Genomic DNA, 53,051 nt, shown 5'->3' with positions numbered 1-53,051 from the left:
CCATGCTCCTCATCCCTTCCTTTGACAACTCTGGATCGAGTCCCTGTCCTCCTGGTGTACCACCCTCTCCACCCAGCTACACTGACCCCTCACCTCCACCTCCTTTTCAGTGCCACCACTGCATTTCTTTCCACTCCCAGCTGTTTCTGGTCTCTCTGTGCTCATCCCAGGCACCCACAGCCGCTCCAGTTCTCAGGACCTCACCTGTGCTCTCTTCCTCTTCTGGGTGTCTTCCTTTATCTGAGCTTCCTGGATTAGGAGCAGATATGGTGCAAATGGTTGGGGATCCCTTCTGTTCCTGCTGCTTCCAAGCCTTTTCTCTCACCCATCCTCTCCCCATCCTCTGCTTCCATGCTTGATACAAAGCTCTTTCTCCTCATCCCAGATTCCCACATCCATTCTTGGTGGTGTCAGGTTCTGATGCGACAAGCCAACCAGTTTCTTATGTTGGCATCTCCATATCCTTGTGCTTTCAACTGATCTGCAACTCTTGTTTGACTCTCTCAGTAACTCTGAAATGGTTAATCTGCTGTTTCTCACTTAGCACCTGCTCTTCCTTACATCTCCGCTGTGCAAATTCCCCCTCTGGTCACTGCTCATCCAGATAATTCAATTAGTTTTTCTTTCCTCCTCTGTTTGCAAACCTCTTCTCCCTGTCCTTCTCTCAATTTGAGAATTGCTCATTTGCTTTCAAACTTCATTTCAGTCCAGTCTAGACTGCTTTCTCAGAGTCTGCCCTACTGACTTAATTTCATGGGATTTTTTTCCCCTGAAGCTATTAACACAGCAGCAAATTAATTCTCTGTACCTCTCAGTACCCTCACCTTTCCAACTAAGCAGCTGTAAGATGCAGCTGAATCTGAAGAAGTATATCTGCAACTCTGGCTGATGCAACTTCTCACTCGTCAACCACTTTCTTCTTCTGGCTTCCCTGCTCTCCCAGGAAATATGAGCTGACTGGTTTTCCTCATCTCTGTGGTAGGGCACTGGTCTGTTCTCCCTTCCAAGAACATCTTCATGCCTTCTCAGTTTCTTTCATCCCTATTAATTCTAATTATCCCTAACTCTCCTCATTTAACCTTGAACTCTGCAATTTCCCCTTCACTGACATCTCCTTTAAGATGTACCAAAAGGCCCTTGATTTCTCTCTTGTCCTTCCAGACACTGTTCCACCCCACAGCTCATTGCTGTTTATAGTATCCTGGTGTTACTCCAACAGTTTCTGCACCTCACATCTTACTGAAACTTCTCTGATCGAGGTCTCTCAAATCTTCTTACCAAGATTTCAGTCAGAGACTTCCTCTTTATCTTTCATTTACTTCTAGCACTGTTGACCACATTCTTCCTGAGATCTTGTTCCCTGGGTTCAGCACACCTCATACTCTGCCTCCCATCACTCATTCGGCACATTTGCTAAGTAGCCTTCTTTACCAGCCTTGAACAGGTCTTTTCTGCTACCTTCTCATTTCCAGGAGAAAACCACCCACCAAACAGAACAGAAACCCCAAACTCATTTCCATGCACAAACAAACTCAATGACCACCTCTGCAGAGATACCTCCTGTTTTACTGCTCAGCTCCAGAGCTGTCCATTCTGTCCAGATAAAATGTAAAGAATAGCATTAAAAGATCTTTCTGTAAGGTCTTCTCTTATTTAGATTTACTTTTAACTCAGGTTCTTCCCGACTGAAGCAAAGCTCCTGCCCATGCCTACGTATAACCCCACTTTCCCTCATTACTGACAGTATGACCACATGTGTCAGTCACTTTGCAACCATCATGGCCTCTGATCTCTCTTCTAATGCCCGGTTTATGAATCCTCTCCTTCAAATGAGATTTAATTCTCTTCAAGTTTTTCTGCATTGGGTTCTGAGAACTGACAGCCTTTCCCAATGATCCCCTCAGTTGAAGTCTCACTGTCTGATATCTTGATTAGATTGCCAGTCTCACAGTAGTCCATCACTACGCTGCATCTAGTTTGTCACTTGCATTTTGACATACACTCTTCCCTTCGTGTCCCTCTTCTGACATCTCGTCTTCAGTATCAAGCTTAAGTCACTTGACTGCTTTCAAGACCCTTCATGACATACAGTCGTTCACTAATAAGAAGCTATTCCACTACAGAAGCTATTCCACTACAACAGTCTTTATCCCTCACTATCATATTTCCAGTGAAGCATCTTTCTTCTTCCTGGGTGCTGAATTCCCACTTAAGAGCTCCCTATGAATACTTGCAAAAGCACTTCACTCTTCTACAGCCACAGCAGCTGCTCACCACACTGATGATCATGGTTTCCTTTTTTACTCTCATGTCTTCCACCTTCATCTTCTACCTACATAATAATGTTTTTGGGGGGGGATGGGACCCTTTTTCTTCTGCATTGTAGATGATACTGCAGGAAGGCAACCTACTGAACAGATAGGTCTATATCACCATCAAGAAGCTGTGGCTTGCAAAGCACTGCAATTTGTGAAAGATGGAATTATCAGTCTTCTCCTACCACATATCCATTATCAAACATAAATCCTCCCAGCAATCCTTTCAGTCTGTGCCCTCTGCTCAGTTCGAGTACAATGCTAACACTTTTCAAATGGCCCTTATTCTCTGGTCCACAAGAAAATAATTTCACAAGTGCATAGACTTCTGAGATGTCTAAAGGGTTTGTCTGTGCCTCCTGGCCATGGCTCTCAAATGCTTCCCAGGAATACTCCAGTAAAGGCTGAATTTCTTGGTGTTTTTTCAGGCTTTCCCTTCGGATGAGCACCACCACAAACTCCCTTTCTGACAAGGGTACTTGTTCAAACTAGACCAGGGAGAACATGGCTGGAAAGACATTTTAACCTGAACTACAAGTTAAAGATTACATCTGGAAGTCCCTCCTAGCTCAGAGAGCAGACACCAAATATTTTGCTTATCCTCTGCAACAGTCTTGGACCAACACATGAAGCTTATAAGGAAAACAACAATTTTGGCAGATGGACACTAGAACCAATAAGTAAGCTGCTGAGTGTCTCACCTGGCCACCAGAGATGACCCCACCTGTAGTTCCAGGCTCAGTGACATCCAAGTGGCTGCAGAGGAGCTGCAGGCTGGAGGGAAGGGCAGCACTGCTAACGCCACATAAATAAACTTTAGTTTTCTAATGCCAAGTCTGTTCATTGGGCTTACATCAGCAAGGTCTGCTGAAGTCAGTGAGGCCAGAACAATCCACGACCACCAAAGCCCTAGCCTAGACTCCCCCAAACAACCCGTAGCCCTTGTGGCCTGGTACTGGTTTGCATTTTACATGTTACATCTTCTCAGCTGTACAAAGTACATGCTAGGACTCGACCACATCTTCTGTGTTGTTTAGAGTTTACAATTATGTTTAATACCTTTAATTTATTTACTCCACAATTACTCCTGGAAACATATAACTGGAGGGCTGCGTGGCTCACTCTGAAGACGTTACCAGGCCTGTGGTAAAGAGATGTGCTTTAAGTGTCGGTACAAGCAACCTTTCTAAAACATGAATTAGCTTAGTCAAGTGTTTTCCATGAACACATTTTTGACAGATCAGTTAATACTGTTTACATAATTTTAAACTGAATATTGAATGCAAGCCTATTTTGCCTTACATCTTGACATAAAATATCTCTCTGTGTAGGTAGATAGGGAAAAGTTCCTGGCTTTGCAAGGAGATAGGAAATTATTGATAAGAGCCCTGGTATCTGCAATACCCTTTCCTAGGGTTCACAGAATTCCCCCAAAGCTCTTCTATTAGCAAAGGCTGTTTGAACAAACTTGGCTGGAAAACAAAATCAAGTTCAGTACTTTTCCTTTTTTTTTTTTTTTTTTTTTTTACCTGCAGTGCTATTTTAAGACTAGTTTTATGGTTACAGTTTAGACAATGGCTAAAACAGAAGGGAAAAAAATGACAATATTTCATAAAGTTTATGTGTCTTGCTCATAACTCACACCATGATATCACTGTGGCCTTGTGCATTTCTAGTGACACCTTGACATTAGCCTTGTAAAAGTGCATCTCAAAATTTTTGGATAGAGGAAAAAAAGTGAAGCTTCATTTTGGAAAAAGACAGGTTTTGAGTTCTACCATTTTAATTATAGCTATAATTACAGTGTTATTAATCTCATCAATAGTAGTAACAGTCTCAAAATGTCTTCTGCTGATTGTCACATTTGTAAATATGCGTTAGTCTAAGGTCATCAGAACAAAAAGTAAACCTGTGTCTTCCTGCGCCTTCCTCCCCATCATTCCATTTTCTCCACCCTTTCTCTCCTTCCTGCCATGAACATGAGTTTGCTTCCCCTGATCTCCACATGATTTCCTCATGCTATTTGTTACCCCTTCCCATACACAATTTTGTGACTCCGCCCTGTGCATATTCAGGGAATAGACAACACCCTTGTTGTCCATGCTGCTGTTCTCCACCCAGCCTCTGCTATCTGCTTTGCACATCACCGTGCTCACCATCAATTTGTCCAACAAAGAGCTCACGTTGCTTTTGTAGCAACTGGTGCCAAGTACAGCTCTGTTTCAGCCTCCTCCTCACTCATGGCACCAGCCCTGTGAGCAACTGTCAGAGTTCAGCATATTCTGTGGCAAATCACTGGTACCCATCAGGTTTTGTCACCAAAAGATACACAAGCAGGACTTCTATATTCAAGACCAGCTGGCAAAGATGCATGTTTTACATCCAGTTTTGCAACCCAGCTCTCTTCCCTCCATGCGTGCTATTGCTACTCCATCTCTCTGTAGACTTGGGGAGAATCTGATTGGCTTTGGGAATACCTTCTTTTACCAGCATCTGTAGCTCTCTGGTGCTTACACTGCCTGGAAGACTGTGTCGTATTTGCTGGACCAGATCCACGGTGTTTAAGACCTTTTTTGGCAAGAAATAATCTGCTTTGACAGCTTATCTTTTCACCTCTGTGTCCGTTAATAAATGTATAAAGGAAATGTTGGGTCTTTTTTTTTTCCTTAAAAAAAGGCAAAAATAGTATTTGCCTAAGCACATATTGTGATAACTGAGAAATGTTATTTATTGCAAATTCAAGTTACTGCCCAGTGCGTTTGTAATTATGGAATCATAAGTCTCCCCAGGAAGCTGTGCAGGTAAAAAGAAAAAAAAAATAAAGAAAAAAAAAGCCTGAATGAGCAGCATGCCTGTGAACAAATGTTGTGTTTATACCTGTCAGGGAACAAAAAGTAAAAAGGGAAAAAAATGAGCCATTGTAGGACTGGAGGCCTCTGTGTGATGTGCAATGGGCACCTGGTGGCACCTGCACATTGCTTGAGGGAATAGAAGTTGCAGACCAATGGGATTCGTGTGCTTACTTCAGAATGACTGACAAAAAGAGGTTTGTTTTTCTGATTCTGCTATTGATGTTAAGGATTACTGTTTGAGAGAGGAACTTACTCCATGTGTATTAATCATTAGCTCCTTCTCTGGTATGCGCAGCAAGGGCAGAGTCCAAACTCCAAGCAGTCGATGTGGTACCCAGGAGGGTACCACCATGCAGCCATAGGCAAGGTTAAGCCTGATCCCATTTTGGAATATAGCCCCAACACTAGGCCTGGTGTGTGCATGCATGTGCCTACAGGAGCTTGGGAAACCACCCAGAGTGCAGCCATAGCAAGTTAACTAGTCCTAGAAATAGCACAGAAAAGAGATCAAGGCATTTCAAAATAGCACATGAACAGCCTCCAAGTTCTCCTGCCTGTAGTTTTTTTAATGCTTAATAGAGTTGATGTTCATGTCTTTACACAGGGAGACTTCCTCAACTCCGAGACTCAAAACCTACAGCTTTGCCCCAGAAACAAGGCTGGATGGAGTTCATCAGTTCAGGCTTAAAGCAGCTTCATCAACCCATTCCTTTGGCTCTAACATAAAGTATTCCTTCATCTGTACTTAAAGAGTCAGAGAAACCCTGGGCTTGAAGGCCTTGTTTTCAGGAGCTCCTCAGGCTGTGTCTAGGTCCAAGAGCCAGCAGACATGGTAGGGGCTACAGCAGAGGAGTGCCTACTTGCCTGGTAGGCACACAGACAGAGCTCTGCACCAGATTGACATAGAATAGCTGTATCTTCCAAGTCATTAAATAGCCAGTAGACTCCTAAATCATCCAGACAGAACAATTCTCTCCTTACCCCAAATCTTCTACTGGCTTTTAGTCATATGCCCCTCACCTCATACAGCTCCTATAAACACTCTGAGCCAGTGAATTACTAACCAGATGAAGCTGCAGGTAATTAGCTCACAGGTACATGTGCTTGCCTAAACTACTGCTGCCCGCTGGCTTGTGTTAACTGCTGAGGTCACCATCTTCCTGGCTTGGATGGGCCACACCTCAGGAGGATCTGAGCTTCCCTCTCAAAGGGTGCAAACCTCCTCTGGGTTTCTCAACCCCCTGTCCTGAGCTTACCAGATATCTGTTTACATCACCAAGGTGATGTAAATCATGAAAGATCATAAGGCAGCTGATCACGACAAGGCACATGTCACCTTTTTATTGCCACAAGAGTTCAAAACCAGACAAGACTTACTCTGGAAACCCACCCAAGCCTGGTGGTGCTGTCAGCCCTGCCAGGCAGGGAAGGTGGCTCTCGCCCTTCCTGAGCTCTGACCGGCTGAAAGTCCTTGCGTAATTTACTCCTTGCAGAAAGAAACTCTGCAGCAGGCTATTTATTGCTCATTTTGAAGTCTCATGAATACATCTGTAAATTGAGAAGTTACTGTGGTTGCTGATGATATGATATATTGCAGGAGTGGGCCAAGAAGGGCCCAGAAAATTAACTGGCTTTGTGAAGGTTTTGTATTTATTTATTGTATTTTTCTAAACACTCTTTTAGGAGGTAGGAGATTCTTAATACAGGGAGGGTTGGCATATTAACCTCACATTTTTTCTACTGAAAGGACTCTCTAGTCTGACTTCTACAGGAGATTGTTTTGACAACAAAACAGTGCAGCTATGATTAGCCCGATAAAAGAGAGCGAGTTGGAGTATTGATGGTATGTGCATCTAGGATCTAGTTACAAAATGGGCTTTTAACCACATTCTCCCTTGTGAATTCATGTTATCAGGGGCCATCTTAAAAAAAAAAAAAAAAAGACAGACAACCTTTCTTTTTCATTTTATGTGGGTATGTTTCTTGTATTCCTTTATGCTTATGAAAACTGAGACATTAATAACATTGACCAGAACCACACACTGAGCAGACAGGCACTGTGCAAACTTCCTTACTTAGCGTCACTAACCCATGCCAGTCCAGAGACCTGGAGCAGCAGTGAACCTCTTTAACTAGAGGGAAATATTGGATCCAGTTGTGGTTTTGTAAGGGAGTCCAGAAGGATTGTATTGAGACCAATAGACTTTTCGAGCTTCTTTTTTTAAATCTAATTTATTTTGAGAATACATTTTCAGAGCTGATTAGCTAGCGTACTAAATCATTGCACTGCCTAACCCCAAAAAGCAACCCTGACAAACAATTAACAATAGAAACACCATTGTGGCAACTAGTGATGGATGGCTCAAGGGTGTAGCTTGGGCCTAGCCTTTGTTCAGAAGAAAGTTGCTGCTGCTAAATAAAGAAATGGGTAGTAAAAGGTGAGAGTGAAGAGATCATATCTGGAATAAAACTATTTTCTCTACTTGAGGGTAAGTTTCCTCATAGCAGCAAGCATCTCAAGAGAGACAGGCGAGCCCCATGGATCAGGGCGGGCTGCAAGTCAGAAAGCCGCACACCAACCCTCCTTCTGCCATAGCCTGGAATGAAACAGTCTCTCAAGGTTTCTCCTCTTTTGCTATGGGCAAAATATGGCATCTGCTTGCCTGCAGGCATGAGTGAGGTGGGTGACTATACTCTCCCAGGGTACACATTCAAGACTTTTACATAGGACCTGTAATTTCAGGCCTGCAGAGACCCTCTGCCTCGCTCTGACCTCCCACGTTCCTCCGAGCTCTGCCGTGAGTGCCCAGCTGGATATCCTGGTTGCTCTGCCAGCCTGTACTGAGCAAGAGCTGTACCCCAGCCCGGCCAGGCTGCTGGTGTCTGCTCGGAGGGCTGCTGACCACACACCGGGTGCGTTCCCCAGAAGCAGGGTGAGCGTGACTCCCCCAGCTGCCTCAGACTCTCTCTCATAGTCAGACTAATGTGTTGGGAACAGGCCTGCCACATTCCAGTGATGCCACTTTTGGAACAGGCCTGCCACTTTCCAACTGTGCTTCATGGAGTAGCAAAAGCTGCCTTGCAAATTCCTGCAAAGAGACCGCAGAGTTCTTCCAAGTGAAGAATCCAGAAAGCTGGATTTCTACCTATAGAAATCTTCTTATGAACCAGGAGCTCTGGAATTTCTTTTTAACCCTTTTAAGAGCACAGTTTCAAGTTCATTTCTATTGCCACAGGCAATAGGCAATTTCCTGATTCCTACTTTTCTGTCATTAACTTCTAACTGTTGTTCCAAGTTTTGTGTTAATTTACCAGTTTGCCTATAACATTGCTGTACTCTGCTAAGAGAAATAGAATAATTTATCATATTGCCTCATATTGATTTTATTATGCAGAGATTAGAAAGTAAGAAATATAAAGACATAGTGTAAAAGATAAAGCTGGATATATATGCACTGTAAAACAGATGGTAGGTAAAGATTAGTTACTACAGACCACTGGAAAGACCACATGGTTGGAAGGGCCATGGAATCACCATAAACGGTGATTAAAATGTTTGAGAAACTTTGCCAAACAAGACAAACTACCCTTCTCTAATCTGCACAGGAATGTTATTTTATGTATGCTTCACATGCGCATGCACACGTGCACACATGCTCACATACATCTAGGTCACAATTTTTTTAGGAACAGAGTAAAAAAGTCATTGATTAGTCCAGTAAATTATTTACTTTCATTTTCTGAGGAGGCTTTGCCATTTTCTGATCTTTCTGAACCCTAAGACTACAATTTGCTCAGCCTTGACCTATCCCATACTCCTGTGCCATGTTAAACAGCCGACTTGTTGAGGTTGAATTAGACAAAATATCTCTAGTTTCAGCATCAGAAATAATAAAAAAAAAACCAAACCAAAAATGAAGACTAAAGAGCTCCTGGACCGTGTTTTATGTGCCAGATCACCATAGTGGGTAATATGGACTGAAACTCTGGCACAAATTTAAAATGATGTCCCAGTTATTTTAGTGTTCAGAGATTCACTTTGGGGGTAGATTTGTTCTTCGGAAAGCAGGTTTAGTTTCAGGATGAGACTCCTGAGACTTTGTGTGCCCTTTTCTGCTCAAGGACTATTGAATCAATGTGACCAATTGTACTAAGAGCAACAAAAAAAGCAACAAACCCCACCTCCACCATGTGTCCCTGAGTCCTCTTCAGCAGCAGCTCTACTGCTCACCCGCAGTGTTTTGGTGAGTTTTTTGGGTTGCCCTAGCCCTTAGGAGCCCAAGTGTTGGATCAGGACATCATTGAACTGAGCTATATATGGAGCAAAATTAAAAACCTTCATTCACAGATCTGCACAGGCAAAACACCTGCTTGGGTGACTGGCTACAGTGACAGGGCATGTTCTGACACTTAGAAAACTTCAGCTTGATGCGCAAAGAGGACAGTGCACTGAGCACATCTATGTTTCCTTACAAAAATGGTAAAATTTATGTTGTACCACTGCTTCATGCAGGACCATCCCACCTTGCCTAAACCGCTGGCCTACATACCTCACACCTCTGCATCTGCCGCAGGCGTGTGTTGTGTGCAGGCTACGCCAGTTCCCTGGTTTTGGAAAACCCTCTGGTTGTTACCCGCGTGTTCCCATGGCTTCCCCACACACGGTGCCCGTGCACAGTGCGGGGTGCCTGTCCCAGCACGATAGTGTCAACTCCGTACGGTCCTTGCTGATCCAAGGAGGCGACAGACAAATGCAAATTGGCATAATGCCTTTATCTTGTCTTTTAATAGCACTTTCCTTTTCTGGGGGGTTTCCCTCCCACCAAAGAGGATGTGCCCTAAGCCTTGAATTTACTTCTCATCCATATATGCTGCTTTATATTTACAGGGATGGGGCTGCGCGCTCTGGGCCGCCGCCTTGTACCCGCTGCTCGGTGCGCTCCAGGGCTGGGCGCTCGCTTTGTTCCACCTGAGGCTGCAAAAGCCTTGTGGCAGCTACTCCCAACGCCCACAGGTGCCGGGGGCTGCCGGCTCTGCCCACTCTCTGCCCTCTCTCTGCCTGCTCTGCCCGCTCTCTGCCCGCTCTGCCCACTTTCTGCCCTCTCTCTGCCCGCTCTCTGCCCACTCTGCCCATTCTCTGCCCGCTCTCTGGCCTCTCTCTGCCCGCTCTGCCCGCTCTCTGCCCGCTCTCTGCCCACTCTGCCCGTTCTCTGCCCTCTCTGCCCGTTCTCTGCCCGCGCCCTGCCCGCTCTGCCCGCTCTCTGCCCGCTCTCTGCCCGTTCTCTGCCTGTTCTCTCTCCGCTCTGCCCGCTCTCTGCCCTCTCTGCCTGCTCTGCCCGCGCTCTGCCCGCTCTGCCCGTTCTCTGCCCGTTCTCTGCCCGCTCTGCCCGTTCTCTGCCCTCTCTGCCCGCTCTGCCCGCGCTCTGCCCGCTCTGCCCGTTCTATGCCCGCTCTGCCCGCTCTCTGCCCGTTCTCTGCCCGTTCTCTGCCCGCTCTGCCCGCTCTGCCCGCTCTGCTCGTTCTCTGCCCGCTCTCTCCCTCTCTGCCCGCTCTCTGCCCGCTCTGCCCGCTCTGCCCGCTCTGCCCGTTCTCTGCCCGCTCTCTCCCTCTCTGCCCGTTCTCTGCCCGCTCTGCCCGCTCTCTGCCCGTTCTCTGCCCGTTCTCTGCCCGCTCTGCCCGTTCTCTGCCCGCTCTCTCCCTCTCTGCCCGCTCTGCCCGCTCTCTGCCCGTTCTCTGCCCGCTCTGCCCGCTCTGCCCGTTCTCTGCCCGCTCTCTCCCTCTCTGCCCGCTCTGCCCGCTCTGCCCGTTCTCTGCCCGCTCTCTCCCTCTCTGCCCGCTCTGCCCGCTCTGCCCGTTCTCTGCCCGCTCTGCCCGCTCTCTGCCCGCTCTCTGCCCGTTCTCTGCCCGCTCTGCCCGCTCTCTGCCCGTTCTCTGCCCGCTCTGCCCGCGCTCTGCCCGCTCTGCGCTGTGGCTGCTGCCCCCCGTGCCCGCCAGGTGGCGCTGTGACAACGAGTTTGCGGCCGGGCCGGGCCGGGCCGAGCCCGCGGGGCGCGGGGCCGCCTCCCGCCACCGACACCCCGAATTCCAGCTCCTTCCCTGCGCAGGGCCCGGGGCCGGCCGGGCGCTGGCTCCGGCTGCCCATGGGGAGGCGGGAGGCTGCCGGCTGCTGCGAAAGCATCTGCTACCCGGGGACACCCCGAATGATGGGGCGGAGGGGGGGGGAGAGGAGAGAGGGGGACCGGGCTCTCCGCAGGGTCAGGCTCGGCGGCACTGCTGCCCACCTGCCGCTCGGGGGGGGCTCGGGGGGGCGGGCGGCGGGGCCGGGCGGGCGCACCGGCGGGGTCGGGTCCGCTCCGCTCCGCTCGCTGCCCCGCGAGAGGGGCTTCAAGCTGCCTTCCTAGGAGGGATCCTGAGGGCCTTTCACTGGATTTTTTTTTTCAGAAAAACACTATCAGCAGAACAATTCCCGCACCACACCCCTGTTATCATTTAGGTAACCTCCCTGTTTGAAATATTTTAAGTGGATAATAAAATAGTCACCACATCCGTGTAAATTCCCGCAACAAGGAACCGGGATATTCCTCTCGGCCGGGCCGGCCCGCCCGCGGCAGAAAGGCGGCTCTGCGGAGCGCCCCGGCAGCCGCAGCCGTCTGTTTCCCCCGTGGGGTCGGACCCGGCGCGGCCAAGTCCCACAGACACCCGACGTGAGCCCACTGCCACGCGGGGCCCGGCGGGACGCCCGGCTGCCGGCGGCTGAGCCTCCCCGTCCTGTCATTAGAAGGATCGATCAAAAAAATAAGTGGCGAGGGCGCTGCAGGTACCCGGCCGGGGCGACGGGGCGGCGCGGAGCTTTTCCTGCGCCCGCCTGTGGCGGTACCGCCCAGCCCGACCCGGTGCGGGACGCAGCGGCGCTCCCGGGCGCGCCGCCGGGATGCTGCGGGCTGCCCCGGGCTCACCCCGCCGCGCCGGTTCGGCTCGGCTCGGCAACCGGGAGGGAGAGTAGCAGCGCGTTACACGCGGGGAGGCAGAGCGAGGGGAGGAGCGTCGGGGCCGGGGCAAAGGCATAAAACCAGCTCCAGGTGCTCGGCAGCCCCGGCGAACGGGCGGCTATCGCGGAGTAAAAACTTCAGCCCCCCCCCCCCCCCCTTCCCCGCCCCGTCCCCGGTGCTGGCCGGCGCGGAGCAGCGCGGGGTGCGGGCCGAGCGCGGCGGCCCCATGCCGCCCGGCGGGCCGGGGCCAGCCCCGGGGGCACCCCCCGGTGACACCCCCCGGAGCCCCTGCCGCTTTCCCCCGGGCCGAGCCCCCAGGAGGAGCCGCGCTCTCCGCCCGAGGAGGATCGCTGTCAGCCTCCTTGCAGGCAGGTGATCTGTCTGCCATCTCTGGTTGCCCTTCTTCCCACCTCCCCCGCCTTTCTTCCCCCCCGGCTGGACAACTCCCTCCTTTGGAGAACACGCCCAAGTACTGAAGAAGAGAGAAAGGGAGGGGAAAAAAAAAAAAAAAAAGAGAAAGGGGGGGAAGAGAGAGAGGGAGATAGTTAACATTGAACCTGGGGGGAGCGCCCGGAGCCGCTGGCGCTCAGGAGGATCCCGCAGCCCCGTACATCGCCGGCAACGACGCGCTGCGTGTGACAGGCGTCCAGATCCGGGATAAGCGAGGGAGCGGGGCAGGCGCAGCGCCGGTGCGGGGTGCGGCGGGAGGGGGCCATGGTGAGCGGGCGCGGGGACCCGGCGGCGCGCAGCGGCGGGCGGTGCGGGGCGCGGCGGGGGCTGCCCCTCTCGGCCGCGCTGCCCTGACCCGCGGCCGCGCCGCCAGGAACGGCCCCGGCCCGCGCCGCGGCGGGCATCGTTTCGCATGTTGGGCTGAGACACGGCAAGCAAGGAATATGAACAGGAAAACAAGGCGCTGGATCTTCCACATCTTCCTGAGCCTGGGGATTGTGTACATCAAGATCGGGTAAGTAACTTTTTTTTTTTTTTTTTTCCCTTTCTTTTATAACAATTGCGCTCTCTCTCCCTCTCAGCCTAACCTGCCCAGACCTGTACTATTTAACTCGGGAACACTCAAACCCCAGTGATGATAGTGGTGATCACGGTTAAATAAGACAGGCAGAGCCCCCGCACCTCTGAGCGACCCTCGGGGGCGCAGCCTCCGGCGGGGCGAGGTGGCGGCCCCCGGCGACGTGCGGAGCCGCGGGGGGACCCGGGGCACCCCCCGGGGCAGCCGGCCCTCCTCCGCCCCTGCCTGCGGTCCGCCCTGGCCCCCGCCCGGCTCCCGCAGGTACCTGCCACCGCCCGCAGCCCGCGGCGGGCCGCCGCTCCCCGCACGGAAAGCCCCGGCGGCTGCAGCCGGAGGAGACGCCGCCGCCCGCACCGAGGGGAGAGCGGGGCGGGGAGCGGCTCTCCGGTCCCGCAGCATCCCCGGCCCGGCCCGAGGTGCCCGCCCAGGTGCGCCCGGGTGCGGGGGAGGCGGCGCAGCCCGGGGGCTGAGAGCGCGGGTTACCCCCCTTTCCTCCCTCCCTCTAACTGTTCCACAAGAGAGGGAAAACCCTCCCAGCCCGTTGCCTGTGCGTGGCCCGGGCACGCAACGCCGCTGCATGAGCTTTAATTTACGAATGAGGAAGTTGGGTCCCGTTTTGGCAGGAGCCCACGTGCTCCTTATCTCTGCCTAGGCTGGGGAGAGAGGGAGAGGGAAACGACGGGGGAAGAGGCGGGTGTTTTCCGGGGGCACCTGCCAAAGCCGGGCCCTGCAGCACGGGAAGGCAGCAGGGCGCTGCAGCCGCCTCCGGGACGAGCCTCCTCTCAGCCACCCCTGGTGTCTTGTCGTTGCAGGGGTTTTTCCTCTGTGGTGGCCCTGGGAGCCAGCATCATCTGTAACAAGATCCCGGGTCTTGCCCCCCGGCAGCGGGCGATCTGCCAGAGCAGGCCCGACGCTATTATCGTCATCGGGGAAGGGTCCCAGATGGGCATCAACGAGTGCCAGTTCCAGTTTCGCAACGGGCGCTGGAACTGCTCTGCCCTGGGAGAGAGGACCGTCTTCGGGAAGGAGCTGAAAGTGGGTACGTTGCCTCTCTGCTCGCCGCTGACCAGCTCCCACCCGCGCGACACCGAACGGGGGCACGCGGGGAGTGTCACGGGGCACAGCTCTTGGCACAGGGAAAGACCAGGTAGCTCAGAGCGCTTGTGCCAGCCTGGGCAGGACTGTCACCCTGAGCGTGGTCACCTGGGCGCTGTCCTTACCAGTGCGACAGACAGCTGTGCTTCCTCCTAGCAGGGCACCTGCCGTGGCCCTTGCTGCGGTTTGGGGAAGCATTTCCACATGCGTTAGCTTCCACCACACTAATTTCACTGTCCTGCTTTCACAAATGCATTCTGAAAGGTTTTCCATTTGTGTACATGGGACAGCGGCTTTATTCATGTACTTAGGGGTGAGAAAAAGGTGTTTGGTCCTGCTTAAAGGTAGTGGCCAGAGACCAAATGCTGACCGGGGTTAGAATTACGCTTCTGAGGTGTAGGTGATTCCACAGCACTTAAACCACAAAGACTGAGGAAAAGTGCTTTCCAAATACAGGTATAGCCATTTTTAGAGCTGTCATTGAAAACTAATCACTCACAGTATGGCATTCTGTGTCCAGAAGTTGAAGTTGTTATCTATGGTTTCCAGCCTTGAGGTCTTTCTGCCTCCTCTCCATCTAAAATGTAGATGCAAAACCCAGAAAACCCATCAAATAATGCTTAGTGTGATAGAAAAGATGGATATTTAATGAGAACAGAAGAAGTGACTGTGGAGAGAAGCTGGAAGAGCCCCGAGCAGTCACACAGCAGCTGTGCCTGGCTTCTAGCTTGTCGGGAAACCCCCTGGACTGGACTGGCTCCAGGCACTGTTTAGTCATATACGGACAAATGGCAGGATACATCCCTAGTACCTCATTCCTTGCATTCTCACAAAAAGCAGAGATACAGCCTTGCCACTCTGCTTCAGGACCCCCAAGAATACCTGGCATTAACTCAACCTATATTTTATCACATCCGTGCATGTTGATATGTGTATTTTTGAAAACTTGCAGATATTTAAGGAAAGAACGGAAAGAGAACAAAACAAATTTGAAAGCCCTGTGTGAGTTACCAATCTTTCAACACCTTTGATAATCAGAGCGAGTCAAGTAGGGAATGTAAAAACCACCCTGCATGACATTGTGAAACATCTGAAAATGGACCATTTATTCAGATTAGCTCATTGTTTCTATTCCTTGAGCTGAGCTGTTCCTGTCAGTGATCCATGCAAGTGTTTGCCACTTATGTCAGTGAAGAGTCCATTTGGATGGCTGACAGGTTTAGCCTCATTTAGTCTAAGAGTAACATTTCCTTAAACAGAAAATGTGAGAAGGATTTCTTCTTCTCCAACAAATCAAAACTGCAGAGTTATTGTGGTCTATTGTATAAACATGCTCTCAGTTCCTCCCCCCCCTCCCAAAATTGAATTATTTAGCTAGCAGGTTATATTTAGGTCCTTTTAAAGAAAGTCAATATTAAAGGAAGTAGACTTTGATCTGTCTTTGAGGTGATAACTCTTAATACGTTCTATCTATCCATTACGAGGCTAAGATGGATAGGGCAAATTCATCGCTGGTTTCGGAACACAGTCGAGTGTTGAATGGCATCCAAATTATAAAACTCATTTAAAGAATAACCAAAACCTTCAAATTTAAACAGGTTATACATTTACATTTGAACATAAACTTTGATAAAATTCACACAGGCTTGAAATGTGCAATAGTGAGTTTTACTTGCACACAAGACATGCATGGTGTTTCAAGGAGAAAAATACTCAGGCCCTCAAACACCGTGAAATATTATAATGTAATCACTCCTGCTCAGGTTGTCTCCCTGCTCTTCTGCTTCTTCCCTATCAGCATGTATAGAAACCTAGTGTATCTGACACAGCTCATCTTTCTATGGCTGTAAGGAAAAAGCATCCGATCCCTACATTTATCCCTCTTTCCCTTAGATCTCTGCATCAGGGTGTGCTCGAGGTTACCATTCAGAGAAATAGAGGCTAATATTTTGCTCTGGTTAAAAAGGGTAAAACCTACATGCCATAAAGTTGTAAGTCAAATTTGGTGCCCACAAACAGGAGATCAGGCCTGTGTCCCTTACGCTAAACAGGAAACAGAGAGAGACGTATGACATGAAGAATGATATACCCTATAGGGCATATTTTAAGGTTACTGTGCACAAGAATAATCCTGTAACTTTTTTAATTATCGGAAACAGCTCTAGATTCTCACTCCTTTGACATGGTGTGTATTACAAAATACTATTCAAACAGCAACTAATACATTAGTACCTTTTATAGCATTCAAAGACTGATTATATTTCTCAGCCAACTGCATCCTTAAAGTTATTACCTCGGAAGTGCGCAGGGCACCTTTGTGTTGCTACTTGCAATAAAGTCAGTGGGCCACACATGACTTCATTCCGCTTTCTCTATTAGAGGCTTTGCTCTGCCTCTGGAGTGGCACTGATGTACTCGCTCTATGATTAGGATATGACTTCAGAATGACAGTAATGTGGCTCGCCTTGCCACTGCACTGCTGAACGTGTGCGGTGAGCACAGTCTAATATCAATTTGTGAGGACGTGCTTAAGTAACTTATGCTAATAGAATTTGCGTGTATTAGTCCATACAAATAAGTTCCCTTGGATACCACAGACTGTTGTGAACTATTTCCTGACCCATGATTTTGATGGCACACCGAGCCAAATCTCTTCAAAACCAGGTTTCATTACTTTTACCTTTATGGAATAATCTGTTTTATGAATGTTGTGCAAATGTACCCAGATTATTTAAGATCTCTTGTTGACACTGCAAGGTGATTCAGGAGGCCCAAGTTCTCATGGCTCTGCTGCTGTGTGGCTGAGGGACGGTGGCACTCTCCTCCTCTGTTCTCTTTTCTCGTTTTTAAAATGGCAACAGGGATGCTAGCCTTGGTGAAACACTCCGAAGTCAGTAGAAGGAAACCGTCAAACGAAATTTTCCTGTTCTGATCTATAGAATGTAGGTATCTGTATTTTAACAAATTCACATTTAATCCATCCTCCAGCGATAACTTAGCTGTAGAGTTACAGTTAGCAACCGTTTAAATTCATCCATTCTTCATACATTGCATTTATGATCACAGAGTTGAGTTTCCAGGTCGTTATGGCATGCTTCCCACCAGTGCACAGCACATATTCTCTGTTTCTTGTGTCATTTTAATCTAGTTTGTCCTTCAAAAGAGAGTCTTCCCTACTGACATACTGTGGATATCTTATCATGACAGCTGGTGACAATAATGCCAATAACATGAAGAGAAAAAACACAGTAAAAGCAACATCAGTTTACTCCAGCTGAGGACTTGGTCCTATTATGACAGGAAATTATAAACTCACAATCAAGATCAACAGAAGGATTCTTTTTCTAGACAGTTCTGTAGACACCTTATTAATAATGTAAAGTCACAAAGAGAATTTTTAAAATAACCATGGCGATGACGCAATGCTGCAATTTGGACACTTCAAAATACAAACATATTTATTACAGTGGTCATCAGTTCTGTTCCTGAAGATGGCCACAATCAAACCCAAGGTTTTAAAGCAGGAGAGGCCAAAAAACTCCTGCCCACCTCTCTTCAGGTGAAATGTGCTTCAAGCCTAAACATCTGAGCAACCAGAGATGTCTCTGATAGAATCTGAAAATCAGATTTGGGCTCTGATGGATTACAGAAAGAGCAAGTGCTATGGCCAAGGGTTTTCATCAGGTGCCTTAGTAGCCCACTTTGCAGTGTGACACCTTGTGAACGGGTAGTTAACAGTCACTTTGCTGTTTGTGATAATCACAGGCCAAGGAGGATCCATCTCAAATAATTGCCTTAAGATACAGATACTACATGCTATCTAGAGGACAGCATCATATTGGCGTCATAGGGCAAAAATTTAAAAAATGTGTCTTTTTGTCATAACTGAGCAGCACTGCCACTCTTAAATGAGACTTCTCAAGTAAAAATAATACAAACTGCTTGGCTGCATCTTTACGAAGTGACACAGTGAAGTGGAAACTCATTACAGTGTAGATCTATGAAAAGAAAGGCACTGCAGCCTTGCAGAAGGTGTCCTCGACCTTGCATGGGAGAGGATGGAGGGAACCAGCCGAGGGCTATGAAGACATATAGACCATCATAGCATTGCAGCAAAATTGGTTTCAACCAAGTTTTCATCCTGGTCTTACTCACATGCAACAATTCTTTGGTTTCTTTTACACTGAAAAAGGTTTCAGTATAAGCACCTTGATACCTTCATCCATCTGACAGTACTAATGAATAAGCAAAGCTGAAATCAAAACAAGAATCCGCGTGGACAAACTGGTTTTAAAACTTCTAAGCACAGCAGGCCAACTCAGCACCTGTGTACACTGTGTGCAGTGCCTTTGACTCAGGGGACGTTACAGGTGTACCCAGATGTGCACAGAGAAACAGGCGAGGCGGTTAGTTTTCCTTTATACAGACGCTATTAGCTCTACACTGCCCACTGGGCTGAATTTAGCAGCGATTTATTTTCCATATATTGAAATAAACTTTTCTTCTGTGGTTTCCACAACATTAAGGAAGAGGGGACATTCCCACTCTTGCCTGTTGAAACAAAAAAAATAGGCGTTGGAATGGGCTGCCCAGGGAGGTGGTGGAGTGCCCATCCCTGGAGGGGTTGAAGAGTAGAGCTGACATAGCGCTGAGGGATCTGGTGGAGTTGGGAACTGTCAGTGTGAGGTTCATGGTTGAACTGGAGGATCTACAAGGTCTTTTCCAATATAAACGATTCCGTGATTCTGTGAATTTACAACTATCCTACAAGCCAAACTCTTAACTAGCTTGTTCAGTAGCTATCAGCAACTGTTTCTTTTGCTAGCATGCAAAAGAGAACAAGATCTAACTCATTCTTATGTCTGGTCTGGTAAAGTTAAAAGAGCAACAATGGAGTAAAACTTCACTTTATCACTGTGTTAGAGACAAACACTTTTGAAAATATCCTGGTACAGGTGTGTTCAAGAGACAATTTCATCTTCTATCATTTTCTAGAGCTTTTTGATTTTAAATACTGGTTTAGTCTCTTGTGTCAGGTTTTAAAGTCTAATTCTTTGAATTATAACAGATCAGGTAAATCACCATGATCATTATAACAATGCTTGCTGGTTTTATATTGCATGGAAGACTACTTGCACAAATCCGTGGGAAACTAGGTTCTAAGTGATGCTGCACTGTTTGGCATCATCAATATTTAGAAGAAGGATTGATAAATACTCTGTTTTCTGAATCAGTGGTGTTAGGAATATCCTGAGATATACAGAAAAGATACTGTAATTAACACGAGTCTTGCTATCTACTCAAGCAAGGTCAGTATTTGCATTTCTGCGCTAAGTTTCCGGCCCTTGCAACCAGTTTTTAATGTCAGTACCTTGCATGAGAACAGTTATTTGCAGGCAAAACAGAGGCCAGGCTGAAATATGGCCTGAACATCCAAAACCCAGCATGCTGCTTTATGCCAGAAAGTCAATCTTTCTCAGCAGGGACTGTCACAGTAAGATAAAACATTGCCCCAAGGTCACTGCAGTTGGAATTCCCACCAGAAGGTTTTCATACCTGCCTTCGGATGTGTCTTGTGAGTACATGTTTCAGAGAAACAGAAAGATTACATTTCATTGAAAGGTAGAACAGCTATCTCGTAGCTCAGGGTCAGTATGTGGCGTTTTCTAAAGTAAGGCAGTGGTGTGGAGGGGTCAGAGCTGTCTGAAAAGGGGAAACTGCTGACCTCCAAAATACTGGCTGTGATTTTGGTAATGCACGTACCCTGAGTAGTAACTTTGTAAGTTTAAAAAGGGTATTTTCAAAAATAATCACTATGCATGGAGTGTTTCCTCTCCAAGAATTTCATGTGTTGATGAAACAAACAAACTTGTGAAAGTGGGCAGTGACTAAACCCCCAAAGTCTCAAATGCCTCTTAGAGCAGCAATTCTACTTATTTTATTTATTGGTACTAATCTTTGCAAGGAACATGCTGCTGATTTATAGGGAACTGTCATTTTCATTTCAAGTCAGTACAATATTTCAAGGCACCGAACCCCTCAAAACTTTGAACGATTACAGAAGGGGGAAGACAAATAGGAGGGGGATGCTTCAATGATTTTTTTAAGCTACTATTTTTATTAATCACACATGCTAGGTTAAAGAAAGATTGAAAATAAAAAATCTGCAAGACCATACATAGCCTACCAAGGAAGGAGGAGGCACACCCCAAAGTAGGCAGAGGATGAGTTCTGCTCTTCATTTTTCCTAGCTGTGAGTTATGACCTCTATAGAAAGATGTGAAGTAAAGTTAGCTATGGCACATAATTGGCAAGGTACCTTGTATTTTCCATCTTTCTATTTTCACAATCATATTTCAGCTCATGTCAGTGCAGGTAACTCCCTCTCTGACCCTTTGGCTTTAAATAGCAGAAAATACAACCCATGTTTTCCAGTGAGATAAATAGAAATTTGTCTTTTTTATTTCACAGCTTAGTCGATTTATGAGGGGGACTGATAAGGTGGGCCAAGCTATTTAAACATACTTAGATACCAAGAGGTACCAAACTGCTGAGCACCTACCGACTTCCTGCAAGTAAATCCACTCCGTATCTTGCAGGCTCAGGTCCTGTTTCCCATGCAACATCAAGTTATAGTGCTTCTTTTTAAAACTGGGTTCCTATTTCTGATCAACATGAATGAAGCTTTTTTACAAACTGTTCAATTTTTAAGATTAAAAAATTTTTAGCTAAATTAAGCCCAGAATGCAGGCCACTCTTTGCAGCTGATACACGGGCAGGCCACTTGCTGATCAGACAAAGCCCAGTCCCACAGACATTTATACACAAGAGCAAAGATATGTATGTGAGTGTTTGCAGGACTAATGCTTCAAGGTGTGCATGAGTTGTATATAATTATGCTCAGTTATAGGAGAGCCATCTGTGCTGGTAATATTTATATTTGTAATTACCTGTGATAATCTTAGTGCTTCCCCTTACGATACCTGACACCCTGTGGCAGTGGTTGACTGTGCAGAGCTCAGAGACAAAGTTCAAGACAACTTGGGATTGTCATGTGCTACCCAGTGGGGGGTCTAAAGACAGGACTCCAGTGCTTTAGAAGATGATCCATAGAGTAGAGCTGCAGAAATATCAGAAGCCATGGATGCCAGGCTATCTGACATGAAAGCAAATGGAGCTACAACACACTGCATACCTTATTTAGGTCCAGAAAAAAGTAGAAAGAGTAGGAAGATACTTATGGCCAACACGTGAGGAAAAGCTTCTGTGTACATACAGCACTGAAGCACTTGTTTAGGCTGAGGAGAGTGCCAGGTCTGGATGGCGGGAGCCAAATCAGACAGATGTTGATGCCCACACCCCGCTGCCAGGCTGATTGCTGATGGGTGGCACTGCTAGGATCAGGAGCAGGGGGTGCCTCCCTGCTCCCCACCAGTCCCAGCACATCTGCACTGAGCTTGAACAGCACTTATGGTATTACACTGGTTATACCTGGAAATGCTGCCATGGTTAGAAAGCCGTGTTGGATCACTGGTCTTGTAAATGACCAGAGCAACCTCTGAAAGACTGCAAGATCCTTTTCTGAAGTTTATAATGCTTGGAGTTCAGCTCTGGTGTGTGTCTAGCCTTTGCTTATTTGGGACAATGAGAAGAGCATGTCATTTGGGAGCTGAAAGGGTGACTTAAAATTCTTCCACCCATATAGCTAACTCCCCACCTTTCTCTGCAACTCCTGTAGGTCTCAGGCAGCCATCATTCTTTCTTTTGCCACTTTACTCATCACAAGTGGTGTTATGTGCACCCTTGCAAGTCACTGGCTGGAAAAGCCTCCACAAAAACCACTCAAGTTGACTCAGCATCTAGGATGACGATTTGCACCAATCCTCCCACAAAGATCAACTGATTTGTTTGTTACATGTGTCTTTAAATTAAAGTTTTCTTCCTTTTTTTTTTTTTTTTTTTTCCCAAATATTGGAAAAAAAAATTAAATCCACTTGCAGTTTAAGCATGGGTTCATTTGGAACTGACTGCAAGAAGATTTAATCCCTGGGTCTCCACCCAGCGTGTCTAGTGAATAGGTCAGAAAATTGTTCAAGAGGATGTTTGAGTAGCCCATGTCAATGAGTACATTTTATTTAAACTCTCTCCAAAGGTCTTTTCTGATCTCACTGCTGAAAACATGCTAGTTTACTGTTCCAGGTACTGTCTGATCTTTCTAGCTATCTAGAGAAGGTAATGACTGCAGATTAGGGTTTTCTGCACTTTTTCAGTTATACAGAAGAGCAAAACCCTTGATGTTGCCATCAACCTACTGACTATCTATTTTTGCTAGGAGAGAAGTGTTTTGCTTATGCTGGTCATTGGCCAAAGTGGGCTTTGTGTCTCACATGGTGTGATGCCAGTTAATTTCTTTCCTTATCCTGTATCTTGTACCCTATCTCCTGCTTTGCCAAGTTTCTTTTTATTCCTGAACCAGAAGGGCTGTTCCCACCTAGCAACTATTTTGTGATGTTGCAGTCACCATCACCTACTGAGACAAGAGAGTCTCGTGATTGTGCTGATATCAAAGCCTGGCCTTTTTCTAATGCTAGGATCCTTTTTTACTACTAAATTTTCAGATGGAAAGAAAGGGACAGGTCTAAGTTGGCTGTCAGAAGCATGTAAAAAGTGTAGGCTGAAAGGTAAACAAGGAAGAAAATAAAGGAAGACTGTATCAGGTCATTTCCCAAACTGTTCATCTTTGGGAATCCAGAAGTGGTGAGGTTGTACTTAGTCATATTTTGAGATCAGAGTGAATATGGAGCAGTACTTCCTTGGTCAGCCTGTTTTAGAGCATCAGCAGAAGCCTGGAGGAAACAAACCATTGCCTGCAAGGAGCAGCTGCCTGCGCGTGCCTTGTTAAAGCAGTGTTTCTCTCTGAGATCCTTGAAGCATTTCAACTGTCTGCTGAAATCAGAAGTAGAGGAGTAGTATTCACTATTAAAAAGTGTCAGGAAAATACATGTATTCATGCTATCCCATTTGGTTACAAAACCCCTCTTACACTGTTTTGGTATCTAAAGCACTGTCACAGAAAAGGCTCAAAATGAACTAGGCTTACCCCTAGCCTGTATTCTGACATTACTATAAGCCAGACAGGGTAATGAAGCTTAAAAAAGTGAATTATTTATGGAAAACAGAGATAGTTTGATGCAGACATGACAAGTCTGTGCCCCTTTATCAATACTGCACAAGTGCCAAGGTACTTCCTACCTGGATCAATTCCTCGAGACACTTGCTTTTTTCACCTTGTAATCTCCTAACTTTTAGTTTTAAAAAACTACTAAATTTTCCCCCAAACAAGACAAACTTATAAAATAACTTACTTTGTGTAATCAAGCTTGACATTGGATTCTAATTCTGCTCGTGCTAGTTTTATACTCTTTGCTTGGCATTTTTCTCCCTTCTGAGAAGCAACAGATCTGCTTAGTCTTTACAGTGTTGAGTGTGTCAGATTAAAATGATTTCTCAGTTTTTGTTTTTATTCTAGATCTTCAAAACAACTTGTGGTAGATCTGAAATCATCCAACAAAAGGAAAACCAGAACCAGAAGCAAATTTCAACTCGAAATAATTTTTTTTTATGATGTCCCATTTGCTGTTTCATGAAACAGAAATCTGGTATAATGCGTTGCTCCCCTCTGAGCGGAGAAAGTGGGATTTCTTATTGTACCTTCTCCCATTTATCAGTGCATTTTTCATAGTGTTGTACTTAAAATAGTGAGGATATTGTTGAGGATAAACTGGAGGAGGAACTAGAAAGGTATTGTGGCTGGTCCTCGTGGATTCATTCTTGAGCGGGACCTCACTTACACCTTCCTCCTCTGGTCTCCACACGTGGCTGCAGAAGTGCTGAGAGCACAACTCCAAATACGCCTAAAACCTGGAATTTCTATCTAACATTTAGATTTTCATAAAAAGCCATTAGTTCTAGAAAGCCTCATCTTCAAAGTCCATAGTCATAACAATTCAACATTGTATGATTTTTCTTTTTCTAAATAAGGGAAAACAAGATATCCTCAGAGGAAATCCGATGCTTGACTACAAGTTCTTCAATAAACACTGTGCATAGCATTATCAACGGGAATATTGCCTATGCTAATAAAAGGGTACGAAGTTGCCTATTAACAGGTTTTGATTATGTCATCTTGTTTTCCATTTACTTCCCTGCCATAAGGAAGTGAATATTTTTCATGAAAAAAAAACATTTAGTGACAAGTACAGAAATCTAGATCTTATATGTGAAAGGGATGTAGCCAAGAATGAAGTGCTTGTAGGATTTCTTTTCCAAGTGATTATATTTTTGTGAAATCCAATAAACAGCAGAAATTTGCTTGTTTCATATATAATAAACTATTGCCAGCAGTTGAGGTCTGCCAGAACTTAACTGGCGGGTGTTTGGAGGAGGGAAGCTGATCTTCCCATCTGCCCTCTCCTAATTAAGAGCCTGAAGCCTGCTTCTGATCCTGTTGATGCAAGGGTACATTTTGTCATTGGGGAAACAAGAGCAGGGGTAAGTTCTTAATTTGGGAGGTCCAAGAATTTTTAAAGGGCTGTTCGATATACATGGACAACCTCTGCAAACCTTCTTATGTTTTGAAGGGCCCCTCTCTCAGTGGAACTGGTTCCAAAAGCATTGCCAATCCCATAGGATCACACGTGGGAAATCCTCACACCAGAATGCAAGAAATCTTCAAGAAGATAAATTAAATCATAGTGAGAAACCCCCTTAACAAACAGAAGCTTGTCATTATAGCCATATTGCACAAAATAATATTGGCTTAGTGTCTTCCTCATAGCTCTCTTAGTGAGGCTGTTACTTTGCCTTGCTTTTGTCATGGTACCTACAACAGGCCAGGATTTTTTTTCCATCCTGTGAGAAATCTTCAGATTAAAACCAAATCTTATTTCATTGAGTTTCAGCAAAAATGTCTGTATTGAAAACTTTGTGACACCTACAATATGAAAAAAAAAGTTTGAGTTCAGCTAAAATATTTTCTGAACAAGATTTCTAACAGAGGTTGTCTTCCTGTAAAAATACCTTTTAGGGCAGAATTAAATTTCTAAATAAAATCCCATTTCTGAACTGATTTTTTAAAAAGTTGAATATTGATGTTTTAGCAATTTCATTCCCAATTACACCCATTTACTTTCTTTTTTTTTCCTTTCTTTTTGAGCTATAGCATTTTCCATCCCACCCTTTTGCTATAAAAAGTTTACTCTGACTACTTCTAATACCATCTGGAAATATATATATGAAGTTACCTAAATAATACTCTATCTCCTACTACCTCATGGACAGCGCTCATTTTAGAGAGTGAACATCCACAAAAATCAATACTTAGAAGAGAAGAGACCTGCTTATGCCTGCAGATTTACAGCACTTCTAATAATAGCCCTCTGATGTTTGCACCGCAGGAACTTGCCTATCTTTTTCTAACTAATGTCACCATGTTGTATAATGTATTTATGGCACTGTTTTAATTTCAGGTAGCAGAGAAGCAGCGTTCACATATGCCATCATTGCTGCTGGAGTAGCACATGCAATCACGGCTGCCTGTACACAGGGCAACCTGAGTGACTGTGGTTGTGACAAAGAAAAACAAGGACAGTACCATAAAGAGGAAGGATGGAAATGGGGAGGCTGCTCTGCTGACATCAGATACGGAATAGGATTCGCCAAAGTGTTTGTGGATGCCCGGGAGATTAAGCAAAATGCAAGGACGCTTATGAACCTGCACAACAATGAGGCCGGGCGGAAGGTAAGTACTCCTGTTGTCCCTCAGATGGAGCCACCTCTGGCCTAGGATGGGAGATGGGGTTAGATCACGTACAGTTCACGAGAACTATGGTGCGCTTTAATGCTAGCCTCATTTTACAGTAGACACCTTTGCAAGTTATACAAGTTTGTTGGACCATCTGTCCATCAATATTTGTCTAACTGTTACTTTTCACAGCTGTAAAAAGAAAAAAGCAAACAAACATTTTATCTGGAAAGTCAAATGGTGCTTATGATAAAAAGCTTGCCTGCTACTGTGTGGGTGAATGGGATTCTCGTCAGGTTCAGACATGAACTTCTCACTCATTTAAAAAGGGATCATTTTCAACCCAACTGTTTAAACCTTGCTCTTCGTGTGAGGACTACCTCTATAAGGAGAAAAATACTTCAGCAAAAAGAACACAGGCTGACTCACTGTTACACCATTATATGGATTTGTTTTATGATTTTACACAGCGAGACTCCTGCCTTGCCATTCTTTGGGACCGAGTAGCTGGAAGCAGCTACTGCAGAAGCAGCTCTCGGGAAGACAGGAATTCAGCAGCTTCCCACACGCACATTTCCTGGGGATCCTGAGCGCTGAATGCCCCGGGTTTGCTGCCTTTGCCATTTGCTGCACTCAGCCAGTTTTCTGATTGTCAGTGTCAGCCATTGCAGATGCGAGACCCTATCTGATCTGTGCTGCTCAGATCTTTGCAGGTCAGGCATCCCCCACATAGCCTAGAGCAGTCTCAGTGGTGGAGGGGCTCTGATTGCTCCGGCTAGGAATAGCCAGGGGATGTCTGTGCTGCCCATACAGCTGTGTGCAGGTATGGTCCAGCACTGCTTTCCATGCACGAGTTACCGTTTTGCTGATCACATCTTAGAGAATGAATGTAAATCCTCTTGCTTTCTGAGGTCTCTGGTTTACCTTCTCCACTGTTTGCAGTCCTGTGCATTAGTACTGATTTTATCATTATGTTAGTGTGACTTAGAAGCAAATGGGAGAAGGAAGTTAGGAACAGCAGTTCATTTGTGGATACTATTTTTGTTGTGGTAAATTAACCTGTAGGCTCTGAGACATCTCCACTTATGCTGGAGCCAAGCAGATTGTATTGAAGAAAAGCCATTTCCACTCCAAACAAAAGCCTAACCCTTCTTTTATTTAATGCTACTGTAGTTGTTTTATAGGTGAGATTATGGTTTTTACTCGGTCTAATATCCTCAATGCTTGTGTCTGGCTTTCTAGTGCAAACATGGTACTTAAAAACACTAGCAAAATTGACACTGAATTCTGAGAATAACTCAAGGACTAGCCATTAATATTTGCTAAAGAAATGATCTGAGATATTTATTACTCAGCTTCTGTAGCATGAAGGCACATACTGAAAAGCCCGGTAAAACACCAAGACCCACAGTGAGCTCTGCTATACAGGCACAAGTCCACCGAAATAAAATAGAGCAGAGAGTAGTTTCGCCTTTGTGGGAAAGCTACTTCCTTGAAAGGTCTGCTTTTATTCAATAGGTGCTGGCAGTAAAAGATTCCCAAGAAATGACACATCAGCCTACAGAGGACTGCAAACATAGACGGAACTGGCTGCAGTCTAGAATTTTTTTTTCAACGCAAAACTCAAAGATACAGACAAAAAAAGAAGTTGCATTTTTTGTCTCCATTATCACCCAGGTATGGACCTTGGGTAGAGGAGGAGGGCTATTGGTCCTGGAGCTGACCTGTGGGAAGGCAAAGCATTCAGCAGCCTTCCCTTGAGGACACAAGCTCCCTGTGTTTCTCACCTACATGTGCACAATTTGCTGTCCTAAAAGATTATGCCTGGAAGATTCAGCTCTACGCATTGTTATCTGGGAGAACAGTGGTGCGTGCTATCTCTGGCGATCTGCCATTTCTCCAGCAGGCTCAGGAACTGTTCTGATCTAGAGATATTTCTACGCTTCTTCCTGCATCCCTTACAGAACAAAATTACTGATCTTTGTTCGAACAAATCTCTGTTTGAAATCTGCAGGGGAAAGAAAGAGTAACATGACTGAGAAGAGGCATGTTACTCCACCATCCTGTAGAGAATGAATAAATGATGTTTTTGCGAGAGAGATTCCTTTCAGGCTTTGCTCTTATGAGAAAGATCACAGTATTTAAAGACAATTGGCAGAGGGAGGCCATTACAGGTATTTGGCAAGCTAGGTCTCTCACAGCCTAACCCTTTCACAACAAAGACTGTCTTGTTTTGAGGTGGTACTCTCCCTTTTGGAGCAATACGGATCTTATCAGCCTCCACACATTCTATTCTTGGTGGCTTTCCTCTGGGCTACAAATTCTTGTCTAGTTTTACTTGCCCATGGCTAGGTTTTTGATGATATTTATGCACCTAGGAGACAGACTGGCACCTACTGGGCTTCCAAAAATAAACTTGATGTTCAATTCTTATTGATTTGTTATCTTCACCTGTAGGCACCGCTACACTGTTCAAAAGTCAGTCTCTACTTCTTTGGTCTCGCAACGTGAAACTGCATTGTGTGCTGTGCCCCCTCCAGAGGCGCGCACGAATGACCTGCGAAAAGGTCCTGCTTTAGGATGACACTAGCTGCAGGTCATTCAGGATGCGCTCCGGTAAATCATATGTATAATATTATCTAGTTGTCTTCTTCAGAATCACTGGTAAATTAATCTCTTCCATCTTGGCAAGCACTTTGCACTGCAGTAGGCAGGCCTGCTGGACTTACGATGGACACTGAGCATAGGTAGGACCGCATGGCATAAACAAATAGAGAACCGTCAGGAAAAGCCTGATCCAGACATTTTGAAGGTCTCAGTTCAAAACTTTCCACATTCTCGCAGTCTTGTTTTACCTAGGCAGATGTCTCTCTGCTTCGTATGGTGCCAACGACAGCCTCTGAACCTACTGAATACATGACTGTCGGAGCAATAGTACAATTATCTGTCAGCTCTTTCGAGGAGTAAATTAAAATTGACTGTGTCAAATGTGGAGGATTTTAGAGGTCATAGGTAGAGAACATCCATGTTCCTTTTCCTCAACAGCTTTGGTAGTACAACACTTGAAAAAAACTTGTGTGCACACCCAGGATGCAGTGAGCAGCACTCCCACCTGAGACCAGAGTGTGTGAAATGTCTCCATTCCCAGCTGCTCCCACACCACAAACTCATGCCAGTGATGCCAGAGGTTTCTGCAGATTGAGCACCCATGATACATGTGCTGCTGGGGTGGAGCGAGTAACAGTTTTCCTTATTGTTAAAGGACAGAGCTCTAACTCTCTGTTTCTCTCTCTGTCTTGGTGAGAAACCACCAGGACTCAGTTTTGTAGTACATAGGCACAACTTCAAAGTTCCCAGGCTACTTGGAAGGGAAGGGGCAGAGTTCAAAACAGGGGTCACATACACCCTACAAAACCAGCCCCAAGCAGCCCAAGAAGCCTCACATCATTTGTCAAGCCAATTGGAGAGCAGCAATTTCTGACCTCCAGAAACAGAGTTTAGGGTGTCTTTCCTCTTTGAATTAGTATTTCCTGAAATGCTGATTCACTGCAGGAAGAAGCAAGCAGTACAGGGAGAACAGGAGGAGAATTCATAACAGCTGGGTCAGAAAAGAGAGATAAAGCTTGAATTAATTTAAAGGCATAATCCTGATTTGCCCTGAAAATTTCTATGTGAGGAGTTGTAATTGCAAGACTGAATTGTCTGTTAGCAAATTTGTCTTCTCAAGTACAAAGTTAATTAAATTATTGTAAGTAACACAATAATGTATGTCTGAGAGATACTTATGCTCCAGGAAATAAAAATGTTATTCTCCAGGTTATCCTGCTAAAAAATAGCAAAGTAGGTACTGAAAGGTTCTACATATTTCGGTGTAAACTTTTCATTTTGACAGCATGGCAAGGTACATGACCAGATTGCTCTCTCCTCTCTTTTTCTCTGTGACATTGAAATTCCACGAATGGCATCTTGCATCAGCGTTACATCATATTAAGTATAATGCAATATTATGAGTCATTGTTATAAATCATGGACACAGGCTGCATTAGAAGGCTTTTGCAATTCAAGAGCACGTCAAGGTGGATTTTTATTCAGTGTTTCTCTTTGGAGGCATACCTAGGTGCACTAACTTTGCAACATATATTCATCCTCTGAATCAGAAGCATTTCAATTTTCCCTTTCAGCTCTAAGGCTCATAGGAGAAGTGCAGTGCATACCTAACAAAGTTGCTGCAATTATCAAGCAAAGATATGAGAAACCAGAAGGTGTTTCTGAAGTGGATCATGCAATGATCACAATAGACTGAAGTGTTTAGTATTTTATCCTTTAGGGAAAACTGTAATAATATTGAAGTGAAACACCATCGTTTGGAAAGCATGGAGTTCAGGAGTTCTCCCAAACTATTCTGTAAAGCCTACACTTATGACACTCACCCCCTTTACTTGCTAGCATCTCTGACCTCAGAAGGAGATTGCTGCCATATAACTTTCCTGAATCTCTTCCAGTTCTTGCATAGTGTGCAATCACCACACCACTGCAAGAATTTAACTGTTCTCTAGAGGAGACAGCTACTTCTACTTCATTCATTTTACTTTAACTAGCCTATTAGCCTGACTACAAGAAGCAGCACAGAACACAAGCAGATCTTGCAGATGGACCACTTGAAAGGTTGTAAGCGTCTATGGTGCATTGTTTGAAAAGAGACAAGACTAATAAAAGAGGCTGCCAAACAATTTAACGTTTATTTTTGTTCTGAAGATAGGCATGAAATTCTGGAGATTTAATAGTTCTGCCTGAACTAAGTCTTAAAGCACATGAAAACATGGCACTATTCCTTGTCCGCACCCGTGGCTCAGTTCAGCTGCCTGCAGTGGAGGAGGGCAGCTTGTCGGCTTGCAGCCCTGCTGGGGTGGCCCTGCCCAAGGAACTCCACAACCTTCTAGGGAGACCCCAGCAGTCCAGCAGCTGCTGGTGGGAGCTCTGCTTCCAGAAGACAATCAGGGATGCATACTGCCTGGCAAGCGCAGTGCTTGCAGGGTACAGTTGGTGTGCCAGGAGGACATGGGGTCCATAGTGGAGCCTGAAGATTCCTTCCCACATATATGTACGAGCTCTAATCTGGCCTTAAACAGTCTCTGCACACAGCACAACTGGCTAAAGGTATCCAAAACCATGTACTTCTGTATTCAGCTGTTTCTCAGCTCCATCAGAAAGAACTCCTCTAATGGCACATGCTCACCAGAATAAAGCTCTCCTGTGTCTGGAGCTGCTGAAAATTACCATAGACTCCAGAGAGTCTAGGAGACCAGCTTCAAGCAGAATAGAACTGGGTGAGGCTGCCCTGATACTCCTGGCACCAGCAATCAAGTGATATTATAGTATCGGCAGCACAGCCACGTTTCTTGGAGTTCAGAACTTAACAGTGCCCTTGCAATTGCACTTAACATTTTCCAATGGTTTTTCACTTTTTTTTTTTTTTTTTTTTTGGCTTGGGCACAGAAATGTTCCTGGGTTTTTTATTCAGAAGCTTCTAGTTCTTAATGTTAAGGATGCTCCTTAACTACAAAGCTGCTGAATGATTTTCCTCTTTACTGGTAGATACTAACTACTTGTGAAACGATCACAGCTGTGGTACATTCCTGATTTAGAGTGGCTTGAAGTTGAAAAGCATTTTCAGGAGCGAAAAGTTCTGTGAGGGATCCTAAAGAGAGAAGCACACCTGGGACTAGTTGTGATGTGTGCTTGCTCAAGAGCTTGTTCATCCAGCTCCCCTTACTGCTCCCTCACTTGGACCTCCATCGTCCATGTGCAGAACAACACTTATCCCCGCAAATGATGGAGCCCCTTCCTAAGTTTCTTGCCTGATTGATAAGAGACCAGGAAAAGGCCTCCTATGCATCCATTCCCATGATGGGGAGTTCAGTCTGTTGGCAGGTAGGTGCCCCTTGTTGATAGTGGCAGTAGCAATTCTGGCAGACTTCAACTTTAGCTGTTTAGACCCCTGACAGATGAGGTTGGTAGACATATTAACATGGAGCCTGGCAGCGAAGAATGGGGCAGAGCAGTGGTACAACTGTGATGGAGATAACTATGCCTAAAACACCGTGCAAACCATCTTCAGCCAAAGCAAAAGCATTTTCACTCACAAAGCAGTAGTAGTCTTAACAGATCAAAAATGTAGTTCCACTGCTAAAATGTCACATAACATCTAGAAAACGTGCTGTTAGGTGCGCCAAGTATATCTGTGTAGCATGTCCTGGTAGCTGGTTTGCTTAATTAAGCTGTACGATATTTTGCCTAGCTTACACAGGGCAGATGGAGGTTTAGGAGGTTTATACATGTGGCTTGTGCCTCACTGTGACCAGATGGAATATGTAAAAAACGCTTCTGACAAATCTCACTGACATGGCTGTAAGGTACAGGCGAAGAGAAGGCGTGTCCACACACAGACCTGGGTCCAGTTGTAGTACATTCTCCGAGGTAAACCCAGTCCTGTCTCACCCTACAGTTCCTGTGCTTCACATCCCTCCTGTTCAGAGTTCCTCCCTTCTCTCCAAGCACTCCAGCCTCAAGGCCTGGCACCACAGCTGTACTTCAGTCCAATTAGAAAAGGAGCGTTAGATGCAACAAAGTCTTTCCTGGCAACTTTATCGCCACACATTTGCTGGGGGGCAGCAGGATTTCCAGTAAGGCCAAGCACTGAATTTGGAGGAAGTCCAGTTTACTGAATGGGAAAACTCCCAGTGGGATTGGTGGGACCACAGGACACAGCTGAGTGCTTCCAAAAATCCCATCCCTACTGAATGTTTGCAGTGCACAACAATGCTGGGCAATTTCCTAGGTGTGAAAAAAACCCCATCCTGTGCATTCGTACAGTATTTTGATTGTATTTGAAAGGATCAAAGTTCTGTTTTATGGCTTTCCTACTTTTTTTAGATAATAGTCTTAAAACAAGTCCAAACTTGACAGACAAGCTCTGCATCTTCTCAACAGCCCAGAGGAAAGATAAAGGGAACATTAATGTTAGTCTAAATTATGAGAGGGAATTGGACTGCACAAGAACTGTAATCCACAAGAATGAATTTTCATTCCACTTGTCCTCCACTTTCAGCTAATCAGAAATTGTGATACATGGTCCTACTTGTATTTTGGCTTTCAACTCCCTCCTATATCTTATGTGGTTGAAAACTGAATTCCTGATTTACGCTGAAGATTAGGGAATGATAAATGCTATCACTTACCTGCAGTCGCAGTTTTAGAGGATTCTGGCATTATGAGCAAAACATGCATTTCATGTATATGATTACTAAAGCTGACAATCTGTCATGCTGCTGACAAAGATAGCTGGGACTGAGGGCCAGGGTCTGTTAATAAATAACAAAGATCTCGAATTCCAAATTTAATATCATGCACCTTTTATAACTGAAATAATCAGATGCTTGCTATAATGATTAATTTTCTCAGCAAAACCGCTGGCCAGGTCACATGGTTTTGGACACTTTATAATTTAATTTGGTCTTTCTCTTTGGACAGTTAGCAACATTTCCCACAGGGCATACACTTGTCATTCAGTACTCAGAGAGGAACATCATCCAGATGCAAATAGTTGCTGTATAGATTATTCAGTTCTCCCAATGTTTTCAGCACATTTGGATGGGACCCTTGGTAGAGTCTTCAGTGTCTCTCATGTTGCAGGACAAAACCCCTCATTTCTAAATAAACATTACTGACTGGAAATAAATTCAGCTGTTGCAAAGCATGATCACTTCAAAGCAAATACATACTAATTTTGGGTACTGTAAAACTTAGGCTGATCATGTAATAAAAGTTGTAAGGAAGAAAAACCACAGTGCCTTTTAGCCTTAACTCTGACCCATGAGCATCGCTATTTGACCTTGTATTATTACTGACCCGTGTTTTTTGATGTATTTAGAAATCAAAGCAGAATCAAAAATTCTTGAGCTTCATACTAAATTTAGGCCTAAGTTGCAAAATTTTCAGAAATAGCTGATGAGCACGGTTCTGCTTCTCCTATATTCCCCAGATGACATTTGTCACACTTCAGATTTAGGTTTCCAAACCTGAGGCTGATTTCCTTGCATAAAACTAGACACTTCCATCTCCATATTTTATCAATTTTAGCAAAATGCAACAGAAGGTAGGTATTGGCCAAGTTAGCAGGAAACTAATGGTTAGGCTGGGCTATTCACTGAAAACTTTTCTAATACACAAGCAGGTAGTGTTTATACTACACATAAAGTTTACACTGAATTATGCTGGAGATCTTGCATTACATCTATGCTGGTCTCATTCATTACATCTCTGACAAAGTATACCCATTCATCATGTAACTCTAGGTTTGTGTGGTTGAACCTCTGCTACCATGCTGTGTCAACGGGGACAGAAACTTGAATCTACTACAGTTACAACCCAAACCTCTAGAGTCTGAGCTGAAAGTGTCTCCAGGAACATTTCCAAGAGCCTTGCAATGATGAGTCAGTAACATGAACTCAGTTACCTGGGCTAAGCAGAGATGTTTAGAACAATACGTAACAGAAGTTTTGGTAAAGATGAAAGTTAAGCCAAGGTTTTGTTCAAATGCTTTATTAGACACTTGGTGGCAGAAAACTCTGAAGTCATGAAGCTCTGAACACTCATGAAAAGCAATAATTGCTAGTATTTGCTGTACAAATGGAACAGACTTTTGCTTTAATGGAAAGAATTTCCAGGTATTTTGAAGCAGACAATTTAAAAATCAATTAAATGAAGAGCAACCTTTTAGTCCAAGGACACAAACAAGGCCTGTTTTGGTAGTGGAAGCATGTAGGATGGATCTATTAAAGGATAAGGGTTTCAGATAATGGCAAAGAGGTTGCTTGGCTCTGCATGCCCAATTAGTGCCAAAAGGCACTGGTATTAATTTGCATTAGAACTGGTTATTGCAATGACCCTGAGCCTTCTGATACTTAAAAGTGAGCTACACATAATGTACTACATTTGGTCCTCCGGGACAAACAGAAGGCAAGTGTTAGTATTCATGGACTCTAAATCAGATCTAAGCCAACATCTATTGCCACTGGTCTAGCAATAGGTTCTCTTGGTAGCATTCGCCAAGACAACTAGCCTTGCCTTAAGCTTGCTAGATCTTGCACTAAATATAAGACCACACACATTTGTGAGTTCAGCCACCTTCAATTCATCTTACAGGGCTGTTCTCACATGAGATTCTAATTGAGTCGTAGCTCATACTCTTATAGGATCTGTATCCTCCCTGTGGTCTTTTATTTCACAGAAGTTTCTTCAGAATCTCTACCCTTTGTCATATTTGATTGAAATTACTAAAAGGGTGCAGCCATTGCCATTGCCAATGCCAATGGGACATAAGAAGACAGGAAGGCAGAAGGAAGCCAGACATCAAGTGAGTACTTAGGCTTTGTTTTCTCAGGTAAGCAACCTGAGAAGTCTGCCTTGCTCTAGTTGGAGCAAATGTAGACTGAAAGCTGTAATCAAAGTCATAGAATATTTTCCAGAAAATTATAAATAACTATGCTAAGGAATACCTTAGCATTAAGATTTTTCTGTCATTCTATTTAACAGATACTTTATATATATATTAATATATATATTCGTACTTTATATTAAGGTTCCCCATAAACAAAGATTTATAAAATCAATATCTGATTAATATAATAAATGTGTGCTACAGACATGCATGACTTGTTTTATTGATGAATTTATGGTACTAGTGAAACTGGTGCTTAGAAGCTATTGTTACAGGCATCCTATGAACCTTCTGAAATAAAGACCTGGAGCAGTTGGTTAACCCTTTGTTAAAAACATCAGTCTTGATATCAGACTCATTTATACACGGCTTACCTTTATAAGGAACTGTTAATGGTATTGTTGGATATTGCTACTTAACTCATCTATAAGTAGTAAATGAGTAGATCTATTAACAAAAAGCAACAGCTATGTCTTGTCTGGAGGGTGAGCTGACCAAGAGGAATGCATCAATACTGTAAACCTCAAAAATTAATTTTTGTTAATACATAATTGCTTGCCTGTAAGACAAAAGCTTCAACTATTGCTTAAAATACCTTTTAGAATGAAAAGGAGAAAATCTAATAAGCCAGGTAAGCAAGAGAGAAAGCCAAAGTTTGCTTAGACAGCACTAGGCGTTATGCATAAAATTAGGAAATTCCACTTTCTTCTGTATAGGAAGAAATTTTCATTGACAACAGGCCAGAAGATCCTTGTTAAAATTCTTGGCCTGGATACGGGCATGCTGATCTTGGCAGCTGCTAGGCTACAGAGATAGGCTCTGCTGGTAGGATCTTATCTCTGATAAGTGGAAGCTATTTGAAAACATGGAAGTGTGGATCTATTGTCCCAACTGCAACTGGAGGGGGAAAACTCTTATGTATAAAACTTAATTTGAAAGTAATCTTTGTGGAATAATTATTCGCATGAGAATATTACAATTAACTCAAAAATCGTGGTGCTTTATGGTAATGTGAATATTCTGAATTGTAAACACAAAGTGTGTGGAAGTACGTTCACAAAACATCGTGGGTTATTGTGATCGAGTTTCTTCCTTCTGATGACTAAAATTATTGCATGCTGATTAGCTGGGGGAAATTTCTCTTAAAATGACAAGAATAGCTGTCCCTTTCCTAGCAGTTGTTGCTTGATGTGCCAGGATGGTGATATCCCACCCAGGGTACAGCCATCCTTGGCAATGGTCTTGAAGCCTCTGCCACAGTCTAGATCATGTTATCTCTGCAAAACAGTGTGACTGAAGGGAACAAAAGTGAGTTTGAGATAGTTCAGGTGCTCTTTCCTGCTGAATACATAGTAGGTAGGCAGAGCAGGCAATAGGTCACCTCCAGTGACATTTACCAAGCTGTGAACAGTATGTTAGGTATTAGGACTGAATCTTAAAGATGTGTCTCTGTGAATCAAACATGAACATACCTTGTGCTTCTCTATAGACCAAGGGAATTAACAAAGAAATTAAACTAAGAAATACTGCATTATTATAAAGGCAGTACTGAAAAATTAATGTAGAAATACTTTGAAATCACCTGAAAAGCTTGATAGAAAGGGAAAACATCCTTTGTTTACTAAAACTACTGACTCAGAGAACTAAAACATATATATGTTTTTCAGCATAAGATATATGCCTTGCATAGTGTTATTTGCTGAGTACCTAAGAGTTAACTCTCATAGTTTGGTATGCAACTAAATGAACCTATAATTAACTGTGTGTTTCTATTGGTTAAAAATGTTTGGAAGCAATATGAAGTGATATTATTTTGCAACTAGTACTCCTGCCAGTACCTGGCTTTATTAGTTTAGCACAAGAGGTGTTTTCTGATTTGTTGTCTGGAACAAGTAAGACTGTTCTTTTGGTTTCTATCACTCTTTCTTTGGAAACTTTTCTCTTGACAGCTTAAGCATTTGTCAAAATGCTCTACCTGGTTGCTCCCATTTTTTTACTATACAATGCCAGCACCACTTCATTTGAGTGCTTCACTACCAGTTGGGAGAGTTACATGGAAGATGAAGTTTGGTGGGAATGAGTCAACCTTGTACCATTCCTCTCTCTGTGTGCATTAGCTGTGACAAGGATGAATTCCAGTTGTGTCATTTCCTGTTTTCCCTATGGTTTTTTTACATGAAGAATGACTCAGGCTCTATGACATAGCCCAAAGTGATGGACAGCAATGACATCCTTGCCTGAATAATCTCCAAGTAATAATAACTCATTGTGTTCCCAAATTGTGGAGAGTAAATAAGTTTAGATCATCTTATCTGGGAGTAATTCCAATTTCTTCAGAAAAGCATGCTAAAATATAAACTATAAGCACAATTACTTTCTTTCTTTATCTTTTAAAAAACACTACTCCGTCCTACATTTTAATGACATTTTGGTGCATTGTAATTTAGAAGCCCAGAGTATGGATGAAGATCACTGCCCCAGGATCAAAACTAAAAATGGACACACTGGACATAGGATGTTAGAATTATATTGACTTCAAAGAGGTTGAGGTCGGCAGACATCACTCAGTTAAGATTTCATTGACTTCATTACTCTGATCCATACATTGACTGCAGGACTGAGCTCCTAGGCTGAAGTAGGGATTAGGGAAAATGGCTTTTTTAACAATAGACATTCGTGATCTTTTTAATACATGGCAAAATACCATGTATGGTATGGATGGATGGAACAGATCACTATTTTAGAGAGGCCTGTTTTAGAAGTATCAGTATTTTGGAGTGACTTTTAATTTGTGACCAGAATGTACGGAAGGTAGATAGGATGCAAGAACAAATGTTATGTTGGTAACACGTCCAATTCCAGGAAAACTGCTGTCTCATTTTCTTTGTAAACTGTCTTAGAGTCATTGAACACCATGTTGTTTCTTCATTTTCAAAACTCCTTGATCATCATCTTTTATTCACTTCTGGCATGAACATGCTATCCAGTTTTGCAGAGGAAGATACATACTGTAGAAAACTTATGCAGTGCTGGGAAGGTGAAATAGATTATACAACCAACTCTATCCATGATTCTGTAACATCGTCCCACTTTCCAGTCTCTTTTAGCTTCATTTTACAAAGTACCCAGGTAGGCCAGACAACAAGACTATTCAGTATTTCACAAGCTAATCCATCATATCCACAGTGTCAGTTTTGCAGTGAATAACAATCCTAGATAAATTTTTCCTTAATCTCACAATCCCATGTCAGTAGGGGCTAGGAAATCACACTTTCACTTAAACAAATATAGAATATAAAATAGCATGTTGAATTAAAAGAAACCAGATTTTTTTCAGAACTGTTTTTTCCAGGTTCCTTTTTATGACTGATCTTTAAACTTCCTACATGATGACATTTACTTGGCACCGCATTGATCCAGTCTAATCTAGGTGATAATGGGTCTTCCAAGAGTTATTTTTTAAAAACAAGTAGTTCATCAAACACATTGACAGTTATATTTTCAAATTATTTCCATTTTTTCCATTAAAATATTTGCCTTTTAAATAGAAAAATCCACAAAACCAAAATGCAAGTCAGACGAATCTTGCAGACAGATGTACCAAGAAGCCATCACAGCAGTAACCCCTCAATAAACTGTTAAGACAGCCTTCAAGTACTGAGCTTTTGTCATTAGCAACTCAGAAAACAGAAAGTCTCACACCAGGAACCCCCCATCTCACAGTCTGTTTGCCACTAGACAGTAGGAACATGATACTTTCAGTCTATTTCCTGATATAAAACTCACCTAAGCCTTAGTTTAGTAATTCATAGTTGAGAAAAACTTTGATAACAGGACTTCCTGTCAACAGGAGGAAGGGTGGGTAAGAAGGCTTTGTGTTTGATATTACACAGAAAACTGTGTCACCCACCACGTCCCTTAAGAGTGTGCGAAACTCAACCTGAAGCTCACGGTTCCAGCTCATGAATTAATGGTTTCGATTTACATTTTGATGACCAGAGAGACAGAGAAATGAGGGTGCAGGTACTTTCTCTCTGGGGAAAACTGGAATGTGTTCATGAGAGACGTAAAAAGGCAAGGAATCCCACAGACTAGCTTGCAGCTGTTATCAGATAGAATGGGAGAGGGAGGGGGTGAGGGAGAAGAGAATACCTGGCATGAGACCTGCTCTGAGGAGGGACTGCCTGACGTGGCAGTGTGGATTTCTGCACGCATCATTCCTCTCAAATCTGTATCAGATTTTGCTGAGCTATTAACATCAGGTGTTGCCACATCATGCCCACTATCTCTGCAAGCAGTATCTTGATGAAGATAAATAAAAACTTAAGAACCTTATTTGACTTCCATGGGCCACGATTAGCTTTGCATAGCTGTCAGAGAAAAATATTGAGGAATGAGAAAGCTAGATACACACTGAGCCTTATACGTGGAATCCACTTTCATAGTTACTTTTGCAAAAACTGAGAGGGTTTTGGCAGAAGTTTATCCTAGGAGCAGCCACAGTGGAATATAAAGTGTTGTCCTAGGAGGGCCCCTCAGGGACAGAAAGCTGAAGTATGACACCTTGTTTTATTTTACATAGCAGTTCCTACAGTTTGAAAAAAGGTGAGGGCCATGCCTTATGGTTTAAAAGAGCATTATCAGGTTGTGTGAGAATCTGCCTCATTAAATTTCTCTTTTTAAAAACTGCTATATCCTTTTTATTTCAAGTCCAGCTGTCCTTCAAAAATAACAGTTATGAAAGCATCCCATGACATTTATTTTCTACTTCTCTTTTGGTTTTTGGTCCCAGAGTGGTGATAAATTGATTTAGTACATGGCAAGTCATGAAGGTTATCAGAAGTATAAGAAAAATATGCAGGAGAAAATATTTTTTGCTGCATTCCTCTCAGTTTTTACTGACCTTGCTCTCAGACTTCTGTGTTAATTTGCTACTCTGCACAGTGCTAGTCATTGAGTGAAGGGTACTAGGTCTTCTGTCCTCTAATTTAAACAATACAACTTCTTACTCAGTTTGTGTGTGCTGACAACAGGGTATGAGTACTGTGACCATACAGAAAGACTAGGGTTTTTTTCTTGTTGATATATTGTGGAAATAGAAGCTGCATTTAGAAAAGAATTGCTGCCTATGGTCAATTTTTTTATAAAGCCATAGTAATGGGCAACTAATATTCCAGTGCAGAAAGTATAAAAATAATTACGAAAGTCTATAAAGTTTATATAAGAAATGTAAGGAACCTCCTGCTTTGGGCAGCATACAGAAAAGTCAGAAATAGTACACAAAAGGTTAAACTTATGAGAGTGCAAAATTTCTGGTGGTGGTATTGGGAAATACCACCCATCTGTGATGTTTCTAGCATAATGCCATTTATCAGCATTCTCTTGGACTTCTTCATCAATAGTCCTCAGACCAGCGTGTTGCCTGATTTTCTCTAGACACGTATTCCAAGGGAAGTGCAATGGTGATTTGATTGGTGTAAGTCACATGCTGTGGTGATTTCCAAGTCATTTTTTATTTGAAACCAAAAATTTCTTTTAATGAGAAAAATGGTTCAGTCTGCCAGGGGTAGTACACAGCTAACAGTATTCAGTGGTTTGGTACTGACTTCAGATATTATTCTTTTCCACAGTTTTAGAATCAAAAACGTGAGAAAAAAAATCTTTTTTCTGTGCTTAATAAGGTCTTCATAATATGTTCAACTGAAATAATGAAAGACTGTCTGGAATCAGTCACTCTTAATATGGGACACAATCCGTTTCAAACTCATCCATAGTTAGTTTGCCATAAGATATCAATGCAAAATATGTTATGTTTCTACAGAAAACATTTTACAACAGCTCTAGTAATATAGTTAGTGAACATCCACTGATGGGAAATAATATCTTCTGTTTAAATATGCCTTTGCTAACTTTAAATGTGCAATTGGGTATTTTTTTATTATGCTGTTTCTCACATTTCTTAAAGATTTCATAGGGTTTGTCTTCAACAGCAGTGTTTCTTGTATTAGCTTAAACCAATATTTTTACTCAATGAATCCTTCTTCAGAATCAAGAAACATATCTCTAACATAGTTCCTGAAGTTTGAGGGTCTTTGTCTTACAGCTATAATTGCCTCTGAAAGTAATATAAATCATAAATCCTCATCTGCCGTAAGTTGAAAGGGGTGGGTTTGCATCTGTCCATTGGCCTCCCCAGCACACAGAAATGTTGTGACCACTTTTAAGCCCTGCTTTTTCTCTGAAGTGAAAAATTCACTCTTGTTTTGCCAATAGTTGTGTCTTCTTTGACCTATCGTAAAGGTATGCGTGCAGGCACTTGTAGGAGACAGTTAATTCCTGACCCACATGATGTGATATCAGAAAAATTAGGAAATATTATGGCCTTGGTGGGATAGGAATCAGTGTCTGTTGTCTCACTAATTACATCTGCCTCACATGTAGACTGGAGTCAGAGTTATTTCTGATGAAGCAGTAAAGGGTCCCTGGCCTCAGGCGTTTTGGTATTGGCAGGGTATTGGCTGTGAGGCAGGAGTTAGTTTCCACGGGAACCCTGCTGGTGAAGGAGAATGCACTGGGAGTGTGATGGTCACTGTATTTCACACTGTAGGTCCTTCAGGACAGCTTCGGCATCAAGTGATTCAAGAGCCTGGTGACTGAACGCAGGGCTGTGCGGTACCTGACCCCTCATGAGTGGGGATGTGGGGTCCCGGACTGCCCTGGCAGATGCATTTGGAAAGTCAGCTGTCTTCAGATGCTGGAAACCCAGGGAGGTACACACCACTGGCTAACTCGGGTAACAGAGGCACCAAGCTGAGAAAACCCACTGCACGAGCGTGACCCGTGTTTCTGAGCATGCCAGCTACACCACAACCTCTCTCTCTGCTTGCCCAGACCTGAGCACCCAGAGCACCCGTCCCACCACCCGGAGGGCACACCTCCAACGTGGCTGTGGGGCACCAGTGGCAGCACTCATAAGCGAATGCCACTCCAGCGCCCAGTCACACCAGCCAGTACTTTCTGCTGGTTTCACTGGAAACCAGGACCGTTGGCTCAGCCAGCCCCCAGCCGGGGCACCACTGCCAGGCGCCCTGCCCGCTGCAGGGCCACAGTGCTGGTACCAGCCCATGCGGCTCCTGGGCTGCAGCGTTCTCCAGAGCTACAGCTTGCCACCCTCACAGGACGCACCCTATGCATTCTCTGCAAAACTAAAGGTGAAGAAAAAACATGTTAAGTTCCTAATGGCAGTGCCCAAAGGTACTATATCTGAAGATAACATCTGCAGAGAGAGCCAGCGCAAGTTCTCTTCACACAAACTATTTCCCAGAGGCTAATGGCAATGGGGAGAGAGAGAGAGAGAAAAACAAGTACTGACAGTTTACTGTAGGAGCTCAAAGAAAAAGTGGACAAAGCTAAAAGAACTCCAGCTCTTTGTTCGCATTTAATCCAGTTCAGAGCATTCACTGGTGCATACAGATTTACTTTCCATGGCTGACGGAGCTGGATCTGGTCATTTGGTAAGAAACAGGATCTAAGATTTAAGCTTTGTGCCCTTCAGGCTCTTACATTTTAGGAAAAAGTCAGTCTATAAGATATATAAGAAGTTTTAATTGAATGTAAAAAGTGTGAGCAACTGGCTAATAACTTCAGGGAAACAAAACCTGATCTTTAAAGGTGAAGAACACTTTCTGTTTTTAACACAGACCAAGTTTTTAAGGGGTAGAACACTTCTTCTGGCTCACAGAAACCAAGGGAAAGACTGAGTCTTCCTGTCCCTACCCAAAGAATCTGCTATTTTATTTTCTTCTCTTTTCAACTCTTACCTTGAGTTTATAAAGGCACTGGTTTATCAGAGGCAACTAGAATAATGTAATGGTGTTAAAATACCACTGTCCACATATTTTAATGCAAAACAAATAGTCCAAGCACCTGGTATCACAGTATAATAAAACTATCAAATCACCATTGCAGGCTTTTGCTTTTGCTGAGGATGGTTCAAGTTACGTGTAGCCTATTTTCTAAAGACTATAGAGTCAATTCATCTTTGGCTGAATTTGCAAAGCACAGAACTGAAAGACAGCACCAGCAAGGAGGATATATATACGAGAACAGAACCAACAAAAGGGTTTGTGAGTGAAAGGTAAAGAGGCTGGGTTAGGAAAGGCAGAACTGGATGGGAAAGGTCAATTGTAGAGTACAGTAGACCCAAATTAGGCAGATGTGTTGTAGCAATTTAGCATAGTATATTGGAAACTCACCCCCAACAAGTGCACAGAGAAAAGGGAGGGTTAGGAAGTGCCATCTACAAAAAAGCCACCCAAAGCCAATGGCACAGTGTTAAAAGATAAAATTCTTTCACATTCCTCTGCCCCCTCCTGTTCCCATCCAAGCGTTTCTGCTCATTTAAGAAGGACCCCTAGCACTTGAGCTCAACTAGTATTTTTCAAACTTCTCATGTTCAGACAAACCCAGACCTTTTTATCCTAAGTGTTCATGCCCAGTCTTAGCTGAGACCAGAAAAGCTGAAGCTCGTTCTGGTTGGCATCATGTCACCCAGAGCAGGAGACCAACACATGACATGAGGCCATCCAGTTGCTGAACTGCTCCAGCTGCTTGCTCAGCTCTTTCCAGTAGAACTACTCATTCTCTCAGAGATTGTTGGCTGTAAATGGGATGTTAATGAAATAAACCAAAAGGCAATTTAGGCTATTTAACTACACTTGAGGAAAAAAGCCCTACCTAGATAGATGACACATGATGTATTTTGTATTAATGTTTCAAGTCAGTTTGGCGGGTCCTGATGGCAGGCAAGTGAGAAATATTTTGTTGCAAGTTTGAACATCATACCAGGGTATAAGGCCAGCCACTTGAACAAAAGCAGTGATTGAATTAGGGCTGAGAAATGTATCCCTGGCTAGTTTCAAAATTAAAAAAAGAGAGCTTTTAAAAAGGTACAAATAAGGCTAAAAGAATTTATGTTATTTTTCCGGTTTCTGTGCTATAACTCCTCTTCTGTCTCCTCATCTATCTTCTAAGTGTACTACCTTATGAATGGGTGAGCAATAAAAGAAGTATGCAGTGGCTGAGAGAGAAACTCAAGATAACAAGATAATGCAAAACGTAAGCCAAAGCTTGAGCAGAACTGCAAGTTAAGATGTAGATCTGAGTATAAAAGTTGCTCACATCTGAGTTTTAAGGCAGTCATTAGATAGTTTGCATGAAAAACTAATTTAAAAACAGTAGCACAAAATGTGACCTAATATATGCTAAGTTCACATCTGCCAAAATCTTGGACCTATACTTTCTAGGGGTTTTAAGCCTGTCTTCAGACCACACATGCTGACATTTCACTCATAGACTGAAATAAAAATAAAGCTATTTTAATGCCTCTGAAATCCCTGTTTTCATTGAAAAAGGGCAGAGGAACAACAATGAGTAAAGAAGCAGCTATAAACTATCCTAAGTTTAGGCAATAGCAATTACTGTGCCTAGGTGACATGGGAACAGCTTCAAGACCATAAGGCATGAGAATAATAAGCTACTATGTGCAGTCTTGAAATTACTTGTTTTAAGGCAGCCAAGAACAGGACGGGGCTTTGCTCACCAGTGTTAATGCACTAATGATCTGCTGGTTACACAACGTAAGTTGTGCTCTTTCTCCTTGCCACTCCTGTTTATGCTGAGATTTTACACTTGAAGTCCCAGCACCTATGTCTGGCTTTTGAGCTGGACTTGGCTCCTTCAGTGCTGGCTGCCATTTTCAGCTGCAGTCAGTGATGGTGTCTGCATGGTGTTTTCCATACGTCCAAAACTGAAGGGGGGTGGCTTATAACAAAGGGTTAATAAAATTATGTATCACTGACCTCCTTCCAGCCTTCTAAACTGCCCAGGTTTGGAGCCACATGGATCATCTGGGGTTTCTCAGAGGAAAAATTATGTGGCCACTCCCTGAACCCAGATAATCCCTCTGGCTGGGCTTTCCACTGCTGGTATCTTCCAGGTTAAGGCAGAATGTAATAATCAAAATTATTATGGTCTCTTTCAAGCAAAGACCGGTTGGAAATTAATTGCTGTAATTAGCTATGTTTTCTAGCATTAGCGCAGTGTAGGTGCTAAGTGAGGTCAGTTATAGGGCTTGGGACAGACTGCAAGGGCTAGGCTGGTCTCCGGTTTTATTTAGCAAAGGCTGGGTTCGTAAACAAACAGCAGGAGGGAGAAGAGACAAGATTAAAGTTTCAAGGGATGTGAAGTTTGAAGGAAAGATGAAGCTTGTAATCTTCGAAAGGAAAGTAGTGATAACTCAGTCATAAGCATGAGAGACCCCTACAAAGAAAAGAACATGAGACAGGGTGGAGCAAGCCGTGATATGGAGGTGTTTGAGACAGTCTTACTGTATTAAGGAGGTAGAATTTTTTTAACAAGAATTGATGACAAAATGTGAAACCAATTCCTCATCTTTGCTCTTGCCCGTTATGCTCTAAGACAGACCTAGTTTTCTTGCAAAGTAGCTGGGGCATTTTGTATGCTCTGTTATCCATGTGAGAGGAGGCAAAATACTTCAAACCCTCTAGAAAGTGCAAAGTCCAAACTGAAGCATAAACTTTCAACATTTGGAACAGATGATGCTTATATGAAAATGATCATCTGCTCTACACCACTGGTTAATGTGAGACTAAGAGAAGGGTAAGCATTGATAGAGTTTACCTGCTTCATATCTTGCACAAACTTTCATCATTTTCAGGTGCAAGAACAGAAATGCAGTTTATTTTTTAACTTCTGTTTATAAAAATCAAGTTCTAGTACCTATTGTTGAATGTTCAAAACATTCTGCATGGGGCATTTCATGTAAAGGTGTGATTTTCCGCCAGTTCCTAATTTCACTGCTATATGCCAGAACTTGCAACAGCAGACAAATCAGCAGCGTTGTACAATCATATTGCAAATGAAAATGAAGAAAAGCTGTGGTTAAGGAAGGTCCCATCTTACCTTTGGCCCATGGGCTGTGAAATTAGGCAAAGTTATCTTCCCTGCTTGACTCGAAGTACAAATGGGGAATCAGCTTTGCAGGCAGACCTCAGCTGACACTGATGAGCATTTGCTGCCTAGGACAACAGTGTCACCAGGCAAGCAAACCCCGCGGCTTTGGTGGGAACGTGGCCTGTGTCTGGTGGCAACTCATGCTGGAGAGCAAAGCCATCTGTGACTGTCACGCAGCATGCATCACGTAACCCTGTTTTTTTGAAGAGACTGTAGCTTGTCTTAATGCATCATTCTTTGTTCTTCTAAATACAGATTCTGGAAGAAAACATGAAGTTAGAGTGCAAGTGCCATGGGGTCTCGGGATCCTGTACCACTAAAACATGCTGGACAACTCTGCCTAAATTCCGGGAGCTGGGTTACATCCTTAAGGACAAATATAATGAAGCTGTTCAAGTTGAACCAGTAAGAGCAAGTCGTAACAAGCGTCCAACCTTCCTCAAAATAAAGAAGCCACTTTCCTATCGCAAACCCATGGATACAGATTTAGTGTACATAGAAAAATCTCCCAATTATTGTGAAGAAGACCCTGTCACCGGCAGTGTGGGAACACAGGGCAGGATGTGCAACAAGACAGCCCAGCAGTCTAATGGCTGTGATCTGATGTGCTGTGGTCGAGGTTACAATACACACCAGTACTCAAGAGTGTGGCAGTGCAACTGCAAATTTCATTGGTGCTGCTATGTTAAATGCAACACATGCAGTGAAAGAACAGAAGTATATACCTGTAAGTGAGTACATGGCTGGGCAGGCTGACATGTCCTTGGCCATGAATACGTTTGCACATGCACTCAACGTACCTGCACAGGACTGTAGGAAAGACTTGCTCTCCCAGAAGAAATGCTGATGAATGGAGCCCTCTCTTTTCTTCTCATATTTCATTGCTTATGTGGATACACATTTCAGACTCTTATGAAAGTCAGCCAAGAAACAAAATCAAACAAACCCCACCCCAAGCCACATGACACACAAAACAGAGAGAAAAAGATAATCTCAGCTAATCTGCACCTCTAAAGCTAGAAGCATTGACTGCTTTGTGAAGAGACACCAGTCAGAGAAAAATCGAGTGTGGCAACTAACTCTTGGTTTGGAAAAAAGATGGTCAAAAACTTCAGTGTATAAAGAGCAGGGAGGGGTAGGGGAGAAATCCTCAAAAAAGGGCTTTGAACAGGATGGGATGGACAGTGCCCCATTGTGAATTGCCCATGTGAGTGTGTGGATGGCACAAATTTAAGCTTCTACGCTTGTGAAAAGCTTCTGCTGGTCTTGCCCATCTTTTCCACTTCATACCATTTGCTACAGCGAGTAGAACTGTTGAAGTTTTCTGTAGACACTGCTTTATCTGCCTTTTTATGTGTGTGTGTGTGCTGCAGATTTTAGCACAGGGATTTGGGACATTTGGGCATAATAATAGCAATATTTAACAATTTATTCAGATAAAACTAATATTAATTTATTTAATTAAAAAGAACTCTACCCACATTTTTGGAACTATTCTGCAATTAAAATAGATAGCTGGCTTTCTTTGTGGATTAATTTTGTAGAAACAGCAAGGAAAAACTGGAGCTGTATATATTATTCTTAACTAGGATATTTCTATTAGTTGGACTTGCAGGATATGTTCTACAGTACTAGGTGTTTAAGTACAAAAGCTGGCATCTTTATATATATGTACATACACAAACACACACTGTTTTGGGGTTTTTTTGTTTGTTTGTTGTGGTTTTGTTTTTTTGTTTGTTTGTTTGGTTTTTTTCTCCTGTTTGCTGCTAGTTGTCTGGAACAAAAGTCAAGTGGTAGGGGTTACAAATCTTTACCAGTTGGTTTTTTTTTTTTTTTTTTTTTCTTCAATTTATGAAAGAAGCATTAATAAAATCCTGTTTGGAATATGTTTAAAAATAAGAAAATCCAGACAAACTTCCATCTTTCGGAAAAATCAACCATAGGATAAGAGAGTATATTTTGTAAGAGACTATTTTTATATAAATATTTTATTTATACTATGTCTGCTTGTTCAACCTGTACTTTTTCTCAAAACAGGCATACAATTTGTAATTCTTAGGCTATTTAACAGAGAAAGGGTAATTAGTTTGTGGACACAACAGCAGCAAGCTGGATACATTCAGCTGCAGTTGGTGGATGTGTCAGAAAGCAGAATGAACTTTCTCTCCGGATGTGTGCACAAACTGGGTCTTTTCCTGCAGCTCAATTTGCAGAATATGCAAAACAAGAACAGGGTATGTAGCATCAATTTTGTCACATAGCTTGAATTCATGATTGGTATTAACTGGATGGTCATTTATCTCATTCAAGAAAAAAAAAAATCCGAATTAGTTTCCCACATGCATCAGTCATTAAACTGTGGCGTTATGACTAGCAAATGTGCTGTGTGTGCTGTCAGTTAAACCTCTATATTGTGTTACTGTCAAATTTGATTTTAATCAGTGGAAGGCTGTAGACTATGACTGTAAAAACTAGCATGACGCACATCGTCTGATTCTCATAGATAGAATACAAAGCTTACTTTTTGTCCAACTCTTTTTGGCATTTACATTATTCTCTGCCCCCCAGAAGGCCCAAGCTAAAATACTCAGAAAAAGATTTAGGTAAATTTAAAGACTACTCACTTGTTTTTCAGAGCCCACCTAAGCCATTTTGCATTCCTTTTATGATATTTCCTTTTTATCACTGCTAATTTCTTCAGATATTTGAGTGGTAGATATTTCTCTTTTTAGAATCATTCTGTTCCTCCTGATTGACTCATTTGTGACCAAAAAAAAAAAATTTTAAAAAAATCTAATTTTAATATTTTTCACTGGGTAAGAAACAGTGCTACCGATGATATTGCATGTTCTGTCTAGGACAGACCAGATTCTTCTCTGCTTCCAGACTACACGATCTGATGCCTTTAAGGAGGCTAAGAGGGGCATCAGTAAAGGAGACAAACCACCATCCAGCATGCAGTGCATTTCACTGACTCACATTGATAACAGCAAGTGTTACAAGGAGTAGATAATACAGATGTATCTTGTGTCCATTGATCTTTCTGGGGCAAAACTCCCAACTAAGACTGTAAAAAACAGAGAAAGTTTTCTGAGAAAGTAAATAGAAGTATCACTAAAGGTGTTGCAAAGTTTCACTATAACAACCTGACCTTTTAGAACTTGTCTGAATGTGGCATGGTTTTTTTAATTCACTTCTTGTATATATGTTATTTATGTAAGAACAGAAGCCCATGCAGTACCTGATCCTAGCAATGTGTAATTAGGGTTAAACATACAGTTTCTTTGCAGACCTGCCACTTAACACAAAATAAAATTTTGATGCAATTCAGACACCAGCACGGGATATCGAAATAAAATTTTTAACATAATTTTATTGTTTTATATTGACTTGTCAATATAAAAGCATTTTTTGGGGGTGACTGAGTCACTGCTTTTAGTTCTTCTAAATTCCACAGATCAAGAACTGATGATATAAAATGCAATAAAGTACATACAGTATGGATGTTAATTACAACACTATACTATGGTTAAATATTTCAGATCTAACATTTAATATTGGAATCTTCCCCCCCTCCCCCCCCTCCCCCGTTTGTATTTTTTTTTTACTTAGCGGATACCATATCATAGCCAAAAGTGTGTTCACTGATTAGAAATATTTTTACAAATTATTACTTTTGCAGCATGTTTTTTATCATAGAAAAGTAATTTGTAAAACTCCTGCTTCCTGTATATTTCAGTATGCAGTGATGTGCAATGTACAGCTAGCAGATTAATTATTGAAGGACAAATATCTTTAAACAGTTTTATTCACAATAATAAAGAACTGGATGCATAATGAAATGAATTTGGTACACATCTACCCTATATTTTACATCATTGTTTATGATTAATGCATTAATTAGAGAAAAATGTCAATGTGATAACTGGAATAACAGTTTGGAAACTATGAATTAAAGAGCAAGGAAAACCAAACACTGCATTCAGCTAGAAGTATTTGGAAATTTGGCTGTGTCATCTTAGATAGCAGAAATCTGGCCCGTCAGAATCTGCCATGAGTCTGGAGTTAATTGGTCATTCACTAAATGGGCTTAAATGGCATGAAGAATAAACAGGACAAGGAGAAAGATTTACGATTTTGTAGATATTCCTCTCCCCAACAACAGTTTGTTCTTTGTCCTCAGGGATAGAAGAGCTCTGTTTTTACTTGGTGAAGAACCACACAATGGGAGTGAAATGCACACAACTGCAGAACAATACAGCTCTCAAAAGAAAATACATCTTTTCACCTCTACTAACCAAGGGAAGCACTGGATTGCTGTCCACATTAATAACCTAGCTGAAGCTTTTAAAGAAAACATACATTCAAGAAGCAGGAAGAGTAAGAGGAGTAGGAAGCGTAAGAGAACTACTGTAATTGCAAGTTGGGAAGCTATTATTTATGAAATCTCACTTCCTCATTTGATAGTGGATTCATGGAAATGAAGCATTTCTGCTTTGGGATTCCTAAGCAAAATTTAAGGATTTTACCTCTCAGTCTTTTTAATAGGTCAACTAACCTGAATACAATTAGCTGGAATATTTGAAGTACCTACATAAAACATGAATCACTCAATGATTAAGTTTTCTTTGCAATGTATGAACAAACCTAATGGAGAAATGTCTTTCAACAGTGATAATTAAACTGAAAACATCCTTAAAGCATACTCTTAAGTGGCTCATTTTGTAAAGTTATTGTAAGGGTACATAGTTACTTAGAAAAGTAAAATAATGGACTTGTACCATATTGCACAGGCTCCCAATGAACTACCCTGTGGATTACAAAACTGTTTTTAACTGTCCACACTTAAAAATGGATTTGTTGAACACAGAAACATTGCAGACTGCAGTCAGGGTGCACATATACAAATTAAGATGCAGTGTAAGTACTTCTGACATTTTAAAACTCATCATTATATTAGATATCAGGAAATATGCACTGTGAATGTCCAAAAGAAGTGTATTAACTAATATAGCCCCCTGCCCCCAACTTGTCACCCCAAGAAGACGACCGAACAAGCAGCTCTCCAACTGTTGTATATATCATACCAGATCCACACTTGATTTTGTGATTGCCGATACAAACAATTCACTAGTAGTACATCAGAAACCCAATACTACCAATATAGAAAACCCTGTACACTTTTTCTTGGGAACACCACATTATGCATAACTTTCTGTTACTGCAGTGCTTCACTTTCCCACTTTCACCAGCACGCCTGCCTGCAGCATGTATGTACTTGTTATTTTACTGTCTCCAAGCACTTAGATTTTTACCTGTCGTGTTATAAGCTCTCCAATCCATTCCTGGTCACTGATGGCTTGTGTTTCTTGATTTTTGGTCTGTATGTGGGGCTATGATACAATAGAGGAGGAGGACACAGCATGAAAAAACATGCATCCTCTCACAGAGTACCTTTAACTTTTCAGACCAATAAAAGAAATATGGAATTACTCTAATCACCTAGTACACCATGTCCTCCTAACTCACCTTTTCAATATTATTGAGAAAGCTGCACTGATGGTTTTTCTAAAACAAAGTTAAAGGGAGTGGACCAGAAGAGGTGTTCTCTAATTGGCTAAACTTGCATAAGAAATTGTAGCAAAAACCTGTAAAGAGACAGTTTTGTTCTTCATCAGGCAGACTCATAATTTTAAGTGAGACTTCACATGAACTGTACCATAGATAGTGCTTAGTATGATTGGTTAATTACATTTACTCATTGTTCACAACCATTTTCCAGTTACTAATTTTTCTTATTCTCTTAATGTTTTTGTGTTTGCTTCACTCACATGATGTCAGCAAACAGTGCTTTAACTATTAATATTTTACAAATTAGTTTGGCAGATTCCCTCCTAGGTCTTCTATGCCATTTCTCCTGTTATCCTGAAATCCTTCTATTATTTACACAATAAGAGGCCATAAATGCCACAACACTCCTAGCATTACAATGACAACACCCCCCACCCCCAATTAATTTTTTTGGCCCACAGAGTTTACAAAATTAATGAAATCAAAATCCATTAGACAGGTTTCTGGTATTGTCCCAGGGGTTACATTTTACTATCGCATGCTTTGACTCATTCTCAGCCGTGGAATATAGAGATTCTCCAAGTGATGGCAACAGTATCTTGAGGAAAAGTAACTTCTACCAAACTCCATCAGACTGTTTCTTAGTATGGTCAGAGAAAAGCAGTTATTTAGGCAAGAACTAGTCTAACTAGGAGACAGATAAAGAAACCTGAAAAATAAAGAAACTAATGGCCTATTACGGATAGGGTGCGGCCCAGAAATGCTTCGGAAAAGAGAAGAAAAAACACATAAGGAGGAAAACCCCCGAAAAACTCAGTGCATGGAAGGCACACTACTGTCTACCAGGGAATACATAAAGACCT

At 43.1% G+C, this 53,051-nt stretch overlaps 1 protein-coding gene across 1 annotated transcript; it reads left to right on the top strand.

Annotated features, from left to right (window-relative positions):
• Positions 1 to 12,939: 12,939 nt before the first annotated feature.
• Positions 12,940 to 48,597, top strand: WNT7A (Wnt family member 7A). The gene is made up of 4 exons (XM_074914032.1): positions 12,940 to 13,120; positions 13,996 to 14,222; positions 25,807 to 26,078; positions 46,870 to 48,597. The coding sequence occupies exons 1-4, from the start codon at positions 13,050 to 13,052 to the stop codon at positions 47,347 to 47,349; spliced, it is 1,050 nt and encodes a 349-aa protein (XP_074770133.1). The 5' UTR covers positions 12,940 to 13,049; the 3' UTR covers positions 47,350 to 48,597.
• The last annotated feature ends 4,454 nt before the right edge of the window (positions 48,598 to 53,051 follow it).

This window comes from Athene noctua, chromosome 10 (genome assembly GCF_965140245.1).
Source record: "Athene noctua chromosome 10, bAthNoc1.hap1.1, whole genome shotgun sequence".
Classification (NCBI taxonomy): domain Eukaryota; kingdom Metazoa; phylum Chordata; class Aves; order Strigiformes; family Strigidae; genus Athene; species Athene noctua.
The sequence above is the reverse complement of the archived record's forward strand: the minus strand, read 5'-3'. Positions and strand labels throughout refer to the sequence as shown.

What these genes read in the sequence shown, in the direction of transcription:
- WNT7A (XM_074914032.1), top strand. Translation starts at nt 13,050, where the DNA reads ATGAACAGGAAAACAAGGCGCTGGATCTTCCACATCTTCCTGAGCCTG. An exon ending in CGGGAAGGAGCTGAAAGTGG is followed by an intron (nt 14,223 to 25,806) that starts GTACGTTGCCTC and finishes TTTTAATTTCAG; the next exon opens with GTAGCAGAGAAGCAGCGTTC. An exon ending in ACAATGAGGCCGGGCGGAAG is followed by an intron (nt 26,079 to 46,869) that starts GTAAGTACTCCT and finishes TTCTAAATACAG; the next exon opens with ATTCTGGAAGAAAACATGAA.